The sequence below is a fragment of the Physcomitrium patens genome, chromosome 21 (genome assembly GCF_059467195.1).
Source record: "Physcomitrium patens ecotype Gransden chromosome 21, ASM5946719v1, whole genome shotgun sequence".
NCBI lineage: Eukaryota > Viridiplantae > Streptophyta > Bryopsida > Funariales > Funariaceae > Physcomitrium > Physcomitrium patens.
In genome coordinates, this window is record NC_143430.1 from 15,825,181 (window position 1) to 15,897,269 (window position 72,089).

Here is a 72,089-nt window from a genome sequence, read left to right on the forward strand (position 1 = left end):
ATCTTTTTTTGATCTATACAAGACTATGAACATACAAAAAAAGACAAGTCCTATGTCTTCCTATAGAGATAGATAATAATAAAGAATTTGAAGTGAAAAAATTCTAGAATCAAGGCAACATCAAAATAAGTTGAAATGTCTTGTCTATTGGCTCAGATATAATATTAGTGAATGCACATGGGAGCTAACAAAAAATCTTATAAATGCACCAAAGAAGGTTATAGCTTTTAATCGAAAATATCTATCAAAACTAAGATAAAGGATAGGAAACCTTTGTTGTAAAAGAAAAATAATTCAAGAAAGCTTGCATTCTACCTTCTATCCTTGTTTGTAATTTCTATATAATTATAACATTAAAGAGATGGAGAACCAATAACTAGTGGATTCAATTCAAAAACCACCATTTGTTGACTTACTAAATGAGACATTAAGATTACACAGCCTTCAAGATGACATAATAGGGATGAAGACCTTCAAGAACAACATATTCTTCTTTAAATAGATGGCAAGATACAATGCATTTGCTATCACGACCTAAGAAAAGGCTCTCAATGTTTGGTGATTTTATTAGATGTAAGCACAATTCCTAATGGTGTTACATGTTTTATTTGAAAGAAGTTATGAAGGTTTCAACAATGATCAAATTACAAGGTGGTCTTTTTGTCCTAGAATGGAACATTATCAATGGTTGAGAGAACTTATCAACTACTTTCAAAAGAAATAAAGATTAAAGTATGTAGAAAATACAATTTATTGTATCTTAAATTTTTTGATCAAAAAATAATACTTTTTGGAGGCATATTAGATCTTTAAACTCATATTTCTTGACAAAAAAAAAATTAAAAGAATGCTTTCTACCACTTTTTTGATAAATTTTTGAATATCTTTTATACTTTAATAATTTTACAAAGAAAATTAGAAGCAATCTTAATCATATATTTTATTAATGCTAATTCTTGGTAGTTTCTAATTTTATCCTATAATAGAGTCTTAAATATTAATTATAAATTGACTATGTAAAACTTATGATTCTTTTACTTGTATTGCTTGAGTGTTGGTTAATGTGGCTTAGGCACAAAGTTGAAGTTTAGCACATCATGTCTCTTCCTTGGCTTATTAGCTTTCTTCTTTAAAGTCTTTTATTTATATCTTTATTATTTTTTTTTCTTTAACATATACTATCTTAATTAATGATTTGAGTATTTGGATCTAATTTTTGAATATATTAACTAAGGTGGCTATTTAAGCCATTATATCAAATAATTCAAAATAAATATTTTAAAGATGGTTTAATATTACTTGAGCAATATCAAATAATTTAGTAAGAATTACAACTATGATCAATATTGGCCACGGCTTAGAGTATCAAGTTGAAGAACATTTGAATCTACAGCAAAACATATATCTTTGTGATAGCTATTGTTAAGATCTTTATTCACAACTTATTGATTTTTTTGGGTAGCTAGGATGAAAAATAGAGATTAGAAACACAAATACCTATTAGTGTCAAATATCTTATATTTTATTAAACTCATATCTTTCTTTTTAGTTGGTAATAAGGTTTAACCATCATCTCTAATATCTCCTTCTCACTTTTAAAGAATTGGTTATTTTCATTATTATTCAATTAATATACCAACATTATTGTTATCAAAAGAAGATTTTACTTATTAGATTTTTTTAAAATCATATTTTCTATCTTAAAAGATATCTTCTTACTTTTAAAAGGTTGGTAATTTTTTTAAAATCATACTCTTTAGATCATTTTTCCTACCATATCCTTATTATGGAACTATCATAGTATTTTCTATAGTAGTCTATTATAGACATAAATTAGGAAAAAAAATAAGAAGACAATATACTTATGTATTATTATTAAAAAAAATAGACATTAGATAAAATGGAATTAGAATGAGTATTTTCAAATACAAAGAAATTAAAAAATCTTGAACCAAGATTGAAATGTAAGAAAAGTCTTAATAAGATAAGATTAAGAATAACCTAAGTCTTACCTTCATATATACTAGCAACCAAGAAGGTTTTATAGAAGCTTCTTATGGACCACAAGGCTTGTGAACTAAGCACAATATATATTATATATATATATATATATATATATTATATTTTTTAAAATTTTGATTTAAAATTTTGATTAAGTTTTAATTCTCTTCAACTTCACAACATTTAGATTCCTTGTGAATATGTAAAACAAAATTTTAGTGATTTAATAGACTTAAAACCACCAAATTTTGATTTTTTTTTAATTTTAAAAATGGCATTTTAAAACCGTACTGCAAAATTCTATTTTCTTTTTAGAAGCAATTGAACTTGCCAATTCCTTAGTTTACACGTAATCCAAAATAAAAAAAGAGCAGGGCGAAGGAAGATGATGAAAGAGAAAGAGGGGGGGTTGGGATTTGTGTAGGGGGATGAACTGATTAAGCGGGTGTGAGTGCCTGGGCCCATGCCCTGCCGGGACTTTCTCCTTACTCCCTTCCTCCCCTCCCCCGCTCCTCCTCATCACCCCCCTGGTTTGTGTATGTTCCATGCCTGCCTTGGCAACAAGGGTACGAGGAGTGTCGCCTTCAGTGCAGGATCTTCCATCCTATACTATTCCAAAGGATCCTCCTCATCATCCTTCCCTGCCCTCCCGCAACCCTCCCTCCCGCTCCTCCTCCTCCTCCCTCTTTGTTTGTTGATCGGTGTTGCTGTGCTTCGCCTTCACGCCCACTCTACCCTTCTCTCATTTCGTTCCCCGTCCATTCCCCTTCTCCCCACTTCCATCTTCACACACATTTCTTGCTCTCGTGCCTGCGTGCCTCTAAACTTCCCCTCTCCTCCGTAATGACCACTCCCTCGTCCCTGCCTTCCCCTGCCCAAGCCTTGCCCCCACTCTCCCGGATTGGTTCCAACTTGCCCTCTGATCCCGACGACTCTGACCTCGACTCTTCCTTCTTCCTCGTCTCTGGCTCCCCGGAATCCCACGACGACTGGAGCGATGACCACCTCGATTCCAACGACGATTCCGATCACCATGCCCACTCCTCTGATTCCGAGGATACAACGGCTGCAGGGACTTCCAAGCCTAAGAACCACCCTCACAAGAAGCATTCTTTTAATTCCGCATCTGACTATCTCTCCTTCTTTATTGCGCTTCGCAAGGGTTTTTGCTCTCGCAATTTGGACGACAGGTACAATCCCACCGGCCATAACATCAACGTTGTTATTACTAGGTTTCTCATTTCTAATCACCAAGACATCATTAGGTATCAGCTCAAGCATCAGTAATCACCTATATCGTCTAATCCACCTAAAATGCTCCAGAAGCCCTGTTAACCTAAGTATCTGGATTATTAATGTTTGCGAAATTAAATTACATATCTCAACAGGCTTTATGGAGCTCGTGGTATTCAGCATTTATTCTATTATCAAGAGACCTACCTTGTGCTCAATCTTAAAATACAAGACCTTCACATCTTGTGACCCGTATAAATACCGTGGTTTAGTAATCTGTAGGATTCTCATCTTCACACCTATTGGGAGGAATCTTCTTTACAAGTGATTTAAATCTGTGGACCTCCTAAGTTTGAACTACTCCTGCGCAATTTAACATTATACGCACACCTTACCTGCTGTTTGTTTGACTCTGTTGTCGGTTATAGGTCGGCCTAATCACGTGTCGTTTGCTGCTCCAAACATTCTGCCAGAATTGAAATTTATAAATCTCACAATTGTGTCGACAAAGTCAATTCATCTGGAGGAGGTGATTCAGCACAGCAGAAATGGAAAAAAACTACCAAAGCTGGAGTAGGCGGTGCCAGTGAAGGGACTTGCAGCTATCGGGACTTCGAAGTGTACACTCATAAAGATCATGAGGATGATTCCTCATTCAGTGCAATGTTCAAGTGTACCGCAACGGACATTCCCAAAAACCTCCTCAAAAGAGCGAGTCTCTTAGGAAACTCTGACGAACAGGTAATATCTTCACGGTTGGTGGCCGAACATGTTGATTCGTACTCGTATAATTTTGCTGTAGACCTCCGTCTGATACTGAGATCTTGTGGAATATGATCCCTCGCACTGTCTTGATTTTATGTGATTTTTTCACTCAGCATTTGAAAACCTAGTCCAATTATTCGAGGGCACGTTACTATGGCATTAAATCATGTTAATTAATTTCCCACATAGATTTGATTATGGTAAGAAACTTATGAAGTGAAGTTTCTGCAAACTTTTGAGCTGTTTGAATTCGACCTTGTTCAAGCATATTATCCTGGTTTATGTGGCGCAGCGCATGGACGCGCACAAAGTGGATGCTGAGGCCGTGAATGAGAGTGACGAGAACAAGAATGGAAAGGAAGACAGTCAGAAATCTGAGAAGGAAAACGTTGAAATGACAGTGGTCTTAAAGCGTGATGTGAAAGCTCATCTACTGAAGTTGGCAGACGAGCTGCGATTACTACAAAATCCCTGTAAGGATTTTACTCACCAAGAATATGAGGACATCCATGTAGAAATAGGGCTCTCTGATTCACAGACAAATTGTGCAAATCAATCCAAGCTAAGGAACGAGAATTTGAAGTCTATAGAGGACGAACAGATTAGCAGCCACAGTGTAAATTCTGATAAGCAAAGCTGTTGGCGGGAATCCGATTCTAAATGTCAGCACGGCAAGAGTGATTGGAAACATGCTGTGCCAGGTGTGAAACCAACTCTTTTTCAGTTCGTGCAATTGATGAGGTTCTGCTTATTTTGGATCCCAGGTTTTCGAGATTCATTATGCTAGCTGTTATTTTTTGTCTGTCCATTTTCACTTTTATTTTTACTTTTTATAATCTTCACAATATGTCGCTTTTTGTGTTATTTCATGTACATGTGATACAGAGTTGAAGAGGAGCATCCTTTGTACCTTGCCAAATGTTGATGTAGAAATTGCTTTTGAATATTAATCTGCAGATTACTCACCTAAGTCTTTGAAAATTCAAATTCAAGCAGCGTTGATGGTACATTTCTGATTCTAAGCTATATCATTGCATTATGATAAGTCGATGAGTGTCCTCAATTACACTGTCAGAGTTGAGAGATTTCTTGCTGTGTTTTGAAGGGTGGACTCTCAATACAAAGTATGTTGTTCGTTGTACGATTTTGTGTGTGATCGCTTTGTCTCTCCAAGAAATACCAATTATCACGATGCCATCACCTTAAACAGGTGGTCAATATCCATTAGTACGCAGCGAGGTGTTTAGATCAGCTGTCATAGTTATTCTTTTAGAAGCTATATGTGGTTCTCTTAAAATTATCAAGTGTCAGTCTCTACATCTCTATTGCGGATGGTTCCTATCGTTCTGATCTGTTAAAATCACCAAATTCAAGTCCTCAAAGATTATTGTTTTGTGGCAGGACAACAAGTTAGAATCGAAAGAGAAGGGTGCTGTGACTTCGGAGAATGATTCAATTGCGCAACCTAAACATTTGCAAGAGAAATCGACTTCTCTTAGTGATGATTCAAACGAGACAGCAGAGATGACTGATGTGCGAACTTCTTTGGTTAGCTCCAAACCTAAGCTTAACACTCTTAATATTCATGAATGTTTAATATTAATCAGTGACTATTTAATTTGCAGATGCAATCAATATTACAAGCTGTTAAGTCATTTTTCTGTCGTTTATTATAGAATTGTCGGTAGGTATTATGAAGATGTTATTAATTTTTCCTCAGCATAGTTCATAGCACGTTGAGACTAGCCAAGTCAGATCACACAACACATTCTGCTGATGCAGTGCTATTTATAACATGTGAAAAATCTTCTGCACGACATGGGTTAGTGCCGTCTGTTTTTCTGGTAGATAAGTGCCGCAAGTTTATATTGTCTAGTATACGTGAGTGTCCAAAGCTATTACTATCTTGAGGGTTTGCAGTGGAGTTTCATGTTGACTTTCACGTGTTCAATTTGACCTCTCATATGTCCTTATATATTATGGGAGAAAAACATTCACTCTGTCATTCAGGAGAACAAGCGTGCTCAGTCGGAGGTATCAAGTGACGAGTTCAAGTCACAGGATGTGCCTCTTCTTCACATATACATGAAAGAGAAGCACCAACCGGAGATTGTTGCCAAGGAGCCTAAGCACAAGAGCAAGGTTCTTCTCAAACTTGGAAAAATTTGAATTGATATGTCTTGCTTGGAAATGTATCTCTAACTAAAGATTTGCTCCCATTTAGATGAAGTGAAGCAGGGGTATTAAAGCCAACTGCGATCTTATATTAAATCTTTGCAGAGTGAGAAGTAAACTGTAAACATTGATCACATTCAGTACTATTCATGATATTCTGATTTGGGCTCAAAGTATTAACAATCGAGGACTAGGGATTGGGTTTTCTATATTTCTAGTAGTACACATGCACAAACACGATTGCAGATGATGAGGGCACAGGGGATTCTGTGGCAACGCGTTGTGAGATTGTACAGTATAGGTATCAGGTAAATGGGTTCTTCTGTTCTGCTGAAAATTACTTGCTGTGCAGGCTAAGAAGGTTAAAGCCTCAAAAAAGAAGAAGCTACATCTGTTCCGAGATGGTTTTACCCTTCCTTCAGCAACAAAGCCCGTTGGAGATGCCAATTCAGCTCAGCTAATTGCTGGATTTGGAAATGAAGTTCAAGCTTCTAATGCCACAATCAAAATTCCAGTAATTTTTCAATTTCGTTGTATAAAGTTGCTTTACTACGAATGCAATTTCTTCCAATCCAGTTCCTTATGCCTCTCATGCTTAGGTGGTTTTGTACTAACAGATATTAAAGTCCAATTGTGCTGGTTTGAGTGGGTGAATGTGTATTTACCTCATGCATCAGAATCACCTATCTAACTATTATCGGCTGCCGTTGATGACATGATAAATTTGCATGACGTTATAGCATTGTTTGCACTGGTGTTAAAACATTCATTGCACAGCCGAGCATATATTCTCAGTTGTATTTCCAGTTTGTGTAGTATTTTTTCGAATCTACAAAATTTGGTGTTAGGATATCCGCTGTTCCATGACAATGTCATCTCTGCCCTGGTCTCTTAGATTTCGAGGGAAGTTGCGGCAACTGCGGATGATATGCAATCACCAACTAAAGATAAGATGCAGAGTAAGTGGAACATTAATCCTATGGCACATTCTGGTTTTGGTTAGCCTACACAGGTCTTTTCGGAACCGCAGAGCGAAAAAATAAGATTCTCAATAGGGAAAGCTACTATTAGTCATTTCTAAGTCTCAATTCATTGCTACTTTCTGTTGCTTTCTACTTACAAGTCATGTATTTGGATACTACCAGTCAGTGCCAAGAAGAAGGTCGCCGAAGTTATTCTGGGAGACACAACTGAACTATTATCTTCGTCAAAAAGTACACCTACACGTGTTCATCCTATCAAAGCTCGAGCCACAGATGCAAAAGCGTACGACTTTACTCGCGCAGTTGATGTCTCACAAGATGCACTTACGATAGGTCCATCACCTTCTCTTGCCAACAACCTGAGCACGGGAGAAGGGGATTCAACGAAGATACCTGCCACGGAAGGTCGACACCGGGACCAAACATATCAGGGAGCTCAGAATGCTGGATATTCCGAAGAGAAACATGTGAAAGCGATGCTTACACCAACGCTTCCTCAAATATCAAGCAGAAGGTGCTTTCCTCTTTCAGATGTTGGTACTGATACAACATCTAAACTTGCCACAACTTTGAACGAATCTCTCTTGGTGCCAAACCGATCAGTTGCCAGCTCTCTTGCCTCCACAATAAGCCATCCTATGAGCTTCTCTTCAGACGAACCAGAATCCAACTCTGAAACCGTCGGAATTATTCAGGGAATTTTGACACCTGTGGGCAACACCATTAGCACGGCCGGTCCTACACAATCCTCTTTTGTTGAAACACCCTTGACTTCGTATCGTTCAGGAAAAAGAGTTAGGACTGCTGCAGCAGCTTCATCCTGTCCCAGAATGTCGACTACGGATACCAGGAATTCCCATAATTCTAGATTGGTGCAGCAGCCAGTTTCTCAGAATCAAGCCCACGCTTCTAACTCTGTACCAACACTGCCATTGCAGCTGGATATCAACCCTCCTGCTTGGTTCAACGCTGATGGCAGAGCGAACGGCAACTTCCCGCGGGTTCAGTCAGGGACAAATTCTAGGCCCGGTTTCCCATTCCCAGCCGTTTCAACTACTTCACCATTTTATGGCCAGGTAACCGCGGCCTTATATCTTCAGAACTCTGATGCTTTGGTAACAGTTGTATGTGGTATTCTGAAGTCGGCGCTCGTCAGGCACACGTACACAGCCGGAGTTGGGCATTGAGGTGTGCCATCAGAGCATTGTGATTCTGTACATGATGTCGCCAGTCTGATTCGTGAGAGCAGAGTTGAACGAGAGAGAGAGAGAGAGAGAGAGAGAGAGAGAGTAGATGCTTACACGTTTGCATGTTGAGCGATGAGACAGGGGTCGTCTGCGATTTCTGGGAGACTAGCGACTTCGGCAGCAGATGACGTATCCAAAGGTGAAAACTACATGCACTTCGATTACAACATATGTTGTTTTGATGCACCGTTCCATGAATGATAGTAGCACGAAAGACCTATTGTAGGTGCTTCTTCTGAAGGATCTGAACGAAGATGCCTTCACCCTCCTGGAGCAGAAAAGAACTTAATGTAGCCCAGTTTCCTTCCAGTTTCTAGTTAATTTCACGACTGTTAGTTGTTACGTAACTGCATGTCTGCTGTACAGACAGCTGGAGTAATCTACGTGCTAATGTTCCAGAAAGTGGTCAAGTGAATGTACCCCTCGAACCTGTGTTGCCATTGGCAACAGCACAACTGTTTTCTTTTCCATCTTCAATAGACAACGGTGGAGTAAAATCTGTTTGGCCAGGCGTTACTCCAACTGGGTTCGCAAGAAAATTGCCTGAGCAAACGGCAGCGCCATCTCCCATGGTTCTTTGGCCGCATCTATATCCCAGAGTAAGCATCTTTTCGATTCGGATTCGATGATGTGTGCATGAAGCAACGTAATTCCAAATCCGTCTCGTTCACAGATGATTAAAATGATCAGAATTGCAAAGTGGTGCACTAGCAACTCTGCAACCCATCAGTACGAGTAGGTGTAATAGATAATGTTTCTCTGGTTTCAGTGTAGATCTCTCTACTAAAGATTGAGATCACTGATACAAGCTATTTTGAGATGCAGTCATCTTCTACTGACAACGCCAAAGCAAGTACCCTGCACATGGAGACTGGAGAAGGTAACAACCCTCAATCTGATATGGGTGCAAGACTGGATTCCGAGTCAGAGGTGCTAAGCTTTTCACCACTTCCTGAATGTGGAGTTCGAAGCACAACACAAAGGCCGAAACTAGCGTACAATCCACTAGCTGCAGAACAGGATCGGCAACGACAACTTTTAGAGGCGTTAAAGCCTCCAGGGTGGTCGACATTGTCAACTGAACATGATTTTCATCAGAACATACAGTATGGAAACAGTCAAAGGTTACAGGACAACCAATTTTTTTCTCCTGCATCATTGCCTCAAAGGTTCGAGCAACTGAAGCTCAATAATATGAATGGAGCCATGTCTTTCCAATCATCAGCAACAACTCCAACCCAGTTTCCCTTACAATATCAGGTTAGTTTCATGCCACTTACCACATGGTTATCAACATTTTGGCATCGATGGATCAGCAGCCAGTTATACGAGGCTCATGGGCGATCAGCCCTGCTTGAAACTTAGATCATGACTATCCTTCCACAAACTCGAGTATTGGGTATTCAGGAATAGTGTGGACGTCCAGGTTGGTGATCTTGGTTCTTATCCGTTATTTCACTGTGTCTGAGTACTCCTATTTTTTCCTTGTATGTGCACAGATGGACCATGCTCTTCCTGACAGCCTCAGAAACGACTTTGGTCTCACCAGGTTAGGCAGCACACACACTTTTTCAGCCAGGAAGGAAGAGCCACACTTGGTGCATCCACCAGCAACTGCCTCGGAGATGGTGACAGGAGCTGTAAACCTTGATCAATCACACCTATGCTGCTACTGCTTCACAAGGAGGGCTGAGCACCTAGTTATGGATTGCCGTGAGTTCGAGAGCCCATCTTCTGAGATTCCTAGCTGGTGAAATTCGTAAATCAAGTTTGGGTCATTTGTCAGGAAACAAACTCTGAGAATTAACACCTAGGAAACGTGTCATGTGACGCAGAACATTTAGGCCCTTGTTTGGAATGCGCGGCGAGCATGAAGATAGAGTACTGCAGGCAACCGAATTGTCTGACAAAAGTCACAAAATTGCTTCGTTATTTTCTGTGATCTTCACCACTGCACTATTGCACTCGGAGCTAAGGGCTTCGTGCAGCATCAACGGGTTATTATTGTATTACATGTCCCACCAACGGAGAAAACTCTTTCTTTTACGGGCCGGACAGTATGATCAGCTTGTGAAGTTGTGAGGAGGGTTGGCAATCGGTTTGAAAATGGTCAAACCGGTTTGGGTTTTGTTGGGTCGGTTTCAAACCGGCTGGCAGAATCCTTAGATGGTTTGGAACCAAATTGACCCCCCGTGGAGAACGGGGTTTGAACCGGTTTACAACAGGTTCTGAGGCACAAGCCTGTGTTTGTTAGTTATTTTCTACATTAAGCCTCATTGTTGCTGGATAGATCAGTGTGCAGCAGAACCGTGTGGACATGATGGAGTGATCTCTGCACATTCATCTGGCTTGTACACGAGATGACCGATCGCTTTTGGTGCTACTAATCGATCGACTTTGGTGCGGGTGTAGTTGTGAGAGAGTTGCTTCAGGTCAGGGCCGAGGATAGTGGGCGACGCAATACAAGAGATTCTCCAACACTATGTCAAAGGTGTCTTTGAAGGGTGCGATATCTGCGCCACGCTCCCCTTGGACGATTTTGCGGGGGAGATGTAGTGTTGCGGGGGAGGTGCTTGGGATACTGCAGATACGCCGTGGAGGGGTGAAATAGGACAGGAATGCAGCCAGCAACGAGAGAGTCGAACTCGGAGCGGCGAGTGGGGCTATCGCCGGGTGGTTGCATGCAGAAGTGGGATGTGAGGAAGACCTTGGTGACGTGCGCTGGTATCAACTTGTACTTGACAAATACTAGCAAGCTTTTGTGGCGTTCGCATTCTAGGAAGTAGCAGCCTCTGTGTGCTGATGCGGTGTAGCACCGTTGCGGCAACTTTACAAGTGAAATGTTGGTGCAATTGTCAATCAATTATTCATTCTGCTTCGCTTTTGTGATCTGGTGCTACCTGAAATTGTTGTGGCAAAGTTATCAATTCTTCCTGGAATTGATACAAAGATGTATCAATCTTTGCAACCGAGTATTTGTTCATCCTGAATGACAAGCGCTTTCCATTCTCGATTGGTGGCTTCTCGGATGACATGGTTCTGAACGATGAGCTTCTCTTTTTCCAGACTTGCAGGATGTGATGATGTTCCCAGGATGGATGAGGTTAGTTGGGATTTGCGGAATTCGATCACTTGACCAGGTGTGTGATTGTATAATAGATTGCAACATTTTGCAGTGAAATAGTGGGAGAAGTAAGGTCGGTACCATTTCGTCAGATCACAAACATTGCACAAGCAGTATTTGCATTGAGAATAATCATTTTGTAGTGTATTTCACCAAAATTGAAAGTTGATTTAATATTCATCAAAGTTAGAGAATGTTGCATTTCACAAATATTCAGAATTGCACGATAATTAAATCAAGGCTGAGCTTGATATTCTTTGATGATAAATCTTTGTTGAGAGAATGTGCACGTACTTTAAATTACTTCACTTAATTTCATTGAGCAATTGTTGTAAATCCCATTGTGTGTCTTAATTGAAAACAATCAGTTGCAACTATTGCATGTGCACTAATGAGATAAAATACAAGAATAACCAAACTAGGTATAAATGTTGAGGTAAATATCAAAATTTTAGTATCTTTAAATGGTGATAAGAAGTTGAAAAAATCTTCTATTGCAAATCATAGCTTGAATGGAATTTTACAACTTATATCACTAAAAAAAAAATATCACAAAAGAAGTATAGTCTTTGTGGTAATATTGAATTTGATGCAAGAATTCTTCTAATAGTTTTTTAATTACAAATAGTACGTGATACCATTGCCTATGTACTATTTTAATATGTTTCAAAATCCAACTCAAGCATCTTAATTGTTATTTTAAAACTTGTCAAAAGATCTTGTAGTTTTGAAAATTCTGCAATTTTTTTTCATCAAATCAAACAACATGCCAATAAGCACATAAAAAATGACTATTGTTTTAATTCTTTTTTCATAGTTAGTTGTAGAAAATGAGCATACCAACATTGCAATAATACAAATTAGACAATACCAATTTTGAGATAAGGTTTTAAAATTGAATGCATATCAATGATAGTTTAAAGATTATTATGTAAAGAATTCATCAAGGATAGATGAGTGATGACATTATTAGCAATGATTATCCACATTAATCTAAGAAGAGTCGATTAATGTTTAAAACTATTTTAATAAAGTGAAAAACTAAAAATTTAATAGAATGTGGATAGAATACATAGATAAAACTTATAATAACAAATATATGCTCTAAACATCAATAATGTAGTATAAAGTTACAAACACGTATTTTTGCTTTGCAAAAAACGTTTACATCGGTCCAACTCATGCATCAATTGACCAATTTTTTCTTCAATTAGCTCTTTTAATTTCAACAACTTCATAAAACAATTTTAAATTTTATTATAAATTGAAATTAGATACTTTGATCAAAGAAAACAAAAAACATAAAGTCATTTTGCTTAAGGACCAAAAGTTGTATATATTAAATGATCCAATTGGTCATCCTTGCATCTATATTGAACTTGTCAATAGGAGTAAATATGACAATTTCCGATGTTGCTTATAGTTCATGATGATGTAGCATCTTCAATGTCTTGGTTGTCTTTCTTGAGCAATGATATGTTCTTATTGTCATTTATTGCAAATTGAATCATAATCAATTTGACACTAATTACTAATCACATTAAAAAAAAAAATTATTAAAAACTATTAATATTCTTTTTTCAAAGAAGAAGAAACAACAATCCCTAACTACTTTGTGACAATTAATCTGTTATTATAGGTTTGTATCTTGCAATGAAATTGTCACCATAAAGAGCCATAAACCATGTTATTTTTACAATGGATACCTTTGAATAAACATATCTGTTCTTTTAAGAACTAACAAAAACTAGTTACATAATTTAGAGCTCAATTTCCATGTAGTGGAAGTACATGGCAATCAGATCTTCCAAAACTTGTTGGGGGACTCGAGCATTCATGGGGGTCGAAAAATTCTCCTTAGGAAATCAGAGTTTATTAAGCTTATCAAGTTCCAGTGTTCTTTCTTGTTTTATGAACCTCACCCTTAATTTCAACGTTCTTTATTGTCTAAATAAGGCAGTCCAGAATGTGCTTAACAGTATGTTTATCGAGGATATTTAAGTCACAGTAAGTATTGATACAGTAATACTGGCCGGAGCAGTGACGACTTGAGCAAGCATTCAACACACATACTGATCTTAGCATTTCAACACAGCCAGTGTTGTTCCTAGTGTTTCACCTGGAGCCTCCATCGCTTAAAGAACACTGCATACTCACGTTCAATTAGTTAGATGACAAACCAAATCAAGTGGCTATTCAGATGCATGAGAATCAGATCACAGAACGCCTAAATCAAATCCAGGCCTAATGTTATGCCAACAAGGCTGTCTACTGGAAGGTTGCAAAATGCCCATTCCAGAGATAGATGAAAAAATGTTTGTTCTTCAACTTTAAAAATTATGCATTCATCTGTGGATGTAGATAATTTGTACAAGACAAAAACATGGTGAGATTACATCCGAAGATTCAACCCTAGTATGACTAACTTGTGCTCTCTTAATCTAAAATTTGGCTCAAGCTTGATTATCATGACTGGTGATATCATATTGGCTCCGTCGAAGTCACTTGTAACATATTGTTTATGCACTGTGATGACCTAATAATGACATAGCTTAAATTCTGAGGAGGAAGTGTAAGTGTTGACAACCTTTCAATAAGAAGAACTGATTTACTAAGGGTCTCAATCACATCTAAAACACTTGCATCGTGCTCTTTGGAATCAATGTATGATCACAGTCAAGAATCATGGGTATCCTGCCATAACACGCAACGCCCAAACTTTTTCTTCATTCTAAGATAAACATCTACATACCTAAATTCACGCTGTTCACATTGCAAGGTTACACAACTCGCACCCAATTCTTCGCTCCGCTCCAGATGGATCAAGTTCACAGACGGCATTCATGACTCCGCCACTTGCACCACAACATCATAGTGACAGAATTTTCATTCTACAATATAAGCCCCAAGCGAGAGAACTGCAAATCTACGATGGTGTGTGGACTCTGGGATGGTGTGAGCACTCTGCACAGTTTAAATAAGAGGGCCTTGTCATGAATTGCGAATCATGAATTGTTTATGAATGAATCGGGAGTTGTAACAGTGTGCTACATCCTGAAACTGTTTCTTACCGGTTTGACAAACGTGTCAAACTGATTAAGTCGGTTCACCGGAACCTGATTCAACCAGTTTGGTTAAAACTGCTGCCATACCTAGTTGTGAGTATGGTGTGGTCAAGTTTAGCAATGTAGGCCGGCTCATTGTAACCCATGAAACCATTATTTACATCTTAATATAACTTAATTCAAATTGTATTAGATCTAATTGAATCTTGCTTAAGTTTGAAGATAATCATTAGATTTTGTAGTTTAATTCTAGTAGCTTCTATGTACAACAAATCAGCTTTAATTTATTTTAACACATTCTAATTTAAACCAAATTAAAGTAACATGATGTTCAATTTATAGTAGATTTTTGTTAAACCTAAATCTATTCTTAACATGATTTTAATTTTAATGTATGTTGTTTTGTGATTATAGATGAAATTTCATCACATCTGTAAATTATTATAATTATTCCAATATTTTGTTCTAAAATAATCTTTTTTAATATGTAATTAAATTTAAATAAAATAGATTAAAAACTAGACCACTAATTAGCTACATGTTGTACATATTGGCCACTTGTGGTATAAGTTAGCCATATGGCACATATATAAGAAATTTGTCTTATAAGCTAGACATATATCTTGTAAGTTAGATGCATATTAAAGGTTTTATAAAATATATATGTAAAGGTAAGACTAAAGGCTTTGTTATTCTTATTAACCTTTTTCTTGCTTCTAGTCTAGTTTCAAGAGTTTATAGCTTTCTTGTATTTAACAATGGCCATTTTAATTTCTTCTTAAATATACTTATTTTTTTAATTTCATAATAAATGTCTTACAAAAATTGACATAATACAAGATTAGAGTTGTTGTAAAAGTTGTCTTCAAAGCTTCAAATATTAATTCAACTTCTTTGTTCCAATCAAGTTTGTTTTTACAAGTTAGACTTGTAAGTAGAGTTGCAACTTATAAAAAATTTATTATAAAGATTCAATAGTAATTAATAAATTCTAAAAAATATTGAATGTTTCTTATTATTTTTAAAACCATTTAATCCATGATAGTTTGAACTTTCTTAGAATCCATCATAAAGCCATTATTTGAAATGATATATCCTAAAAACTCAACACAAGTTATATAAAATAGATACTTTTTAATCTTATCATATAGTCTTATATATTTAAGTTTTTGTAATATACAACAAATATGAAGTTTATTCTCTTCTATGTTTTTAGAATAGATTAAAATATTTTTAAAATAATAAATAAAAAATCATCTAAAAACTCTAAAAATAGAATAATTTTATAGATAACATCTTTACAAGACAAAAGATGAGCATATAAATATATATATATAAATATATATATATATGAGCTTAGTTTTTTTTTTATTAAAGTTATTTTATGTTTTTTTAATATATTTTTTATTTAAAAAATAAGTTGAGGTTTTGAATCTAATAAGAAAAAGGCTTTTGATTTTTAGGTCTTAAAAAGAATAATCAATCATAAAAGAAGATGAGGGTTTTAAAAAAAGAATAAAACTTTTACTTGGTATTGTACAAGATTCCAATTGCACAATTTTTATTGTAATTAGATAAATTTATTTTTTAATATATTATCTTTTTTGATAATTATACTTCTAATTTTGTGGTTGTATTTTTATTTTTGACAACTTGGAGTAGTATGATTAGATTCTCTATGATATAAGCACAATTCTTCTTAACAATAATAATTTTTTTCTTGCTTGGTATAAATTTTAAAATGTATTGCATCAATTTGTATAGGTTCTAATCTTAATGAATAATTTTTTAAAACTTAGGAGTATAACAAATATAATTAAAATTAATAAATATTTAGATAAAAATAAATAAAAATAGGTAAATTATAAATCTTGTGGAATATTTTTAAAAGCTTGATAGACATGGATTTGATTTTATATGTCATTGTAAGTGATTGATATATTAAAAACATAGCCAATACATTGACCATATATTGCACATGCTAGCAAATTGTGGTACAAGTTGTTATGTGGCACATATATTAAAAAAATTGTATTATAAGTTAGGTACATATCTAGCAAGTTGGACATATGTTGGAGGTCTTATAAAATATTTCCATGTAGCTCCTCATTAGATAGTATATATAGAAGCAAAAATAAGGCCTTTTTTATTCTTATATATATATATATACTTTATCTTAGCTTGGCTTCAAGAATTTCTTGTTTTCTTGTCTTTGATAATAACTATTCTTACTTTTATATTATACTATCTTTAAATAAACATCTATTCTTTTCTAATGACACAAAACTGTATTGATTCTTTGATTATTTTTAATTATTATCCATTATAGTTTGATAAGACTATTAATTTTCTATTCTTATTTTATTTTAGAAATAAATAAATAATTCCATTTTTTTATTTTATTTCAAAGAAAGCAAACTAACTTCTTTTAAATTAATATATATATATATATATATATATATATATTAAAGATTGATTCTCTTCTATAAGACAATCAATTAGTATTCTTTATAAAAATTTTTATTCATAATTTTTACAAAAAATAAATATTTGGTCAATTCTTCAATTGAAAATTTATCTAATTCTTAACTTAATTTCATTTAAGTTTTAATTTTTTTCAACCAATATTCAATAAATTCTAAATATTTGTTCCTTAAATTGTTTATCATCTTGAGATTTATTATTGAAGGGTTTTCATATTGTTTGAATGTTGCTCATAAGGATTAATACTACAACAACTTATAAACTGCAAAAATAAGATCAATTTTTTTATATCTACCAAGATCAATTGCCTTCCTTAAAAAAAAACTTTCTGATCAAAAGATGGAATTGGCAAATAAATTTAAATTTGATAGCCTTCGAATTTACAAAGAAAGTTAAACTGCTACAACTGAAGTTGAAATGGCCAATTCTTCTTTTAAATTTTTCTCTGCTTAATATTGAAAGTACATCTTTTGATGTCTTTCCCTACTTATAAGAGCTTTTTTATACACTAAATAGTAGTTGTATATAATCCTTGATTGGACTTGATCTTTGTGCAATTATCAAAATATTTAGTTAATTCAAATATATGTTTTATCATCAAAATTCTGATTGCAGCTTTTTACATAAATAATACCTTACTAAAAATCTTTTGCCTACTTACTTAATTTTAATGGAATATATTTAGAACTTGCATATTAAAAGGCCTTAATTTCAAATATAAGTATAAAATTAATTTAAGTAATTTTTTTGTAGTTACTTATAAAGATATAAACCAAATCAAATATTTGAAAAAAAAAATCTTTAAAAAGATAAATGAAATATCCATCATAATTAAAGTAATCTATTGAGATGATAGTTGATGTGTGAAGAACATATATCCAAATTCTGTTAAAGAAATGATGGTAGAAAACTTCTACAACTTTTTTTGAGGCCACAAAAATCTAAAAAATCTTCCAAATAAGGTATACTTGATAATTCACAACTTTCAGCTCAAAGAAGGCTGAAGACTATTTGAGACCAAGCCATCATTCTTTGGCAATGATTTTTTGCAATCAAGTCAAAGATTACAAAGCTTAGACAGGATAAAACTTCTATATTTACAATAAATATCACAATCAACTACTATCTATGTTTCTAAATTCCAAAGCCTTATTTGTGACATTGTTTTGATGTAGGCCATTTAATGATTAAAATTTATATAATTATGTACATTTATTATTAATTTAAGTTTATAATTGGACTAACATAAGTCTGATATTTATATATTTATTATTATTTTTGTTAGAGAATTAATTCAATTGGACACTAGATTGATAGTTGAGACGACTCCATTAATTGTATTAAGATAATAATTACATTAGAATTAGGTTAGGCAATAGAGGCATGAAGATGAAGGTATGCTATTTAATTGATAAAAGAAGAGTCTTTGTTTGACTGATTCTGGAAGAATTGTGAGCACAATTAATAATTCTATTCATTAGTTATAATCACTTTTGTGATTTTTAACATATTTTTATTAACTTTAATGCTAATACGATTAACTTATAGATCCAAATTAGTTTTTTTTTAGTTAATTATGACTTTATTTTCATTTTTAGATTATTAATTAGATATATGATTTTAATTATTAAATTTTGTGATTTTTTAAAACTCTAAAAATAGTAAGTTTAGAAGGTCTATGATTCTTTTGCTTGCTCTAGTCTAAATTCTCTTTTAAAGCTAAAATTAAAATTTTAATAGAATTTCTCTTTTAAGTCCTAGAAATCATATCTTGAATTAATCCACAATCTTAATTTTCAACTCCAAGGCTAATTCCTAATTTGACTATTGTTAAAAAACTCCTTAAGTCTAATTTCTCTATCTTCCTATTTAATTTTTAAGATTTTTTTTTAAGCTTAAATTTTATGCCGCAATTTAAATGGATTAAAAATATAAAGTCTAATTTTTAAATTAATGATGATTTTTGGAAGATGGAGGTGAGTCAATTTTTGTGGTGGAATTCCTCTCTTAGTGATTTTAATCACTATTTGGAGTTGAAAATTAGAAAAAAAGAAAAAAAATCACAAGTGTATTAATTCAAGGCCAAATTGCAATTGGATCTTGGATTTGCTAAGAGTTTATGTTTAAGGGAGTTTAAATTGAATAATAGTGATCATAATGGCTTTGATGGTAAGAATCCTTATTGATCTCTAAGTAGACTAAGTAAAATTAGAATTATAGTTGGAACTTAAAACTAAATTAGTAAATTAATTAATTTTTATGATTTAGAACTTAGATTTGGGCTTGTGAATAGTCAAACTTAAGGTAAAAATATGTTTTATAAAAATTGATGGTGTTATTTTTAACAAAAAGATATTAGTTTTTGAGTTATAGGCATTTCTAGCCTTAAAATTGGATTTAGACTTAGAATGATTGTAGACCCTTGATCTTGATTAGGAGTTTTTTGATTTGGATGATGGAGATGTGGCCACCACCTTTGGGCCTCCTCCCACCTGGTTAAGAGGGCATGGGTGGCCGAGCTCTCTCTCTCTCTTCCCCCTTTTGTAAGGCGAAGCCTTGCCAAATTGTTTCTAGGCTTTAATTGAAGGAAATTTTTTCCTACCTTGTTACTACCTTGGTATTTTTTCCTCTCAGTCACTCAATTTTTTATGCTTTTGAATAATATTTGGTATTCATATTTTTCTAATAACTAAATTTTAAATGAAATAAGCCACAAGTAATTTGAAGCTCGGACAAAGTTTTGGCATATTTCCAAGTGGTAGGGGGTCCATTGCGCTTGGCAGCATAAGAACATCAACTTCAATTTTTTTTAACTTGGTGACTTCTAACTCAACTTTCATGTGACTTACTATTATGAATTAAATTTGAAGTCTAATTTATTAATAAATTTTATTCTTTAACTTCTAAGTTATAAATGCTTTTTGATGATTTTTAGAGAGAGGATTGATCTGCTACCTCAATAGTTTAGAACAGTTAACTTTGGAAAAACGTAGCTCAGTACCTACTGGTTTTTTGTCATTGAATCTTATTTTAAAAAGAAGCTTGCTAAGTATTCTTTTAGGAAAAAATTAGAGTTATTAACTTTGAATCACTAACCAACTTTTTGTGAATTTTTAAGTAGAAGGGAACTACTACCAAGGCAACCCAAGTGGCTCTACTTAGAAAAAACCATATCTCAAGCACTTCGGATTGGATTACTACAATATTTTAAAAAATAGAAGCATATTAGAGTGAACCTTGATTACACCAAAATTCACATGCATTGGAGTTTCAAAGAATTTTTGGTGAATTTTTGAATGGCAAGGGTGGATGCCTACAATTTGACATACTCAAGGTATGTTATTGATTCCTCTCTAATCATCCTCTAATCACATTTATTTAGCACCTAATCTACTATTTTAATTCTCACTCTTCTTATTATCATTAATTAATATTATTTTATAATTTTTAAGAACTTTTTTCTCATTTCAATAATTAATGGTAAAGTTTTATCTTTTCATCTATCTTTATCTTTAAAAGATAAAAGAAAAAAAATTAACTTTAACTTTCTAATTTTACCTTTTACTTTTAATCTTAGTTTATAACTTTTGCTTTTTATTTGTAACTTTTATTGTGGTTATTTTAAATTCTTCATTCAACTTTTAATTATCAATTTTATTTTATTTTATTTTATTTTATTTTTTATTCATAGTTTTCAGAGTTTAAGCTTGATCAAGTACACCTTGGAAGCAATTAAATAATTAGACTATAACGTTTAAGAAATCATAAAAATTATATACTTGACTTATTGTGCTTGTTTGAATTAATTATGATTATTATTTCATTTATTTATTTTGATTTCAATTAATTAATTAGTTAATTAATTTATTTTTTATCTATGATTTAAGTACCCACATTGGTTAATATTCAATTTTAATCTAAGAACAATGGAATCAAATTGGACTTTAGTGAGGGGAAAAAATATCGCTCGTAGTAACAATTGGATCAAATGAAATAGAGTCTTTATTTGACTAAGTAGTGGCTTCTCATTGAACCAAGCAAGATTTTTTATAACTATGGTATAGCTCTACATTAGATTTACCTTGTGAAGACTTCTTGTAGTGGCCAAATTAGTGGTAGTTTTTTATTAAACAGGTCTTATGCTTGAGGATAGTCAAATAGTTTTAGAATTTGAAATTGAATGTGGTGAGTTGAAAAAAAAGTTCCTTGCAATCATAAAAAAATAGAATTGTGGCCATATTAAAAAGATTCAAATCCTATTAATATCTCTTTTTTGTTCACGACTCATAATTTAAATGATTTGAAGTTTATTAAAGAAGAGATTTATTAAGAAAAAAAATCTAAACTAATAGTGAAGTAGATGAAAAAAAATTCTAAAAATTAAGAATTGTTTTTACAACCGAATTTATTCTTGTTCAATGAATTCTTTATTTTTGGAATCTTTTAAAAAATCAATTGTTGCACTTAATGACTTAAGCAATAAATTATTTTAACAATTTTTTTTTAATATCATTAAGAATAAATTATAAATATCAATTTTTAATTTACATCAAATTTGATTTTTAGGACTTCATCATTCTAATCTATATTATCATGAGTATTTTTGTGCATTTGGTAAGCATGAAGCTTTTTTTATAATAGTTGTTAATACTATTGTAGATCTACTCCATCTCATTACCAACTCTATGTGCTATTTTTTTTATATGTAGTAAAGATATGAATTTTAAAAAACCAAAAGGTTAATATATTCTTAAGATACTTGAAAAGAATAGATAATCTCTCAAAGATAGTATAATATTGAATTAAAATGGCTATTGCCAAAGATAAAAAATTAAAGTCTCTTGAAACAAGACTAAAAATAAGAAAGACGTTGAAAAGAATAAATAAGACTTTATTCTTGCTTCTATATATACTATCTATTTAAAAGCTATATGGTAATATTTTATAGGATGTCTGATACATGTCTAACTTACAAGACAAGTTTCTTATATGTATACCACATAGTTAGTTTATATCACAAGCTAACAAGTAAAATACATGGCTAACTTATTGGCCAAATTTCTTACCTACTAATCAATTATAAATATATTTAAAATCAAATCTATGTTACTGAAGCTTCTAAGAAGCTTTGCTATAAGATATCTTCAAATCTACATGCATTTATCTTCTACCTAATACTTTTTATCTATGTAAATATATATATCTATAATTTTTTTTTCTGCTTCTTTTATTTTAGAAATGAGTTCCACAAGGAGTAGTGATCACATGTTGACAAAGCTTAAGATATGACAAATTTTATTTTTTGCATACTATAATCTTTGTTTCATTTGAAGTGGTTGATAAGTCCTCTTAGCAATTAATATTATATCATATTAAGAAAAAAAGACCACCTTAATATTTGATTATTATTGAAGCTTTTATAACTTCCTTTAAATAAAATATTAAAATATTTTCAATGATGGTTACTACCTCGAATAAAATTATGAAATATTGAGAGTCTCTCTCAAGGTTGTGATACCAAATATATTTTATTTTACCATTTATTGAAAAAAGAATATGTCACTCTTCAAGATCTTCATATTAAAGATAAAAAATTAATGAAGAAAAATAAAGAAGTAATTTTTTTAAAGAAAAAAGATGACAAAATAGAAACAAGAAAGTATGTATATTCAAAAGAAACTAAAAGGACTATTTCCAAAAGACAAAAAAATTAGAGATCCTTGAAACTAAATCAAAAGAAATATTAGAATTAATAAGAATAAAAAAAGCTTTACTTTTGCCTCCATATATACAATCTATCTAAAAATTGCATAGAAATATTCTATAGGACCTTTGATACATGTTTAATTTATAAGACACATGTCTTAACTTGTAAGGCAAGTTTTCCATATATATGCCACATGGTTAACTTGTACTACAAGCTATCAATACTCATGATACTGTTGAAGAACAGCAAGTACTTACTTAGTTACAACCACATAAAGTTTAAGCATAATATGTTGCTAATAGTAAAAAAAACAGCAAAGAGGTAAAGTAAGTTATTGTGGTACTATTGAGGCTTTAATAAGATGAAGCAGAAATGGATGTAATATCAAATGGATGGAAGTTACCTCGTTGGTGGGCAAACCACCAGCTATAAATAAAGAGTGTTGGAAGTAAGAATTATCTTCCTCCACACTTCTCTTAGAGTACAATCCTTGCTGATGTCAAGTGTTTGTAGCCTTTAGACTTCTCTTTTCAATAGGTTATGGGCCCACTCACATTTGCTTAAGTGTCTTTTGAAGTCTTTGAAGTATTTTTTATAAGTATAGAGTAGAACAAGTTGTTGTTACTGATGTTAGGCATTAAAAGTACCTAACTTTCAGATTCAGATCTAGAACAAGATCTTAGTTTGCTCTTACTTGTGGTTAAGAGTATTTTGGTGTTGATGGTTGGTTTATCATATAAAGTTGCTTATTGTACTTAATAGGCCTCTTTTGGTGTACAGAGGTGACTTGTGAGTATAAAAGAGATATTATAGTGATAATTTTGATTTGGAATGCTCACCAGACTTGTGAGAAGTCTTAGAAGTAAAGTTGATAGTGTTTTTGAGAGTTAAAATACTAGTTTGTTCACAAAGAAGGATTCTGTGATACTAAGATAGTAAAACCTTTTTAATTTCATTTTGAGAGCATTAGGACTTCTTCTTACTATATTTTTTGATACAACTCTTACTTAGACATCGCTCCAAGTGAGGATGAAGGATTGAGAGTTATTGAGAAATTTAGAGGTAAAAATTTCTACCATTGGAAGGTCAAAATGGAGCTTTTGTTGGCATCTTTGGATCTTTGGAATATTGTAGATGAAAGTGAAGAGGCTCCAAACAAAGCTATTGATATGAAGGAGAAGAAGGAGTTCAAATGTCGTGAAAAGAAGGCTTTTGGGTTGATTGCAACAAATGTAGATGAAACCAACTTCTCTCACATTATCTCTTGCAAAGGACTAGCAAAAGCATGGAATACTCTTTGCAACATCTATGAGAGCAAAAACTTATCCAACATCATTTATACAAGGAGGAAGTTCTTCACTTGCAAGATGGAAGAAAGTGAAGACGTCATGGCTCATGTCAATAAGGTAAAGGCTCTTGCAAACCAACTAGCAATTGTTGACAAGTCTTTAGAAGAAAGTGATATTGACATGACCTTACTAATGAGCCTTCTCGAATCCTACAACTACCTTATTGTGGCATTAGAGTCCATCAAGCTAAAAGAGCTTACAATGGATTATGTGACGAAAAACTTGCCCATGAAGTAACCAAGAAGAAAGAAAATGAGCCTCAAAGTGAAGATTCAGCACTCTACTCACGTCAAAGCAAGGATAACTATTCAAATCAAGGAGGTAATGTCAAGTCTTGCTTCATTTATGGCAAAATAGGCCATTTTGCTCGAAATTGCTACAAAGGCAAAAAGATGAAGAAGAAGAATGCAAATAATATGCAAGATAAGTTTGGAGAATAAGATTATGCATTCGCAGAAACAAATGGAACCTCTATGGCTGCCATATCAAGATGGATTGTGAATTCAGGTTGTTTTAAGCATATGACACCTTATAAGTGTTCATTTGATACTTATGACGCTATTTCAGCATCAAATGTGGTGTTGGCAGATAGTGGTACATGTGAAGCTATTGGAATTGGTTCTATTATGGTGGAGGTGGTTGTGAATGGTCAAACCAATAGGATTAAATTCAAAAACGTCCTTCATGTGCCTAAGATGAAGCAAAACCTACTTTCAGTGAGTAAACTTGTAATGGAAGGTTTTAAAGTTTAATTTGACAAGAATGGATGTTTTGTAAGAATATTGAGTGGAGACAAGGTCTTCAAAGGCTTGAAAGAAGGAAATTTGTACTATCTCATTTGTAAGAAGGTGAATGGAGTAGAGGTAGCCGCATTTATTGAGTTTACATCAAACCAAGACAAGTTGAATATATAGTATCGTCGCTTTGGCCATTTGAATGTAAAGAACATGAGAGAGCTCAAGACTATGGTAAGTGGCTTAGATCTTGGTAATACAAGCCAAAATAGAAAACAACTTGCATATGAAGGATGCATACAAGGTAAACAACAAAGGGCCTTATTTCCAAAGAGTGTAACAACACGTGCTACCAAGTTGCTAGAGATTGTTCATTCGAATGTATGTGGATCTATGAAAAATACAAGTATAGAAGGATCAAGGTATTTCATCACTTTCATTGATGATTTATCAAAAAAGATTTGGATCTACATTCTTAAAGCCAAGAGTGAATGCTTTTGGAGGTTTAAAGAGTTTAAAGCACTTGTTGAGAAACAAAGTGAATGCAAGATCAAGGTACTACGTACGGACAATGGAAGTGAGTATATGTCTAAGCAATTTGATGTTTATTTGAAGAATGAAGGAATTGCTAGACAAACCACAACTCCATATACTCCACAAAAAAATGATGTTGCTGAAAGGGTAAATCAAACCATTGTAGAGATGACAATGAGCATGCTTCATGCTCAAAACCTTGGCTATGAATTTTAGACAGAAGCTGTGGTGAATGCAGTATATATAAGAAATAGATGTTCAACAAGTGCTCTTGCATCAATGACACCACAAGAAGCTTGGAGTGGAAGACAATCTTATATTTCCCATATGAGGACCTTTGGTTGCATTGCATATGTAAAAACACCAGATTGTATGAGGTCCAAACTTGATGCAAAAGATACAAAGTGTGTGTTTCTTGGTTATTGTGAAGGTACTAAGGCATATAGGCTAATGTGCTTGAAAACCAAAAAGATCATCAAAAGTCGTGATGTTCCATTTTTAGAGCACAAGAGTACTTGTAAGCATTTAGAGATGTCTCCAAGTGGAAGTAATGGTGTGTTTGTGAATACATCTTTGAATTCAGCAAATAAACAAGAAGATGACGTCAATGAAGATGATGAAGATGAAAAGCCAAAGCAGGTTGAAAAGATAAAGACTCATACAAATAAAAGGACCAGCAATGAAATAAATGAAGATGTTGAAGATTGAGATGATGATAATGATGATGAGTACCAACCATTGAGTGAGAAATGACAAGATTTAAAAGTTAGAAAAGAACAAAGAGTAGAATAAGGTGAATGTTCTTCAATCAATGAAAGGAGATATTCTTTGAGAAAAAAAAAAAAAACAACGTGGCGAATGGTGGAAGGATCACATCTTTCCTCAAGTAAGAAAAGAACATGCAAATGTTACTCTTTTTGCTGATCCATTATCTTTGTGTGATGCTATGAAGTGAGAAGATGCAATCAAGTGGGAGAAGGCTATAGAAGAAGAGTACCAATCTCTTATGGACAATGGTACTTGAGAATTGGTACCTCTTCCAACAAATCAATCTAGTATTAGATGTAAGTGGGTGTTTAGGACTAAAAGAGATGCAATGGGTGTGGTGGTGAGGCACAAGGCAAGATTGGTTGCCAAAGGATAATCACAAGTTGCTGGAATTGATTTCAATGAGACTTATCCATCCATTGCCAAATTCACCACCATTAGGATGATTGTAGCAATTGGGACAGCAATGGATATGAAAATACATCAAATGGATGTGAAGACGGCCTTTTTAAATGAAGAATTGCAAGAAGATATCTACATGGACCAACCTCAAGGATTTGTACAATAAGGCAAAGGATATCTTGTTTGCAAATTGAAGATGGAATAATAGGTATGAAGTATTGTGCTACAAATGACATGCTTGCTGATGTGCTTACAAAGGCATTAGTCAAGGATAGACATCATGACTTGATTCAGAGATTAGCATTAAAAGCCTTTTGAATATTAGCAAAGTGGGAGTGTTGAAGAATAGCAAGTACTTGCTTAGTTATAACTACATAAAGTTTAAGCATAGTATGTTGTTAATAGTAAAAAGGTAGCAAAGAGGTAAAGTAAGTTATTGTGGTACTACCGAGGCTTTAGTAAGATGAGGTAGAAATGGATGTAATATCAAATGGATGGAAGTTACCTCCTTGGTGGGCAAACCACCACTTATAAGTAAAGAGTATTGGAAGTAAGAATTATCTTCCTCCACATTTCTCTTAAAGTACAATCTTTGCTGATACTAAGTGTTTGTAGCCTTTAGACTTCTCTTTTCAACAAATACATGGCTAATTTTTTGGCCAAATATTCAATCTATCAATCACTTTTAGATATGTATATAAGTGAAATTGTATCTATGAAGCTTTTAGAAAGTTTTTCTATAAAATATTATTAAATTATTCTATTTTTATCAAATTTTATCTATTTATATTATTTAAGTAATTATTAGAATAAATATATATGTCCATGATATTATCCCCCCTTCTAAGGTCAAGTTCCATAAGAAATAGTCACGACATATTGATGAAGTCCAAGATGTGATGAATTATATTTGTTACATACTTTAATCTTTAATTTTTTTAAAGGTAGTTGATAGATTCTTTTAGCTATTGATAATATTTCATACTAAAGCTAAAAGACCACATTGACATTTGATCATTGTTGAAGTCTTTGTAACTTCCTTAAAAAAAAATATTAATAATACCATTAGATATTTTTCTTACTTCTAATAAAATCACAAAACATTAAGAGTCTATTTTTAAGTTTTAATACCAAAAAAATTATATCTTGCCATCTATCTAAAGAAGAATATATTTTTCTTGAGAGTCTTTGTCTCTATTACATCCACTTGAAGTCTATAATAATTACAATATTTTATCTAATAAATTAATAAACAATAGCTCTTTGATTGAATCTATTGGCTATTAGTTTTTTATCTTATTAATATCACTAATATCAAGATATTATAAAAATAAATGAAAAATAAAATATAATTTTTACTTCTTTTATAGAAAATATTTGCTTGACTCCTCATTTTGATTTTTATGGATGTTGTTGATAAAAAGATTTGACTTATTTTACTGCATTTGCAAGATTCTTTGTTGACACCCATATGCATTCATTAATATTGTATCTATGTGTCAAAGACATGAATATCAAAGAAAGAAAATCCTCAATATACTCTTGTATCACTCAAGAAAATTAGAAAGTCACTCAAAAGATGATGTAATATTAAACTAGAATGGCTATCGTTAAAAATAAGGAAACTAGAAAGACTTGAAACAAGACTAAAGACTAAAAAGGTATTGACAAGACTAAAGAAGGCTTCATTCTTACTTCTATAAATACTTTTAATTAGGAGTTATGTAGTAATGTCCTATAGGACCTCCAAAACGTGTTGACTTTGTAAAACACCTATTTTAACTTACAAGGCAAGTTTTCTATATATATGCCATATAATTAGCTTATTCTACAAGCTACTAATATATAGTTGATTTATTGATTAAATTTCTAACCTACTAATCAACTACAAATACATGTAAAGTCAAGCAATATCTATGAAGCTTCTACGAAGCTTCTTTAAAAGGTCTTAGGATTTTATTTTTATCTAATTTTATCTATTTTTATTTAATGATATAGGTATTTAATGGAATATCTATGCATATTTGTGATATTACTCCTCTTTTTAGAGACAAGTTCCATGAGGAGCAATCTTCATATATTCAAAAAGTCCAAAATGTGGCAAATTTTATTTGCAATATATTCTAATCTTTGTTCTCTTTGAAGATGGTTGATAGGCCCTCTCAGCCATTGATAGTGTCTTATACAAAAGTGAGAAGACCACCCTATTATTTAATTGTTGTCGAGGCCTTTGTAACTTCTTTCAAATAAAATATTTGAAACATCATCAAGAATTGTTTCTACTTCTAATAAAATCATCAAGCATTGGAAGTCTCTTCCAAGGTTGTGATATCAAATATGTTATAATTTACCATCTATTTAAAGAAAGATATGTCATTCTTAAGGATCTTCATCTTGATTTTGTCATCTTGAAGGTTGTGACAATTGTAATGTCTTGTCTAATAAGTACGCAAATAAAATTTCTTGAGTTGAATTTGTTGGTTGTTGATTCTCCATCTCTTGAGTGTTTTAAATACATAAAAGCTACAAAAAAAGATAAAAGGTAGAATATTATCTTTTTTTGATTTTGTTTTATTTATAGCAAGGATTTTCTATTCTTCATCTTAATTTTGATGGATGTCGTTGATGAAAGACTTCAACTTTCTTTACTAAATTTGCAAGATCTTTTGATGGCTCTCATGTATATTTACTAATATCATATCCATGCCAGTAAATAAGTTATTCTAACCTATTTTAGCATTGCCTTGAGTTTAAGACTTCTTCCACCTCAAACTCTCAAATATTATCCACTTCTATAGGAGGAGGGGGATTTATCTCCTTCTCGAGATATTCATTGTCTTATATAGCTCAAGAAGGGTTACGTTGTCATGTTGTTATTTGGCTACTATATAAAAATAATATAATTATGTACTTAATATATAATTTACTATGTAACATGGTGGAAGCCATGTTAGTAGATTTTAGTTGGTTATAAAATATAATTTGATTATTACTTTGAAAAGAGGTTGTTTAAAAAGATTACTATAGAATTTGTATAACTTTAATTTCTTTTGATAGTGGCTTTTAAGATTGATTTTGGTTGATAGTAACTTCAAAATATTTATAGTCACCTTTTTTAGACATTGGTGACCTTTAAAAAGTTATTTTGATTCTTTTATTTGGTGTTTAGAGCATAAATTATGTAAATCTTATAAGAAAAAAGATTGAAGAAGGATTTTGGTAGCAAAAAGAGTAATAAGGGCACAAATATAGATGAATGGAGATAAATAATAAAAATCTCCATTCCTATTGGTCAAAAATCATGACCAATGGGCTTTGAGGAGGCTGCCTGAGGCCATATTAGAGATTAGGGTTAGTTTTTTGAAGCCATTTGAATTTTGAAAGCTAGGATCAGTAAGTTAGGATTTTGGCTATGGTTTTGGTATAAATTTTGTATAATTTGGAGTTTATATGAAGGAGATATAGGTGCTCAAAGTTAAGGTGTTGATTTGGGATCTATTTATTGAAGAAAAGAAGTCTAAAAGCTACAAACACTTAGCATCAGCAAAGATTGTACTCTAAGAGAAGTATGAAGGAAGATAATTCTTCCTTCCAATACTCTATACTTATAGGTGGTGGTTTCCTCACCAACGAGGTAACTTCCATCCTTTTGATATTACATCCTTTTCTATCTCATCCAACTAAACCCTTGATGCCACCATAATAACTTACTTTAATTCTTTACTGCCTTTTTACTATTAGTAACATATTATGCTTAATCTCTATGTAGTTGCAACTAAGCATGTACTTGTTGATCTTCAATACTTCCACTTTGTTAATAGTCAAAAGGCTTTTAATCCTAATCTCTTAATCAAGTCATAATGTCTATCCTTCACTAATGCCTTTATAAGCACATCAACAAGCATGTCATTTGTAGTACAATACTCCATACCTATTAACCATCTTAAAACTTCTTTCGTATGAAATGATGTTGAACATCAATGTGCTTGATCTTTGAGTGATGTTTTGGATTCTTGGCAATTCTCATATACCATTGTCTATAAGAGATTAGTACTCTTCTTCCATAGCCTTCTCCCACTTGATTGCATCTTCACACTTCATACCATTTCACAAAGATAATGGATCAGCAAGAAGAGCAACATTTGCATGTTCTTTACTTTGAAGAAGGATGTGATCCTTCTACCATTTGCGACGTTGTCTTCTTTCTCTCAAAAGATATCTCCTTTCACCTGTAGAAGAACATTTACCTTCTTATACTCCTTGTTCTTTTCCAACTCTTAAACCTTGTCATTTTTTACTCAATAATTGATACTCTTCATCATTATCATCATCCCAATCTTCAACATCTTCATTTGTTTCATTGCTAATCCTAGGAATTATAAGAGCCTTCATCTTTTCAACCTTCTTTGGCTTTTCATCTTCATTATCTTCATTGTCTTCATGTTCTTGTTTCTTTGCTGAATTCAAAGATGTGTCCAGAAACACACCATTACTTCTACTTGGACACGTCTCCAAGTACTCACAAGTACTCTTATGCTCCAAAAACTCAACATCACGAATTTTGATGATCTTCTTGGTTTCCAAGCACATTAGCCTATATGCTTTAGTACCTTCACAATAACCAAGAAATACATACTTTTTACCTTTTGCATCAAGTTTGGACCTCATACAATCTGGTATTTTTGCATATGTAATGCAACCAAAGGTCTTCATATGGGAAATGCAAGGTTGTCTCCCACTCCAAGCTTCTTGTGGTATCATTGATGTAAGTGCACTTGTTAGATACCTATTTCTTGTATACACTACATTCACCATAGCTTCTGCCCAAAACTCATAGCCAAGGTTTTGAGTATAAAGCATGCTCCTTGTCATCTCTACAATAGTGCGATTTGTCCTTTCAGCAATACCATTTTGTTGTGGAGTATATGGAGTTGTGGTTTATCTAGCAATTCTTTCATTCTTCAAATAAATATCAAATTGCTTAGACATGTACTCACCTCCATTGTCCATATGCAACACCTTGATCTTGCATTCACTTTGGTTCTCAACAAGTGCTTTAAACTCTTTAAACCTCCAAAAGCATTCACTCTTGGCTTTAAGAATGTAGATCCAAATCTTTCTTGAATAATCATCAATGAAAGAGAGAAAATACCTTGATCCTCCAATACTTGTATTCTTCATAGATCCACATACATCAAAATGGACAATTTCTAGCAACTTGGTAGCACATGTTGCTACACTCTTTGGACATGAAGCCTTTTAATGTTTGGCTTGTATGCATCCTTCACATGCAAGTTGTTTTGCATTTTGGCTTGTATTGCCAAGATCTAAGCCACTTACCATGGTCTTAAGCTCTCTCATGTTCTTTACATTCAAATGGCCAAAGCGACGATACTATATATTCAACTTGTCTTGGTTTGATGTAAACTCAATAAATGCGGCTACCTCTACTCCATTCACCTTCTTACAAATGAGATAGTACAAATTTCCTTCTTTCAAGCCTTTGAAGACCTTGTCTCCACTCAATATTCTTACAAAACATCCATTCTTGTCAAATTAAACTTTAAAACCTTCCATTACAAGTTTACTCACTGAAAGTAGGTTTTGCTTCATCTTAGGCACATGAAGGACGTTTTTGAATTTAATCCTATTGGTTTGACCATTCACAACCACCTCCACCATAATAGAGCCAATTCCAATGGCTTCACATGTACCACTATCTGCCAACACTACATTTGATGCTGAAATAGCGTCATAAGTATCAAATGAACACTTATAAGGTGTCATATGCTTAAAACAACCTGAATTCACAATCCATCTTGACATGGCAGCCATAGAGGTTCCATTTGTTTCTGCGAATGCATAATCTTGTCCTCCAAACTTATCTTGCATACTATTTGCATTCTTCTTCTTCATCTTTTTGCCTTTGTAGCAATTTCGAGCAAAATGGCCTATTTTGCCATAAATGAAGCAAGACTTGACATTACCTCCTTGATTTGAATAGTTATCCTTGCTTTGACGTGAGTAGAGTGCTGAATCTTCACTTTGAGGCTCATTTTCCTTCTTCTTGGTTATTTCATGGGCAAGTTTTCCGTCACATAATCCATTGTAAGCTCTTTTAGCTTGATGGACTCTAATGCCACAATAAGATAGTTATAGGATTCAAGAAGGCTCATTAGCAAGGTCATGTTAATATCACTTTCTTCTAAAGACTTGTCAACAATTGCTAGTTGGTTTGCAAGAGCCTTTACCTTATTGACATGAGCCATGAGGTCTTCACTTTCTTCCATCTTGCAAGTGAAGAACTTCCTCCTTGTATAAATGATGTTGGATAAGTTTTTGCTCACATAGATGTTGCAAAGAGTATTCCATGCTTTTGCTAGTCCTTTGCAAGAGATAATGTGAGAGAAGTTGGCTTCATCCACATTGGTTGCAATCAATCCAAAAGCCTTCTTTTCACGACATTTGAACTCCTTCTTCTCATTCATATGAGCAGCTTTGCTTAGAGCCTCTTCACTTTCATCTACAATATCCCAAAGATCCAAAGATGCCAACAAAAGGTCCATTTTGACCTTCCAATGGTAGAAATTGTCACCTCTAAATTTTTCAATAACTCTCAATCCTTCACTCTAACTTAAAGCCATGTCTAAGGAAGAGTTTTATCAAAAAATATAGTAAGAAGAAGTCCTAATGCTCTCAAAAATCAGCAAGAAGGTTTTATTGCCTTAGAATCACAGAATCCTTCTTTGAAAACAAACTAGTGTTTTAACTCTCAAAAACACTCTCAACTTCACTTCTCAAACATGTCACAAGTCTGATCACTTATCTAAGTGTCTCAAATCTGATTTGCCACTCTAATATCTTTCTTATGCTCACAAATCACCTCTTTACACCATAAGAGGCCTTTTAAGGACAATCAGCAACTTTAAGACATGAAATCGTAAAGTTAGATTATTAAGGATCTATCTCAGCAAAAGTACTTTGTAAACTTTGTCTATAGGTGAAAAACAAGACACTAACACCAAAATGCTCTTAACTACAACTAAGAACAAACCATAATCTAGATCTAGATCTGAATCTAAAAGTTAGGTTCTTCCAAAGCCTAACATCAGCAACAACAACTTAATCTACTCCACACTTACAAAACCACTTCAAAGAACTTTAAAAAATACTCAAGTAAATGTGAGTGGGCCCATAATCTATTGAAGAAAAGAAGTCTAAAAGCTACAAACACTTAGCATCAACAAGGATTGTACTCTAAGAGAAGTGTGGAGGAAGATAATTCTTCCTTCCAACACTGTGTACTTATAGCTGGTGGTTTCCTCACCAACGAGGCAACTTCCATCTTTTTGATATTACGTCGATTTCCACCTCATCCAACTAAACCCTTGATGCCACCATAATAACTTACTTTAACTCTTTGTTGTCTTTTTACTATTAGCAACATAGTATGCTTAATCTCTAAGTAGTTGTAACTAAGTAAGTACTTGCTGATCTTCAATACTATTGTCACTCTTTTTGACATAACGCATGCATACAGATGGCAATTTAGGATCGGCAACTATGAATGGAGAGAGCACTTTTGTGGCTACATTTTTTACATATTGCTTATTAGATTCCAAGTTGAAGTAAAGGAGTTATTAGATTTTGAAGTCAGTTCATGCAATCTAAGGGTAGTAAGTGATCCGATTTACTAGTGGTTGTGTCTTGAGCTATATCTTGAGCAATTTGACAAGGTTTTGGCTCAAAATTTCAAAGAATGTTTAATTTTATATTAGTAAACTTTATACATAAGCTTAATAATATTTGAATATTGGATTCTTGAGATATTAAGAAAATAGTACTTAGGTGCTTTTAAATTAGGGTTTAGAGCATCTGCTAGGATTTCTTAGATGCCAAAAGATTGGGTGTGAATTTGTAATTCATTTTTTTTGTGATTAAAGTTAAGGATGATATTCTACCTATCTTATAAATTTGAGACAAATTTAATGGCTACATCAAGAATTATGAATTTCTAAAGTTCGAGACAAGAAAATCCTTTATAGGAAAAATATGTTTTGAAGGGATTTTGTTATATTTTGAGTTTTATGCAAATCAAAAGAATTTTGGAAGCTAATAAAATATTCATATAAAGGTTTAAGCTAAATTCTCTATAGTTAGATATCCAATGTATTCCTAGATAGCAAATCACGCCATATAACAACGTGAAATATAGGATGGATCTTCATAGACTTTGATAGATGTAATCAATAAGCAATATGATTGATTTGTTTACAAATAGAAAAAGATCCTAATCTACAATAGTCCAACTTATCACAAGGACAAGTAATCTTAATATTGGGATAAAATAACCATATCTTGTCACTTACGTTGAATTGTAGTTGCTCTTTATAATAGGCATCACCATTGCTCTTTTTTTTATCTTGAGCTTCTTTTAATTGTGTCTTTATTGTTGTGTATAGCTCTGACAAATGATTTGGTAAATCTTCTATTATAGGATTATTAACTTTTAAAAAGTCAAAAATATCAAGTCATAGATGATAACCATAATTAGCAAAAAAGATGTTTATTGAATAGAAAAATATACCAAATTATTGTATACAAACTCTATTGATGGCAAAAGAGTTGTCCAATCATCTTAATGATACTTGATGGTACACTTCAAATATTGCTCCAAAACTTTATTTACCCATTTTGTTAGTTGATTAATTTGAAGATGAAAAGTTGAAGAGAGTTTTTTATTTACTTTTAGAATCTTAAATAGGGTTTTCCAAAATCTTGATATAAATTGAGTTCTTCTATTTAATATAATAATTTTTGGTAATTAATGATAGCAATAGATATTATCAATGAAAAACTTATTTATTTCTTTACTTGTAATAGATTTTATACATGGTAGAAAATATGACATTTTGGTCAAGAGATCTATGATTACAAATGTAGAGTCATATGAACTTGAACTTAAAAGATTTATAATAAAATCCATAGAAATAAAATACTATGATTATTTAGGTATTGATGATGAAGAGTCTTTGATCTTAAACAAATGTCACATGACTAAACAAAGTCTTTTATATCCTTCCACATTTGTAGCTACTAAAAATCTCTAGATATAAACTCTAAAGTCTTGTTGTATCTAAAATATCTTACTACTAGAAAGTCATGATGTGCTTGAAGAACATGTAAAAGTTCTTCTCTTTTTAGAACATATAAGCATCCTTTGAAGTAGAATAGGTTGTTCTTGAACTCAAACTTTGAAACATCATGAGATTTAAAAGAAAGATTCTTGATATCATGAATAAGAAGATCAGAAGACATATTTGATTGAATTTGTTTGACAAAGGTTGAATCAACAATCAATGTTGATTTCATTGCTCAAAGATGAAAATGCTCTTACTTCAAGACAATTATTCTTTGTTGGTCAAAAGATATGTCTCTTTCTTTTGGTACAAGATAAGAATGTTTAGAAAGAACATCTCATAAAATTTATTGTTTTCCAAATTGATATGTGATTTTGAAATCAAATCTTCATAATAACATACTCCAATGGACTTGGTGATGATTCAAAATATATATTGATATAATATACTCAAGATTCTTATAATTTGTATATATTGTGATTGGACTTGAAGTGCCTTCTAGATAATGATGCCATTCTTGAAATAAATCCATAATTACAAGAAGTTCTTTGTTGTAGATCTCATAATTAATCTCAATCATTGAAAATTCTTTGGAATAAAAATCTACTAGATGGAGTTTATCATTTATTTCTATTTGTGAAAATATTATACCAAAGAAAAGTTTAATACATTTGTATAGAATAGATATTAGTTCGTTTCTGTGATTGCTTGTTTTACTTATTCCGGAAGAAACCTCCCAGAATAAACCCGAATAGGAAGATTCGAACATGGAAAATGACTAGTTGCTTAAGCATTCATGTTAGGGTCACACAATCAATTACCTCCTGAATGTATCGTCTCTATTTCCAATATCTGAACACATAAGGAAACTATAATCTCTTCCTTCACTTTATCGATCTCTTCCTTACAGCAATTCAATCATATCAATAACTACTATTTCCATCAATATATTCACCTTCATAATCTCCAACTGTAATACTGCGCCGTCACAGCTTTCAGCACACAATTATCCTCGTTCTAATCACTAGAATTCTTCACATAGAACTGCCATTCACATTACAGTGTTTCACACAAATACAGACTCATTCTCTCTGCTGAACTACAATCAGATTTCAGCATTCAATCTTTCTTCTTCTCAAATAATACCAATCACATTTCCATTCCATAATTCACTTCACAATATTCAGAAACTCTCAATCCTCTTATTCAAAGAAAATAACAAACAAAAGAAAAGAGATAGCATCAAGCTTACCCCAACTCACACTATCACAATAATGGCCCTCGGCTCATGACTATCACAGTTTGGCATCTTCTTCCCTTCTTCCATCTTCTTTATACTACCCCGAGATACCAACTTCTATACTACAGACTATTCATCCATTCTACCTGACTATTCATCCATTCTACGTGCTGAACCATCTTTCCTGACTATTCATACATTCTACCTGTTGAACCATCTTTCCAACAGTTATCTATCCCTATTTACACTATACACTAGGTATCTACATTCTAAAAATAACTACTTATTCTATAGTTTCTGTAAGATATTAGTAAAATAGACTAATACTTTGTAGAATAGTCAATTCAGGAAGACAGATAGTTAACTTAGTTATTAAAAGTAGTTAATTACAGGATTACAATTAGAATCTGGAAATAAGGAGTAAGTATATAGGAGTTGTAGAAGTTAGTCTGAGTACCAGACTGTGATAGTCATGAACTAGGGTAAGCTTGGTGCTACCTCTTTATTTCTTTGTTTCTTTATTGTTGAAAAATAATGGATAGTTTTTGAATACTCAGAAGTGAGTCTATAGAATAAATCAGAGATTGATTTATGAGTTATTGATTATGTAATTGGAGCACTTAGTGATTAAATTATATAAGGAGTTATTGGAAGATTATGATTGTTGTTTATTGGGAGTTGTGTGTGTTTCGACAGAGAAAGTTTGTGATTACAAAAATTATGTGAATTCAGATTGGTTGAAGTAAAGTCTGTTATTTCTGGTGTTAGATGAAATTATTGTGATTTGAGCAATCTTTTGAGAGTGTAGAGTTGCACATTGTTATTATTAGTTGATGAAAGAGTATTGTTACTGGGAGAAAGTATTGTAGTATTTCTTGATATTTTAGTGGTTCAAAATACGATTAATTAAATGATCTTAACAAGTAAAACTCATGCACTTAGTCTTTCTCTGAGTTCAAATCCTCGTATATAGATTTATTGTGAAAGAAATTGTAGAATAAGTAAAACGACAATCATAATTTGTTTCTATAAAAAATACTTTAAAAAAGTCAATACAATACAAAGTTGATACAAAAATAAATTCTTTCTTTAAAGCAACAAACAATATTTTGGCTTCTTTATGCCATTCAAGTTTGTCTTTACAAGTCAAACATGTAAGTGGAGCTATAACTTCAGAAAAGATTTTGATAAAGATTTAATAATAATTAACAAAATCTAAAAAGCATTGCACATCTCTTACTGTTCTTAAGATCTTCCAATCTACGATAGTTTGGACCTTCTTTGGATCCATTATAAGGCCTTCATTGGAAATGATGTATCCCAAAATATCAACTTGAGTAGTATAGAATACACACTTTTTCATCTTTGCATATAATCTTGCATCTCTTAATTTTTGTAATACATGATGAATATGAACTTCATGTTTTTCTGTATTCTTAGAATAGATTAAAATATTATCTAAATAATAAATGATAAAATCATCAAAAAATCCACAAAAGATATCATTTATTAGATATTGAAAAGCAGCTAGTATATTCATGAGTCCAAAAGGCATGATATTATATTCAAAATTTTCATATCTAGTTTGGAAAGTAGTCTTCTATTCATCTCTTTTTTTTTTATAAGCCAAGTTTATATGCTCCTCGTAGATCTATTTTTGTATAGATCTTTGCTTGATTTAGTTGATTAAGAAGTCTTAAAATCAAAGATAGAGGATAGCTATTTTTGATGGTGATCTTATTGAGTCCTTGATAATCCATACATATCTGCAAAGATCTATTTTTTTTCTTCACAATTAAGATAGAAGCATCGACTGGAGATTTAGAATGGCGTATTAAATTCTAAGCCAAGTTTTCATCAATGTATTCTTTGAGTGCAACCAACTCATTTTGTAATAGGCTATAGATTGATCCAAATAGTAGTTAAATTCTTTCTTAAAGATTGATTGTACAATCATAAGGACGATGCTTTAGAAGAATACCTACATTTTTCTTTTCAAAAACATCCTAGAAATCTTGATACTCACTAGAAATATCACTTCATATCTTTTCACTATCAGCAATAGGAGTGGCATATATAGCAAAAGATGGCCTTTTATTTGCAACATGCATGAAAGCTTTTGCACCTACTAATAAGGGTTTGGATATACTAAACTTATGGATTTCTACTTGCATAGTAAGACCTTGAGCTAAACTATCAAAGAAATTAAGATTGCGAGAAATCCAATCCATCTAAAGATTATATCTTTTTAACCACAATAATCCTAAAATGATTGGATTAGAAGGAGATTTAATCTCATTAAATATTACTAAACTATTATGACCACTAGTTGCTACTTCTATATAAATAATTTCATATATAACATGCCTAGAAGATAATAAATGTGCATCTATGACTTCTAGATGCACAAATTTGATTTTCTTAATTAAAGATATATCTTATTTTTTGACAAAGTCTTCATTTATAAAAACAAGTTGAAGCTCTTGAATTCAACAAGGCTAAGATTTTGTGATTTTTTGATCCTAAATAGATTTCTATTGTAAAACAAGGTGAGAGATCAGAAAAAAGTATAGAATCTTTAATAGATATTATACATGATTTTAATCGCATGGTCTTTATTATAGTTGGAGCAACTTGTTTTTTGACACATTATCTTTTTTGGCAATTATGCTTCTCATTTTATAATTATATTATTTTTTTGGATAATGTTGAGCAGTATATTTAGCTTCTCAATAATATAAGCATAAGCCTACTTGATGTTGTCAATTCTTTTTCTACTCTATAAGAAGTTTAAAATATATTGTATCAATTTGTATTGGTTATGGATTTGAGAAATAAGTTTCTAAAAACTTAAGAGCTGTCGTCATTATTTGATTTGTTCCTCTCTAGCCATATTTTTATTCTTGAAGTCTTTCAAATAATTGATTGTCACATGCAATGGATTGAGTAATAAATTGTTTCAAAGATTTTATCTTTGGTATTGACAATAACAAGTTTTTGACATTATCCTTCAACTTATATCAAAATTGATTGAAAAGGGCTTTTTCATACTAGTCCATGTTACAAGTAAGATTTTGGAATTCAGCAACATATATGGTGGCTAACCGTGATCCTTCGTATAAAGATAAGAGCTTGATTTCTACTACTTTTTCTCGATTACTTTCTTTGAATGTGGCTGTAAATACTTCTAGAAATGAATTCAAATCATAAAGGAGTCACAAATTTTTTTTTATTAAAGGTGCAAACTAAGAGAGAGCACTTCTTGATAGAAGTTCACCTATGAATCCAACTTAAGTAAATCCATTGAGATATTGGAAAAGACACAACTTTACATAAAGCTTGACTTGTTGCAAAAATCCTCAAAATTTTGATCTTGTTCCATCAAATTTCTTAGGCATACTAATCCTTCTTTCTATCATACTTGTAGAAGCAAAACTTACTAGATTTGGTTGTGAGGTTAATCTACTTGCTTCCTTCAACTGAATAACTTCTTGCTAGAGACTTTGAACTTCTTCCATAGGCATAGTATCTCCATGATTCATATTAAAAATACATGAGATTTCGACTCTTAAAGTATTGACAAGCTTATAAAGATCTATAATAGTTACAAATCTATTTTTACTTTTTCTAAGAATAGCATCCACAATCTTTCCTTCTATAGATAATTCAAAAAAATTAAAAAAATTAAATCAAAAAAAGATAATATGTAATCTCTAATAAAAATTTCTACAAAGAAAGATACTCTACTTTCTTTAAAAAAAAGATCATTGTTAGAAAATAAGATTTATTGTTTAAAATTGGATAATTTGGAATCTTCTAAATACAATAATAGAAGTAGAATAATCCACTTAATTCTTAAATAAGATATAAATAGTATATTACCACTCTTATTAAATTATCAAAGACATGAATCTCAAAAAAAAATCCCAATATACTCTTGTTTCACTGAAGAGAACTTGAAAGTCACTCAAAAGATGATGTAATATTAAACTAGAATAGCTATTACCTAAAATGAGAAGACTAAAAAGTCTTGAAACAAGACTAAAGATTAGAAAGGTGTTGATAAGAGTGAAGAAGGCTTGCCTCTATTTATACTCTTAATTATGAGTTACGTGATGATCTCCTATAGGACCTCGAAAACATGTTGACTTTATAAAATACATATCTTAACTTATAAGGCAAGCTTTTTATATGTATGCCACATAGTTAGCTTGTTTCATAAGCTATCAATACATAGTTAACTTATTGACCAAATTTCTAACCTATCAATCAACTACAAACACATATAAAATCAAGCAACATCTATGAAGCTTCTAGGAAGCTTTTCTAAAAGGTCTTATGAAATTAATCTTCTTTTATCTACTTTTACCTATTCCAACCTAATCATATAGGTATTTATTAAAATACCTATGTATGTCTCTAATATTATGCTAATGAATAAGATATTTTAATCTAATTTGGTAGCACCTTAAGTTTAAGACTTCTTCTACTTCAAATTCTTGATTATTATTTACTTCTATAGGAAGGAGTGGCATTTATCTTAAGAAATTTATATATTAAGATATTTATTGTTTTATATAGCTTAAAAAAAGATATATAAAATATAGGATGAATCTTCATAAACTCTAGTAGATGTAATCAATAAGTAATTATATTAACTTCTTTTTATATAAAAAATAGTTTAAGTCTACAATAATTCAATTTATTACAAAGAAAAATAATCTTGATATTATGGCAAAGTAATCATATCTTATCACTAATGTAGAATTGAAGTTGTTTCTTGTAATAAGCATTTACATTGATTGTTTGTCATTCTTGAACTTCTTTTAATTGTGCCTTCATTGTTGTATGTAGCTTTGTTTGTCAAATCTTCCATTACAAAATTATCAACTTCTGAGAAGTTAAAAGCATCAAGTTGTGGATAATAATCATAATTAAAAAAATATATATATTTATTCAGTAGAAGAATGTATTATTTTATTATAAGAAATTTCTATCAATGAAAAAAGAATTATCCAATCATCTTATTGGTAGTTAATGGTAAACCTCAAATATTATTTAAAACTTGATTTACACACTTTATTTGCTCATTAATTTGAAGATAAAAAACCAAAGATAGTTTTATATCCACATTTATAATCTTAAAAAATATTCTCCAAAATATTAATAAAAAAATAAGTCTTTCTATCAAATATAATATCTTTTGATAATTTATTATAACAATAGATATTATTAAAAAAAAACTTAGTTGTTTTTTACTTATGATATATTTTATACATAATACAAAATATACCATCTTGGTAAAATAATATATTATTATAAATATAAAACTATAAGAACTTGAGATTGAAAGATCTGAAATAACATCCATAAAAATAAAGACCTATAATTTTTGTAGATTAAGTAATAGCTGAAGAAGTCCATAAAGTTGTTGATAAGGAATTTTTTATTTTGAATAAAGGTCACATGAATGTACAAAGTCTTTAATTTCCTTTAATATTTGAGGATATCAAAAGTTTTTAATTATTAGCTCTAAAGACTTTTTGTATCCAAAATATTATGTTGTTAAGAAGTTGTGATGAACTTAAAAAATACATAATTATTCTTTAACTTTTGAAATATATAAATATTCATAAAAATAGAATATATTTTTTTAAAATTTAAACTTAGAAATATCATAAAACTTAAAAGAATTATTCTTAATATCATGAATAAGAGAATCATAGGACATATTTTTTTGAACTTACTTAAAAAAAGTTGAATGAATAGATAATATTGATTTCATTATTTGAAGATGAAATTATTATAGCTTCAAAAAAATTATTGATTATTAATCAAAATTTATATTTCTTTTTTTTGATATAAGATAAGATTATTTGAAAAGAAAATCTAAGAAATCTTATTTTTTTTATTGATAAGTAATCTTAAATTTAAATCTTGAGAAAAACATGCTCCAATAAGCTTGGCAATGTTTCAAAACATATCTTGATATAAAATACTCAAGGTTCTTTTGATTTGTATATACAATGATCGGATAATAAGTAAGAGTGTATTGAGGATTTTTTTTCTTTAAGATTCTTGTCCTTGACAAAACTCTTGATCTGACAGTTTATTTGGTATAAAATTTTGTATATAAATGCCATTATAAATATGCTATATATTTAAAAAATATTTTAGCTCAATCCAAAATATTAATTGTAAGAAAATAGCCAAAAAACCACATTGATGTTACTTAGCTACTAACTTGAAAGTTGATATAGATATTCCAATAGCAATTTCTCCTTCTTCAGTTCAAAATTTTATACCAAGTAGACTTGAGCATATATTACGATACAAATTACCTAAACTATTCAAAATTATTAGTCCTAATTATATTATATAAATTCAAAGTTATTAATACCAATCTTGATTTTGAATTATAATTACAAAGATATTCCAAATTCTATAAAAAAAAAAAACTTTATGCCTTTAAAAAAAGCTTGAAGCTACCTCTCCAATTCTATTCTTTGATCTCCAAGTGCTTCTACATTTTATCATAGGCAGCTATTTTAGTAGCTAGAGGTTTGATTTTGATCCTATTCTATAAATGGTCAATCCTTAGGTATTAGTCCAACCTATCTTAGGAATTTTTTAGCTTCATCCTATCCTCAACTTAATCTTAGTATCAACCATATTAATTTTTTATTTCTTTTATCTTACTTTTACCAATTTATGGCCTTTCCTAAAATAATATAAGAATTTTTACAGCCTAGAAGATAAAATTATTAACCAACCTTTAATCTACTAGCTATTAAGATAATAAAATAAATTATGATGCTTTTATAAAATCTGTATTTAAATTTCTTGAATTATTATTGAATTAAGATGATTAAATGTTAATTAGAAATTTATTTATTATTATATTTTCACCATGTAGTTGTATTACAATATAATAGTGTTATGCAACTTATTATGAGCAAATTGATACAAAAAATCCCAAAAGCAAAGCAATTGTACAAGCAATTAGATATCTAAAGGATCAATTTGTTAAGCTTTTTGTTGCTTACTATGCATTGATTTAAGGCTTTATTTTTGGCTATCTTTTGGTGATTGGCATTGATAGAACCTATAAAAAAAGAAAGTACTGAAAAATACTTCTTTGTGCTATAAGGATATATAGAAGGTAAATAGAAGAATTTATTATTTCTATTTGCTTTCAATATCATTGATGCAAAAACCAATAAAAATTAGTGATGGTTATTTTTTAAGATATTTATTATTTTTAAATAAAATGATATAAAAGAATAATTTTTTTTTGTTGGATGGACAAAAGAAACTTATTAAAGCCAATAAGACTAATTTTCTTAAGACATACTATAGATTTTGCATGCAACATCTTAAGGAGAACTTTTGCCAAATTTTCAAAAATACAAAGCTCATTCTATTACTTTAGAATACAACTCATGCAGTGACTATAGAAAATTATAAAGAACATCTTTGAAAAATAACTTCAATTTCAGTAGAAGCAATATAATAGGTATAATATTCAAGACCAAGACCCTAAACAACAACACTTTTTTAATGACAAAAATATGGACACTTGACCACTAAAATAGCAAAATTATTGAACAATTGAATCATTGAAGCATGCAAGCTACTTTTGATTGATATGATAGAAAAGATTCAACAACAATTCATATTTTGGTTATTTGATTGGTGAAAAAAAAGACAAAAGTTATAAACTACCACATTTATTCCCTCAATAGAAAAAAAAATCAAAAATAAACTACAAATTCTTGTTAATATTAGATTTTCTATCTAAGCAAATATAAATTTGAATGCATTTCACCTAAAGCATGTAATATTGTCGTATTATGTATATTCTTGTTTGAGAATGCATTGAAGATCCAACTATAGAAAATAAGTAGAAATGCAACAATAATCCAATGAAGTCTAATAGAATCTTAAATGAACTTTGAGTAACCTTTAATAATCTTAATTAAACTTTAACTAATCCAAATAAATTTAAAAGAATTTAAAAAGAAATCAAAATAAATCATAAATTAGTTTCAAAGAAAAATAATAAATAAATCTTGGATAAATATAAAATAAAATCTTAAAAAAATAATAATAATCTTAAAGGGATAATAAAAAATCTTAAATAAATATTAAAAATAAAAATCTTAAATAAATCCTAAATAAATTCTAATTAAATACTAATTTAATCTTAATTAAAATCTTAATTAAAATCTTAATGAATCTTAATAAAATCTTAGATCAAAATCTTAATTAGTTTTTTAATGAAATTTAATTAAATTATAATTAAATCTTAATTAAATCCTAATAGAAATCTTAATATAAATCTTAATGAATCTTAATCAAATTTTTGATAAAATTCTAATAAAATCCTAATAAAATCCTAATAAAATCCGAAAATCTAATCAAATCTTAAATCTTAAAGAAATCCTATAGCAAATTCAAAATTCAATAACTAAAAATTGAAATATTGAATTTGATTCAAAATTTAAAAAATTTCCAAAAATTAAGTTAACAGCAAGCACAAAAAATTTGAAGAAGATTGCACATATTAAATAGATATGAATTCCTAAATTTTTCTTAGGTATCTATTGACTTTTTTCTCCAATCTTTCTCCAAATTCATGATCTCTTAATTTCTTTATTGAATTGATTCCAAAATTTAGAAAATTATTAAAAATTAATCTAATTATTATTGAGCAAAACTTTAAATCAATCTAATTGGAAAATTAATAGATATCTTGAAAACCTTCGTTGATCCTCTAAACTCCAATTTTTAAGACTATAAGCCACAAAAACTCTCATATTCTTCAAACTAACTATTCAATTGATTTCAACTTTTTTATACACATTTACAATAAATACAATGAAAAATTAATAAATTTTTATCTATAAATATACTAAAAAATTTACAAAATTTTCAAACTTATAAATTTATTTTATTCCTCAAAATCTAAATCCATTGAGTACATTACTTAATTTTGAAAATCCCTCAAAACTTCAATATTAATCCAAATAACATGAAACAAACTCTTAAAAATCTCTTCTCAAGTCTTCTCTCAAAAATTATTCTTTGATTTATAAAAAAATCCTAGAATCGCCATAGGTATGCAATTGTATATCTTAAAGTCGGATTTTGATCTTGGTTCACAACCACTCCTCTCTAAGTATCAATTTTTGATAATTTAAAGAAAATTATTTAAACATATTTTTAACTTTCTCTTAAAGACGTCTATACTATTTATTTATTTTGATTTAAAGCATTTATACTCTTTTAAAGAAAATTGATGTTCTTTCAATTAAAGACAATATTAAGATTAAATTTTTTACTACCTTTCTATCATTTATCTTTATTTTTCTATTACATCTTTTTATTAAGTTTTCTATAGTAACAAACTCATTTCTATTTTTTACCATATACTCATGTTATCACATGACAATGTTGTTTATGTGTAGAAAAAAAAATACACTTACCAAGAATGACAACTATCTATTATTCTTTGTTGGCATGCAATATCAATGCTACTATATACTCATCAAAATATTCAATTATTTGCAAGAAACTACTTTTTGGTTGTAGCTTATCACCAAACATATCAAGATAATATCCATCTAATTTTTAATGAAAGTCATAGGTTTGACAATGAAGAAATTAAAGATAACATCTTGCCATTCAAAACATATCACCATCTTAAAAGACTTCATAAAAGAAGAGTTAGAATTGAAGATAATTTTAAAACAACACCAAAGCCTATTATTTATTATAGTCAGTGCGGCGGTCCATACTATAAGACCAGTTGCCAAAAACCACTTAATTAATTTGTTCTATGATTGGCTCAATAGTTTTATGAAATTTGTATAGAACTTACACTTTTTTAACAAGGATCTTTTCTTCTACACACCATGCCACTTTCTCTCACTCCTTGTAGAGTTACATTATTATATGGCATGATTTTCTATCTAAAAATATATCAAATATTTAACTATAGAGAATTTAGCTTTGACTTATTGGATAAGTTCTAATAGGTGATGTTTTCTTATTACAAAGGCCAAAGAAATATAATAATTCTAAAAGATATTTTATTGATAAAATCCTTTTATATTTAAGAAGTTTTATACATAAGGCTTTCTAAAGCATCTAATAATGCCCTAACATCCTTTGCTATATCAAACCATAAATAACTTTTTGCTAGTAAGTTTGATTTTCTATAAGCTCAAAGAAAATCCATAATCTTCTTATAAATATCAATCTTTATATCATAATTTTTCCATAGCTCCATATCTCCAACTTTAACATATATATCTAAAGTCTTGGCTCCCAAAAATCTCTTTATTTTGCATAAAATATCCAAATTATAGCAAAACCTCTTCAAAACATTTTTCTCCCATAAAAGATTTTTTTTTCCTAAATTTTAGAAATTCATATTCCTTGATCCAATTGTTAAATTTTTCTAAAATTTTTATATAATATAAAATTTATCCTTAAGCTTTACTATAAAAATAATAAATTATAAATCTACTACAAATCGTCTGGCATCTTAGATATCCTAGCAAGTACTTTAAATTATAATTTATAAGCACCCAAATACTATTTTCTCTATATTTCAAAAATCCAAAATCCAAATACTAAAAAATTTGTGTATAAAGTTCATTAATATGATAACAGACATTCTTAAAAAAATTTAGCCAAAATCTTATCAAATTTCTCAAGCTATGGCTCAAAATACAATCATTAGTAAAATAGGTCACTGTCACGGACATAATCATGTAAGCTAGTAATTACATATACAAATAGATAGAAGTAAATAAAAGTAGGTAAAAGTAAGTAAATTCTATAGTATTTAATATGAAAGCTTTTTAGAAGCTTCATAGATGCTGTTTTGACTTCATAGGTGTCTTTAATTGACTTTTTGGATTAGAAACGTGGTCAACCAATTGGCCATGTCCCACACATGTCGTTAGTTTGAAGATCAAGCTAACTATATGGCCCACACATAGAAGAACTTGCCTTGTAAGTCAAGGCATGTGTCCTACAAAGTCAACACATATTGGAGGTCCTATAGAATGTTGCCACGTTGTCCCTAGTTAGATAGTATATATAGAGACAAGAGTGAAGGCTTCTTCACTCTTATCAATTCCTTTCTTGATTCTAGTCTAGTTTCAAGGGTCTCTAGTTTTCTTGTCTTTTGGCAATAGCCATTCTAGTTTCTCTTTCAATATATATACTTATTTATATATATTTTGTTACTTCTCTTTGAGTAAAGGCTCACTTGTTTGAATTTTTTTTTTATCGAATTCTTGTCTTTGACAGATTGACAAGAGTACACTTACAATATCAGAGCTTTGTCTAATCTTGATTAAGAGTGGATTACCCCGTTTTCTTGATAAGATATAAGCATATTAGAAGTTGCGGATTACCTTCTTCTAAATTGATATTGTCCTTAGTATTTTCTTTGTTCTCAAGTCCTCTCTTCTATTTGTCTTGAGTGATATTAGACATCTTTTCTCTTCTAAGTGTTATCATGGCAGAACTTGTTGAAATAAAGAGTGCAATGGCATAAATGCAAGAGCAATTGAGAGAATTAATGCTTGCGATGCATCAACTCAATTTACTACCACAAGGAGCAGCAAGATTGGCAGGAAGTGAAGATATAAAAATGGTAGGAGCTGCTTCAACATTTGCACTAAACCATGCCCTTTTTCCTATGGTGGAACACCCTTCAAATGTTAGAGAACCAAGAATTGCCCTATCCGAGAAGTTTGATGGCACCAGATCCAAGTTTCGAGGATTTATCAATCAAGTGCAACTTGTGATTGAACTTTAACTCCAAAGCTATCCAACTCCAGGATCGCAAGTTAGATTCATTGGTACGCTTCTTTCAGGTTCAACACTATTGTGGTTTTCCTCTTTTCTTGAACAACGAGATCCAATATTGGATAATCTAGAGGCTTTTTTGGTAGAGTTTCGATCCATGTATGGAAAACATGATGCAATTCGTGTTGCAACCAACAAGATCCGTATTTTATGACAAGGCAATCGATCAGTAACGTTATATGCTTCACAATTTTGACAACTTACAACTGATATCAAGTGGGATGATGTTGCACTTATTAGCCAATTTCTCTATAGATTACAATATGAGGTAAAAAAATTAATGCTCAACTTACTTGATCCTCAAACATTGAGTCAAGCAATTGACTTTACTGTGAAGTGCAACAATCGTCTTTTTGAATTATGATCTGAGAATCGTACAAGTGGACCTTAACATTACTATAATTCAATGGCAACACCAACACCTCTTCAATACATACATTCGGAAGTAGAGGATATGCAAATTGATGCAGTACGTTTCAAACCTCTTACTGAGCAAGAAAAGACTCGTCGTTGTCAAGAAGGATTATGTCTATATTGTGGAGAACCAAAGCACACTACTCAATATTGTCCAAAGAAATGACGCAATCACAAAATGAGGAGTATGGCTATGAAAGAAGACAATATGTCAGAAAACGAGTTTGTCTAGCTACAATAGGGATCGTGCGGCTGGAACCTTGCACAACATCTAGTAAAGGTCCTATTCTCTCCTCAGAGCCCTCTCTTTGTTTTACATTAAATGTTATTTTAGGACCTAAATATTACAAAGTCTTTGTCTTGTTAGATTCAAGAGCCTCAGCGTGTTTTTTAGATGAAGAATTTACTAAAAGACATAACATATCTTTAGTAAAGAAAACTAAACCTGTTCATGTAGAAGTCATAGATGATCGTCCATTGTCTTTTGGAGATATTACTCATGAAACCCTTCCTATAGAAGTAATAATCAATAGTCATAATAGTTTTGTAGTATTTAATATCATTAGATCTCCCTCTAATCCAGTCATTTTAGGTTTATCATGGTTAGAAAAATACAACCCTCAAATAGATTGGATTTTTCGAACTCTTACTTTCTCTAAAAGTATAACTAATAGTGTAGTTAATCAAGTTGAGATTCATAAGTCTAGTTCAATTAAATCCGTATTTATAGGTGCGAAAGCTTTCTTACATACTGCTATGAAAGAATCACCATATATTATTTATGCCACACCCGTTTCTATTGGTGAAAAAACTTCAAGTGGCATTCCAAGCCAATATCAAGAATTTCAAGATGTATTTGAAAAAAAGAATGCGGATACACTCCCAGAACATCATCCCTATGATTGCTCAATTGACCTTCAAGAAGGAGCACAACCGCCATTCGGACCAATCTATAGTTTATCACAAAATGAGTTGGTTGAACTCAAGGAGTATATTGAAGAAAATCTAGCCAAGAATTTCATACGCCATTCTAAATCTCCGGCAAGAGCTCCAATTCTATTTGTGAAGAAAAAAGATAGATCATTGCAGATGTGTGTTGATTATCGAGGACTCAACAAGATTACCATCAAGAACAGGTATCCACTACGTTTATTATCTCGACTTCTTGATCAGCTGAATCAAGCTAAGATCTATACAAAAATAGATCTTTGGGGAGCATACAATCTAGTATGCATCAAAGAAGGAGATGAATGGAAGACTGCATTTCGAACTAGGTATGGATATTTTGAATACAACGTCATGCTTTTTGGACTTACAAATACACCAGCAGCTTTTCAACATCTAATGAATGATGTTTTTCGAGAGTTTTTGGACAATTTTGTGGTCTGTTATCTAGACGACATCTCAATCTATTCTAAGAATCCAGAAGAACATGAACTTCATGTTCGTCGTGTATTACAAAAATTAAGAGATGCAGGACTCTATGCCAAGATAGAAAAGTGTGTGTTCCACACTACTCAAGTCGATTTCTTAGGTTACATCATTTCAAATGATGGACTTATGATGGATCCTAAGAAAGTTCAAACTATTATAGACTGGAAGATCCCAAAAATGGTAAGAGATGTCCAATGTTTTTTGGGATTTGCCAACTACTATCGGATCTTCATCAAAGACTTTTCTTGACTTGCAGCTCCACTTACACGTTTGACTTGTAAAGACAAACTCCAATGGAATCAAGAAGCGGAAGTTGCTTTTGAATCTTTGAAGACAGCGTTTGTTTCTGCACCAATCTTATATCGTGTTGATTTTTCCAAAGCATTCTTTATGGAAACAGATGCATCGGACTTTGCTCTAGGTGCAGTTTTATCACAAATGGAAACAGATGACAAACTTCATCAAGTAGCCTTTCATTCAAGAAAATTCTCAGCAGCAGAAATCAATTATGAGATCCACGACAAAGAACTTCTTACAATTACAGATTCTTTTCAAGAATGACATCATTATCTAGAAGGCTTTTCTAATCCAGTGACCGTGTATACGGATCACAAGAACCTTGAATATTTTATATCAGCACGCGTATTAAATCGTCGCCAAGCTCGTTGTAGCATGTCTTTATCAAGATTCAAGTTCATCATCACTTATCGGCCAAGAAAACAACAAGATTTGTCCGATGCCTTGTCTAGACGTTCTTATCTTGCACCAAAAGAAAGAGATGCAGCTTTTGAGCAACCAAGAACAGTTCTCTTGAAGCCGGAGCAATTTCATCTTCGAGCAATAAAATCAACATTGTTTGTTGATTTAACTTTTCTTAAGCAGGTCCAATTAAGTATGTCTTCAGACCCTCTTGTTCATGATATCAAGAATAATTCTTTTAAATCTCATGATCCCTCTAAATTTGAATTCAAGAACAACCTACTCTATTTCGAAGGATGCCTATATGTTCCAGAAGGAGAAGCATGTTTACATGTTCTTCAAGCTCGTCACGACTTCCCAACAGCAAGACATTTCGGATATAATAAGACTTTGGAGCTGATATCTAGGGATTTTTGGTGGCCTCAAATGTGGAAGGCAGTTAAAGAATTTCTACAATCATGTGATATTTGCTCAAGATCAAAAACTCCTCGTCATCGACCTTTTGGACTTCTTCAACCATTACCCATTCCAGAACAATCATGGTCTTCTGTTTCTATGGACTTCATCACGGATCTTCTAATCTCAGGTTCTTATGACTCTATATTCGTGATAGTAGATCATTTTACCAAGATGGCACATTTTGTATCATATACAAAATCTATCACAGGTGAAGAAACAGCTAAGCTCTTTCTTGACAATATCTATCGCTATCATGGATTACCCAAGGATATTATATCAGATAGGGGAACTCAATTTGTATCAAGATTTTAGTGAACTCTTTTGAAGATTCTTAAAGTGGATATAAAACTATCTTCAGCATTCTATCCTCAAATTGATAGACAAACGGAGCGTGTTAATCAAGTTTTGGAGCAATATTTAAGATGTACCATTAATTACCAACAAGATGATTGGACAACTCTTTTGCCATTGGCAGAGTTTGCTTATAATAACACGGTACATTCTTCTACAAAACAAACACCTTTCTTTGCTAATTATGGTTATCATCCACGACTTGATACTTTTGACTTTTTAAAAGTTGATAATCTTGTTGTGAAAGATTTGGCAATTTATTTATCAAAGCTATATGCAATGATGAAGGCGTAGTTAAAAGAGGCTCAAGAACAACAAAAGGTCAATGCAGATGTCTATCGAAAGGAACAACCATCATTCATCTTGGGTGATAAGGTATGGCTACTTCGTCACAATATCAAGACCACTCGTGCTTGTGACAAGTTGGACTATCGAAGGCTGGGACCATTTTCTATTTCTGCACAAATCAATCCAGTTGCATATCGTTTACATCTACAGGAGTCAATAAAAATTCATCCAGTATTCCACGTGTCTCTTCTTGAACCATACAAGATAGTGAACATACCAAGAAGATGACAAGCTCCACCTCCTCCTATAAAAGTGGATAATAATGAAGAGTTTGAAGTAGAAGAAGTCTTAGATTCAAGGCGACGCCGAAATAAATTAGAATATCTTGTCCATTGGCACGGATATGGTATTAGTGAACGCACATGGGAGCCAATAAAGAATCTTGCAAATGCAGCAAAGGCGGTGAAGGCTTTTTATCGACGACATCCATCAAAATCAAGATAAAAATCTTCTTTATAAAAGAAACAACATCTAGGCAAGATAACATTCTACTTTCAATTCTTGTTTGTAGCTTCTTTGTAGTAGCGATGCTCAAGAGATGGAGAATCAACAACCAGCAGATTCGACTCAAGAGCCTTCATTTGCTGATCTGCCGGACAAGACATTACGATTGTCACAACCTTCAAGACGACACAATCGAGATGAAGATCTTCAAGAACGACATATTCTTCTTCGAATAGATGGCGAGATACAACGTGTCTGATATCACAATTTGGAAAGGGACTCCCGATGTTTGGTGATTGTGCTAGAGGTAGGAACAACTCCTGATGGTGTTCCAAATATTCTATTCGAAGGAAGTTATGAAGGCCTCAACAATGATCAAATAACTGGGTGGTCTTCCCGCCCTAGTATGGGACACTACCGATGGTTGAGAGGCCCTATCAATCATCTTCAAAGAGAACAAAGATCAGAGTATGTGGCGAATACAATTTGTCGCATCATAGATTTCCTCGACATATGATGACTGCTCCTCATCGAACTCGTCTCTAGAAGGGGGGGTAATGTCACAGATATAATCATAATTATAGTAATTACATATATAAATAAGTAGAAGTATATAAAAGTAGGTAAAAGTAAGTAAATTCTATAGTATTTAATATGGAAGCTTCCTAGAAGCTTCATAAATGCTGTTTTGACTTCTTAGATGTCTTTAATTGACTTTTTGGATTAGAAACGTGGTCAACAAGTTGGCCATGTGCCACACATGTCGTTAGCTTGAAGATCAAGCTAACTATATGGCCCACACGTAGAAGAACTTGCCTTGTAAGTCAAGGCATGTGTCTTACAAAGTCAATACATATTGGAGGTCATATAGAATGTCGCCACGTAGTCCCTAGTTAGATAGTATATATAGAGACAAGAGTGAAGGCTTCTTCACTCTTGTCAATTCCTTTCTTGATTCTAGTCTAGTTTCAAGGGTCTCTAGTTTTCTTGTCTTTTGGCAATAGCCATTCTAGTTTCTCTTTCAATATATATACTTATTTATATATATTTTGTTACCTCTCTTTGAGTGAAGGCTCACTTGTTTGAATTATTTTTTCATCGAGTTCTTGTCCTTGACAGTCACTTATTGCTTTTAGATTGCAAGTGTTGACTTCAACTTCTTATAATTCTTTCATCCTAGCTTAGAATTCATCAAAGAATATGTAAAAGTGTAGCCAAAAAAATACTTTCTCCAACCTCAATTGTTGATCCTTCATTGCATTTTGTATGTATGCGTTATATCCAAAAGAGTGATAGTAGCTACAAAATTAACACCTTAACTTTGGATATCTATATTTTTTTCATAAAATCTCGAAATTATACAATATTTGTACCAAAATTATAGCCAAAAATCTAAATTCTCTTACCTTAGCTTCTTAAATTCAAATTTTCTAAAAAGAATAATCCTCATCCCTACTAAGGTCTTAGACAACCTCCTTGAAGTCCACTAAGTATGCCTTTAAATAAATAGCAATAGAGATTTTCATCATCCATCTCCATTCATCTATATGGATATCCTAATTATTCTTTTTGCTACCAAAATCCCTTTGTAATCTTTTTTTTTATAAGATTTATATAATATATGCCTTAAATACTAAATAAATAAATAAATTTAAGAATCATCAATGTCTAATAAAAATAGCTCTAAATATATAAAACTATGATCAATATAAAATCAACTTCAATAATAGCTCTTTTAAACTAACCATTTCAAAGTAATAATCTAACCATATTTTGTAACTAACTAAAATCTAATAATGTGGCTCTTACTATATTATATAATAAATTTTATATTAAATATTTATAAGCATTACTTTCACATAGTAGCCAAACCACAATATGACAATGCTTTATTATATGGGATGATTTTCTACCTGAAAATATACCATATACTTAGCTATAGATAATTTAGCTATAACTTATTAGACAAGTTTCAATAAGTGATATATTCTTATTAGAGAGGCCAAATGAATACAATAGTATCTAAAAATATTCTATTGATAAAATCTTTTTATATTTAAGAAGATTTATATATAGGGCTTTCTAAAGCATCTAGAAATATCCTAATATCCTTTGCTATACTAAGTCATAACTAAATCATTTGTTAATATGTTCAAAGAAAATGTATAATCTCTTTACAAAAATCCATATTTATACCATAATTTTTCTATAGCTCCATATCTTCATCTTTAACATGTATATAAAGACTTGGCTCTTAAAAATTCCTTTATTTTGCATAAAATGCCCAAATTGTAGTAATACCTTTTCAAAATATTTTTCTTCTACAAGGATTTTTTTCTCCCTAAACTTTAGAAATTCATATATCTTGATCCAACTATTCAATTTTTTTCAAATTTCTAGATAATATAAAATTTATTTTTAAGCTTTACCATAAAAAAAATAAACTATAAATCTATTACAGATCGTTTGGCATCTTAGATATTCTAGCAATTATTTTAAATCCTAATTTACAAGTATTCAAGTACTATTTTCTCCATATCTCAAAAATCCAAAATTCAAATGCGACAAAATTTATGTATAAAGTTTGATAACATGATAATACATATTCTTAGAAATTTGTAGCTGAAATCTTGTCAAATTTCTCAAGATATAGTTCTAAATATAACCAATAGTAAGTTAGGTCACTTACCACCCTTAAATTGCAAGCATTGACTTCAACTTCTTATATTTCCTTTATTATAGCTTAGAATTCATTAAATAATGTATAAAAAGTGTAGTAAAAAAATTCATCTCTCTATTTTTAGTCACCAAACTTTTATTTCTTTCTACATACATGTATTATGTCCAAAAGAGTGATAGTAGGTATAAAACCAATACCTTAACTTTGAGTGCCTATATTTCTTTCATAAAAACTCCAAATTATCCAAAATTTGCACCAAAACCAAAGCAAAAAATCTAAACTTTTTAATCTTAGCCTCTTAAGTTTAAATATCTTCTCAAAAGTAACTCTAATCCTTCTTAAGGCCTCGGATAGTCTCCTTAAAGCCCATTGAGCATGCCTTTTGGCCAATCGCAATAGAGTTTTTTATCATCCATCTCCATTCTTCCATATGGATGTCCTAACTACTTTTGCTACCAAAATTCTTCTCAAATCCTTTTTTCTTATAAGATTTACATAATATATGTCCTAAACACCAAATAAAAGAAACAAAATAAGATTTGAAGAGTCACCAATGTCTAATAAAGATATTTCTAAACATATAAAATTATTATTAAAATAAAATCAACTTCAATAATAGCCCTTTTAAACTAACCACTACAAAGTAGTAATCTAATTATATTTTATAACCAACTAAAATCTAATAACATATCTTTCATTACATTGTATAGTAAATTATATATTAAATATATATATATATATACACACTATTTTCACATAGTAGCCAAATCACAAGACAACAGTGTCCTGAAGGCAATGAAGTGGTACTTGCTGTTGTAAAAAAGCAACAATAAAAGTTTTGATGTTCTCATGTATTACATTTAAACTCAATTCCTATTTTTGTAAGGGATATATTTTTGGAAGAACATCCTTTTAATATGATAGGATATCTTTGCAAGTTGTGAAATTATTAGGGATATAATTGAGAATTTTTCTTAAAAAATCAATATATCATTGAAAACTAATATAAGATTTATATCATTGCTAATTCTGTACATGCAAATAAAATTATATAGAAATATATGAATTCCTAAATTTTTCTTAGGTATCTATTGACTTTTTTCTCCAATCTTTCTCCAAATTCATGATCTCTTAATTTCTTTATTGAATTGATTCCAAAATTTAGAAAATTATTAAAAATTAATCTAATTATTATTGAGCAAAACTTTAAATCAATCTAATTGGAAAATTAATAGATATCTTGAAAACCTTCGTTGATCCTCTAAACTCCAATTTTTAAGACTATAAGCCACAAAAACTCTCATATTCTTCAAACTAACTATTCAATTGATTTCAACTTTTTTATACACATTTACAATAAATACAATGAAAAATTAATAAATTTTTATCTATAAATATACTAAAAAATTTACAAAATTTTCAAACTTATAAATTTATTTTATTCCTCAAAATCTAAATCCATTGAGTACATTACTTAATTTTGAAAATCCCTCAAAACTTCAATATTAATCCAAATAACATGAAACAAACTCTTAAAAATCTCTTCTCAAGTCTTCTCTCAAAAATTATTCTTTGATTTATAAAAAAATCCTAGAATCGCCATAGGTATGCAATTGTATATCTTAAAGTCGGATTTTGATCTTGGTTCACAACCACTCCTCTCTAAGTATCAATTTTTGATAATTTAAAGAAAATTATTTAAACATATTTTTAACTTTCTCTTAAAGACGTCTATACTATTTATTTATTTTGATTTGAAGCATTTATACTCTTTTAAAGAAAATTGATGTTCTTTCAATTAAAGACAATATTAAGATTAAATTTTTTACTACCTTTCTATCATTTATCTTTATTTTTCTATTACATCTTTTTATTAAGTTTTCTATAGTAACAAACTCATTTCTATTTTTTACCATATACTCATGTTATCACATGACAATGTTGTTTATGTGTAGAAAAAAAAATACACTTACCAAGAATGACAACTATCTATTATTCTTTGTTGGCATGCAATATCAATGCTACTATATACTCATCAAAATATTCAATTATTTGCAAGAAACTACTTTTTGGTTGTAGCTTATCACCAAACATATCAAGATAATATCCATCTAATTTTTAATGAAAGTCATAGGTTTGACAATGAAGAAATTAAAGATAACATCTTGCCATTCAAAACATATCACCATCTTAAAAGACTTCATAAAAGAAGAGTTAGAATTGAAGATAATTTTAAAACAACACCAAAGCCTATTATTTATTATAGTCAGTGCGGCGGTCCATACTATAAGACCAGTTGCCAAAAACCACTTAATTAATTTGTTCTATGATTGGCTCAATAGTTTTATGAAATTTGTATAGAACTTACACTTTTTTAACAAGGATCTTTTCTTCTACACACCATGCCACTTTCTCTCACTCCTTGTAGAGTTACATTATTATATGGCATGATTTTCTATCTAAAAATATATCAAATATTTAACTATAGAGAATTTAGCTTTGACTTATTGGATAAGTTCTAATAGGTGATGTTTTCTTATTACAAAGGCCAAAGAAATATAATAATTCTAAAAGATATTTTATTGATAAAATCCTTTTATATTTAAGAAGTTTTATACATAAGGCTTTCTAAAGCATCTAATAATGCCCTAACATCCTTTGCTATATCAAACCATAAATAACTTTTTGCTAGTAAGTTTGATTTTCTATAAGCTCAAAGAAAATCCATAATCTTCTTATAAATATCAATCTTTATATCATAATTTTTCCATAGCTCCATATCTCCAACTTTAACATATATATCTAAAGTCTTGGCTCCCAAAAATCTCTTTATTTTGCATAAAATATCCAAATTATAGCAAAACCTCTTCAAAACATTTTTCTCCCATAAAAGATTTTTTTTTCCTAAATTTTAGAAATTCATATTCCTTGATCCAATTGTTAAATTTTTCTAAAATTTTTATATAATATAAAATTTATCCTTAAGCTTTACTATAAAAATAATAAATTATAAATCTACTACAAATCGTCTGGCATCTTAGATATCCTAGCAAGTACTTTAAATTATAATTTATAAGCACCCAAATACTATTTTCTCTATATTTCAAAAATCCAAAATCCAAATACTAAAAAATTTGTGTATAAAGTTCATTAATATGATAACAGACATTCTTAAAAAAATTTAGCCAAAATCTTATCAAATTTCTCAAGCTATGGCTCAAAATACAATCATTAGTAAAATAGGTCACTGTCACGGACATAATCATGTAAGCTAGTAATTACATATACAAATAGATAGAAGTAAATAAAAGTAGGTAAAAGTAAGTAAATTCTATAGTATTTAATATGAAAGCTTTTTAGAAGCTTCATAGATGCTGTTTTGACTTCATAGGTGTCTTTAATTGACTTTTTGGATTAGAAACGTGGTCAACCAATTGGCCATGTCCCACACATGTCGTTAGTTTGAAGATCAAGCTAACTATATGGCCCACACATAGAAGAACTTGCCTTGTAAGTCAAGGCATGTGTCCTACAAAGTCAACACATATTGGAGGTCCTATAGAATGTTGCCACGTTGTCCCTAGTTAGATAGTATATATAGAGACAAGAGTGAAGGCTTCTTCACTCTTATCAATTCCTTTCTTGATTCTAGTCTAGTTTCAAGGGTCTCTAGTTTTCTTGTCTTTTGGCAATAGCCATTCTAGTTTCTCTTTCAATATATATACTTATTTATATATATTTTGTTACTTCTCTTTGAGTAAAGGCTCACTTGTTTGAATTTTTTTTTTATCGAATTCTTGTCTTTGACAGATTGACAAGAGTACACTTACAATATCAGAGCTTTGTCTAATCTTGATTAAGAGTGGATTACCCCGTTTTCTTGATAAGATATAAGCATATTAGAAGTTGCGGATTACCTTCTTCTAAATTGATATTGTCCTTAGTATTTTCTTTGTTCTCAAGTCCTCTCTTCTATTTGTCTTGAGTGATATTAGACATCTTTTCTCTTCTAAGTGTTATCATGGCAGAACTTGTTGAAATAAAGAGTGCAATGGCATAAATGCAAGAGCAATTGAGAGAATTAATGCTTGCGATGCATCAACTCAATTTACTACCACAAGGAGCAGCAAGATTGGCAGGAAGTGAAGATATAAAAATGGTAGGAGCTGCTTCAACATTTGCACTAAACCATGCCCTTTTTCCTATGGTGGAACACCCTTCAAATGTTAGAGAACCAAGAATTGCCCTATCCGAGAAGTTTGATGGCACCAGATCCAAGTTTCGAGGATTTATCAATCAAGTGCAACTTGTGATTGAACTTTAACTCCAAAGCTATCCAACTCCAGGATCGCAAGTTAGATTCATTGGTACGCTTCTTTCAGGTTCAACACTATTGTGGTTTTCCTCTTTTCTTGAACAACGAGATCCAATATTGGATAATCTAGAGGCTTTTTTGGTAGAGTTTCGATCCATGTATGGAAAACATGATGCAATTCGTGTTGCAACCAACAAGATCCGTATTTTATGACAAGGCAATCGATCAGTAACGTTATATGCTTCACAATTTTGACAACTTACAACTGATATCAAGTGGGATGATGTTGCACTTATTAGCCAATTTCTCTATAGATTACAATATGAGGTAAAAAAATTAATGCTCAACTTACTTGATCCTCAAACATTGAGTCAAGCAATTGACTTTACTGTGAAGTGCAACAATCGTCTTTTTGAATTATGATCTGAGAATCGTACAAGTGGACCTTAACATTACTATAATTCAATGGCAACACCAACACCTCTTCAATACATACATTCGGAAGTAGAGGATATGCAAATTGATGCAGTACGTTTCAAACCTCTTACTGAGCAAGAAAAGACTCGTCGTTGTCAAGAAGGATTATGTCTATATTGTGGAGAACCAAAGCACACTACTCAATATTGTCCAAAGAAATGACGCAATCACAAAATGAGGAGTATGGCTATGAAAGAAGACAATATGTCAGAAAACGAGTTTGTCTAGCTACAATAGGGATCGTGCGGCTGGAACCTTGCACAACATCTAGTAAAGGTCCTATTCTCTCCTCAGAGCCCTCTCTTTGTTTTACATTAAATGTTATTTTAGGACCTAAATATTACAAAGTCTTTGTCTTGTTAGATTCAAGAGCCTCAGCGTGTTTTTTAGATGAAGAATTTACTAAAAGACATAACATATCTTTAGTAAAGAAAACTAAACCTGTTCATGTAGAAGTCATAGATGATCGTCCATTGTCTTTTGGAGATATTACTCATGAAACCCTTCCTATAGAAGTAATAATCAATAGTCATAATAGTTTTGTAGTATTTAATATCATTAGATCTCCCTCTAATCCAGTCATTTTAGGTTTATCATGGTTAGAAAAATACAACCCTCAAATAGATTGGATTTTTCGAACTCTTACTTTCTCTAAAAGTATAACTAATAGTGTAGTTAATCAAGTTGAGATTCATAAGTCTAGTTCAATTAAATCCGTATTTATAGGTGCGAAAGCTTTCTTACATACTGCTATGAAAGAATCACCATATATTATTTATGCCACACCCGTTTCTATTGGTGAAAAAACTTCAAGTGGCATTCCAAGCCAATATCAAGAATTTCAAGATGTATTTGAAAAAAAGAATGCGGATACACTCCCAGAACATCATCCCTATGATTGCTCAATTGACCTTCAAGAAGGAGCACAACCGCCATTCGGACCAATCTATAGTTTATCACAAAATGAGTTGGTTGAACTCAAGGAGTATATTGAAGAAAATCTAGCCAAGAATTTCATACGCCATTCTAAATCTCCGGCAAGAGCTCCAATTCTATTTGTGAAGAAAAAAGATAGATCATTACAGATGTGTGTTGATTATCGAGGACTCAACAAGATTACCATCAAGAACAGGTATCCACTACGTTTATTATCTCGACTTCTTGATCAGCTGAATCAAGCTAAGATCTATACAAAAATAGATCTTTGGGGAGCATACAATCTAGTATGCATCAAAGAAGGAGATGAATGGAAGACTGCATTTCGAACTAGGTATGGATATTTTGAATACAACGTCATGCTTTTTGGACTTACAAATACACCAGCAGCTTTTCAACATCTAATGAATGATGTTTTTCGAGAGTTTTTGGACAATTTTGTGGTCTGTTATCTAGACGACATCTCAATCTATTCTAAGAATCCAGAAGAACATGAACTTCATGTTCGTCGTGTATTACAAAAATTAAGAGATGCAGGACTCTATGCCAAGATAGAAAAGTGTGTGTTCCACACTACTCAAGTCGATTTCTTAGGTTACATCATTTCAAATGATGGACTTATGATGGATCCTAAGAAAGTTCAAACTATTATAGACTGGAAGATCCCAAAAATGGTAAGAGATGTCCAATGTTTTTTGGGATTTGCCAACTACTATCGGATCTTCATCAAAGACTTTTCTTGACTTGCAGCTCCACTTACACGTTTGACTTGTAAAGACAAACTCCAATGGAATCAAGAAGCGGAAGTTGCTTTTGAATCTTTGAAGACAGCGTTTGTTTCTGCACCAATCTTATATCGTGTTGATTTTTCCAAAGCATTCTTTATGGAAACAGATGCATCGGACTTTGCTCTAGGTGCAGTTTTATCACAAATGGAAACAGATGACAAACTTCATCAAGTAGCCTTTCATTCAAGAAAATTCTCAGCAGCAGAAATCAATTATGAGATCCACGACAAAGAACTTCTTACAATTACAGATTCTTTTCAAGAATGACATCATTATCTAGAAGGCTTTTCTAATCCAGTGACCGTGTATACGGATCACAAGAACCTTGAATATTTTATATCAGCACGCGTATTAAATCGTCGCCAAGCTCGTTGTAGCATGTCTTTATCAAGATTCAAGTTCATCATCACTTATCGGCCAAGAAAACAACAAGATTTGTCCGATGCCTTGTCTAGACGTTCTTATCTTGCACCAAAAGAAAGAGATGCAGCTTTTGAGCAACCAAGAACAGTTCTCTTGAAGCCGGAGCAATTTCATCTTCGAGCAATAAAATCAACATTGTTTGTTGATTTAACTTTTCTTAAGCAGGTCCAATTAAGTATGTCTTCAGACCCTCTTGTTCATGATATCAAGAATAATTCTTTTAAATCTCATGATCCCTCTAAATTTGAATTCAAGAACAACCTACTCTATTTCGAAGGATGCCTATATGTTCCAGAAGGAGAAGCATGTTTACATGTTCTTCAAGCTCGTCACGACTTCCCAACAGCAAGACATTTCGGATATAATAAGACTTTGGAGCTGATATCTAGGGATTTTTGGTGGCCTCAAATGTGGAAGGCAGTTAAAGAATTTCTACAATCATGTGATATTTGCTCAAGATCAAAAACTCCTCGTCATCGACCTTTTGGACTTCTTCAACCATTACCCATTCCAGAACAATCATGGTCTTCTGTTTCTATGGACTTCATCACGGATCTTCTAATCTCAGGTTCTTATGACTCTATATTCGTGATAGTAGATCATTTTACCAAGATGGCACATTTTGTATCATATACAAAATCTATCACAGGTGAAGAAACAGCTAAGCTCTTTCTTGACAATATCTATCGCTATCATGGATTACCCAAGGATATTATATCAGATAGGGGAACTCAATTTGTATCAAGATTTTAGTGAACTCTTTTGAAGATTCTTAAAGTGGATATAAAACTATCTTCAGCATTCTATCCTCAAATTGATAGACAAACGGAGCGTGTTAATCAAGTTTTGGAGCAATATTTAAGATGTACCATTAATTACCAACAAGATGATTGGACAACTCTTTTGCCATTGGCAGAGTTTGCTTATAATAACACGGTACATTCTTCTACAAAACAAACACCTTTCTTTGCTAATTATGGTTATCATCCACGACTTGATACTTTTGACTTTTTAAAAGTTGATAATCTTGTTGTGAAAGATTTGGCAATTTATTTATCAAAGCTATATGCAATGATGAAGGCGTAGTTAAAAGAGGCTCAAGAACAACAAAAGGTCAATGCAGATGTCTATCGAAAGGAACAACCATCATTCATCTTGGGTGATAAGGTATGGCTACTTCGTCACAATATCAAGACCACTCGTGCTTGTGACAAGTTGGACTATCGAAGGCTGGGACCATTTTCTATTTCTGCACAAATCAATCCAGTTGCATATCGTTTACATCTACAGGAGTCAATAAAAATTCATCCAGTATTCCACGTGTCTCTTCTTGAACCATACAAGACAGTGAACATACCAAGAAGATGACAAGCTCCACCTCCTCCTATAAAAGTGGATAATAATGAAGAGTTTGAAGTAGAAGAAGTCTTAGATTCAAGGCGACGCCGAAATAAATTAGAATATCTTGTCCATTGGCACGGATATGGTATTAGTGAACGCACATGGGAGCCAATAAAGAATCTTGCAAATGCAGCAAAGGCGGTGAAGGCTTTTTATCGACGACATCCATCAAAATCAAGATAAAAATCTTCTTTATAAAAGAAACAACATCTAGGCAAGATAACATTCTACTTTCAATTCTTGTTTGTAGCTTCTTTGTAGTAGCGATGCTCAAGAGATGGAGAATCAACAACCAGCAGATTCGACTCAAGAGCCTTCATTTGCTGATCTGCCGGACAAGACATTACGATTGTCACAACCTTCAAGACGACACAATCGAGATGAAGATCTTCAAGAACGACATATTCTTCTTCGAATAGATGGCGAGATACAACGTGTCTGATATCACAATTTGGAAAGGGACTCCCGATGTTTGGTGATTGTGCTAGAGGTAGGAACAACTCCTGATGGTGTTCCAAATATTCTATTCGAAGGAAGTTATGAAGGCCTCAACAATGATCAAATAACTGGGTGGTCTTCCCGCCCTAGTATGGGACACTACCGATGGTTGAGAGGCCCTATCAATCATCTTCAAAGAGAACAAAGATCAGAGTATGTGGCGAATACAATTTGTCGCATCATAGATTTCCTCGACATATGATGACTGCTCCTCATCGAACTCGTCTCTAGAAGGGGGGGTAATGTCACAGATATAATCATAATTATAGTAATTACATATATAAATAAGTAGAAGTATATAAAAGTAGGTAAAAGTAAGTAAATTCTATAGTATTTAATATGGAAGCTTCCTAGAAGCTTCATAAATGCTGTTTTGACTTCTTAGATGTCTTTAATTGACTTTTTGGATTAGAAACGTGGTCAACAAGTTGGCCATGTGCCACACATGTCGTTAGCTTGAAGATCAAGCTAACTATATGGCCCACACGTAGAAGAACTTGCCTTGTAAGTCAAGGCATGTGTCTTACAAAGTCAATACATATTGGAGGTCATATAGAATGTCGCCACGTAGTCCCTAGTTAGATAGTATATATAGAGACAAGAGTGAAGGCTTCTTCACTCTTGTCAATTCCTTTCTTGATTCTAGTCTAGTTTCAAGGGTCTCTAGTTTTCTTGTCTTTTGGCAATAGCCATTCTAGTTTCTCTTTCAATATATATACTTATTTATATATATTTTGTTACCTCTCTTTGAGTGAAGGCTCACTTGTTTGAATTATTTTTTCATCGAGTTCTTGTCCTTGACAGTCACTTATTGCTTTTAGATTGCAAGTGTTGACTTCAACTTCTTATAATTCTTTCATCCTAGCTTAGAATTCATCAAAGAATATGTAAAAGTGTAGCCAAAAAAATACTTTCTCCAACCTCAATTGTTGATCCTTCATTGCATTTTGTATGTATGCGTTATATCCAAAAGAGTGATAGTAGCTACAAAATTAACACCTTAACTTTGGATATCTATATTTTTTTCATAAAATCTCGAAATTATACAATATTTGTACCAAAATTATAGCCAAAAATCTAAATTCTCTTACCTTAGCTTCTTAAATTCAAATTTTCTAAAAAGAATAATCCTCATCCCTACTAAGGTCTTAGACAACCTCCTTGAAGTCCACTAAGTATGCCTTTAAATAAATAGCAATAGAGATTTTCATCATCCATCTCCATTCATCTATATGGATATCCTAATTATTCTTTTTGCTACCAAAATCCCTTTGTAATCTTTTTTTTTATAAGATTTATATAATATATGCCTTAAATACTAAATAAATAAATAAATTTAAGAATCATCAATGTCTAATAAAAATAGCTCTAAATATATAAAACTATGATCAATATAAAATCAACTTCAATAATAGCTCTTTTAAACTAACCATTTCAAAGTAATAATCTAACCATATTTTGTAACTAACTAAAATCTAATAATGTGGCTCTTACTATATTATATAATAAATTTTATATTAAATATTTATAAGCATTACTTTCACATAGTAGCCAAACCACAATATGACAATGCTTTATTATATGGGATGATTTTCTACCTGAAAATATACCATATACTTAGCTATAGATAATTTAGCTATAACTTATTAGACAAGTTTCAATAAGTGATATATTCTTATTAGAGAGGCCAAATGAATACAATAGTATCTAAAAATATTCTATTGATAAAATCTTTTTATATTTAAGAAGATTTATATATAGGGCTTTCTAAAGCATCTAGAAATATCCTAATATCCTTTGCTATACTAAGTCATAACTAAATCATTTGTTAATATGTTCAAAGAAAATGTATAATCTCTTTACAAAAATCCATATTTATACCATAATTTTTCTATAGCTCCATATCTTCATCTTTAACATGTATATAAAGACTTGGCTCTTAAAAATTCCTTTATTTTGCATAAAATGCCCAAATTGTAGTAATACCTTTTCAAAATATTTTTCTTCTACAAGGATTTTTTTCTCCCTAAACTTTAGAAATTCATATATCTTGATCCAACTATTCAATTTTTTTCAAATTTCTAGATAATATAAAATTTATTTTTAAGCTTTACCATAAAAAAAATAAACTATAAATCTATTACAGATCGTTTGGCATCTTAGATATTCTAGCAATTATTTTAAATCCTAATTTACAAGTATTCAAGTACTATTTTCTCCATATCTCAAAAATCCAAAATTCAAATGCGACAAAATTTATGTATAAAGTTTGATAACATGATAATACATATTCTTAGAAATTTGTAGCTGAAATCTTGTCAAATTTCTCAAGATATAGTTCTAAATATAACCAATAGTAAGTTAGGTCACTTACCACCCTTAAATTGCAAGCATTGACTTCAACTTCTTATATTTCCTTTATTATAGCTTAGAATTCATTAAATAATGTATAAAAAGTGTAGTAAAAAAATTCATCTCTCTATTTTTAGTCACCAAACTTTTATTTCTTTCTACATACATGTATTATGTCCAAAAGAGTGATAGTAGGTATAAAACCAATACCTTAACTTTGAGTGCCTATATTTCTTTCATAAAAACTCCAAATTATCCAAAATTTGCACCAAAACCAAAGCAAAAAATCTAAACTTTTTAATCTTAGCCTCTTAAGTTTAAATATCTTCTCAAAAGTAACTCTAATCCTTCTTAAGGCCTCGGATAGTCTCCTTAAAGCCCATTGAGCATGCCTTTTGGCCAATCGCAATAGAGTTTTTTATCATCCATCTCCATTCTTCCATATGGATGTCCTAACTACTTTTGCTACCAAAATTCTTCTCAAATCCTTTTTTCTTATAAGATTTACATAATATATGTCCTAAACACCAAATAAAAGAAACAAAATAAGATTTGAAGAGTCACCAATGTCTAATAAAGATATTTCTAAACATATAAAATTATTATTAAAATAAAATCAACTTCAATAATAGCCCTTTTAAACTAACCACTACAAAGTAGTAATCTAATTATATTTTATAACCAACTAAAATCTAATAACATATCTTTCATTACATTGTATAGTAAATTATATATTAAATATATATATATATATACACACTATTTTCACATAGTAGCCAAATCACAAGACAACAGTGTCCTGAAGGCAATGAAGTGGTACTTGCTGTTGTAAAAAAGCAACAATAAAAGTTTTGATGTTCTCATGTATTACATTTAAACTCAATTCCTATTTTTGTAAGGGATATATTTTTGGAAGAACATCCTTTTAATATGATAGGATATCTTTGCAAGTTGTGAAATTATTAGGGATATAATTGAGAATTTTTCTTAAAAAATCAATATATCATTGAAAACTAATATAAGATTTATATCATTGCTAATTCTGTACATGCAAATAAAATTATATAGAAATATTTTAAATTTTTAACAAACTTCATTTGTATTTAATATTTAATATTTTATTTTTATTTTATTATACTTCTATATCATTTACTAATGATCTAACTAATTCAAAAAATATAAATTTATTTTATGTAAAAATTAATTAAATTTACATTTTTTAAAATAAATTATTGTCATGAAAGAAATATGTAAAAAAATGGATTATATTACATATATAAATGTAGCAAAGTTTGTAATAATCAGACTATGAAAAATAAATCATTGCTTATCAGGACTAATTACTTCAAAATATTTTTTTGTATTACAGTGGCAAATATAAGTTCTGTAATAGAATTGACTCAGATTTGAAGCATTGTTAAGTTTGTTATTATTTAAAGAACTAGTAGAAAGGGATTGATTTATACATAGTAAGGTTTCCATGGGTTTTTATGAATAAAATCTAAATTGCATAACACCTTGATAGTGTTCATAATTTTTATAATTGTCTTATCTTCATATCAACAAGACATTTTTCATGCTTTTTTTCTTCCAGTAACAATAAAACAATTTGGAAATTTTAAAATCCCACATAAATTATTCTACTCTAGGATCTTAAGTAATCACCTAATATTGTAAATATCAATGAAATTAAGAGAATTGCAACTACTTCTCTGAGGCTTAATAAACATATGTAATGAAATCATAATTAAAAACCAAAAGCTAATGGAATGTTATAAACAGAGGAGGCCAAAAAAGAAAAAAGAAAAGAAAAGAAAGGAAAAGATAAGATTTGTTTGACGTAAACAATTACAACAAGGGATTTGCAGTACAGGGGGAATCAGGGCGCGGAAAAATAGTGCACATGGGAACAATGTCATCTGGGGCATGAGTGGGCGGGAGGGCCTGTGTCTGTGAAGATGAAGATGATGAGTTGGGGCGGAGCCAGATGGCGAATGATCATCTGTTTAGGGCCACCCGCTGAAGCCTCCTCCTCATCACCCTGTGAAGTCACTCGTCACTGCTCTTGTGCGTCTTGTAGTTATTTCCTTCCCTCGCTTCTCAACCCATCAATCTTCGTCATTGTCGTCGTCGTCGTCGTCTTCTTCTTCTTCTAATTCTTCTTCCTCCTCACCAACATGGCTGTGACCCACCTGTTCCTTTCTTGCCGTCTGCATTCTCTGCCCTCTGCTGGCGTCACCGTCCCCACTCCCCTCCTCTCCTTCCCTCGTCGTCTGTCTCCCCCATGCCCCCCCTCTCTCCAGCCTCCCCATCCTTCTTTGGTGCTTCTCTGTCAATCCCGTCTTCCTTCCCCTTATTTCCGCTCTTCTAAACATGATAACTTTATTGCGGGTAACGTAGCTTCGGACGATCAGATTCAAGGGGACGGCTCCAGCCCTCAGCCTCCTGTTCCCGTATGTCACCTTGCTTAATTCCACTCATTCATTTCCACTATTCCATTGCCAATTAGGTCGCAAATTGTGCCCTCTAGTTTGACAACTTTTCTACCCCAATTTGCGCAGGACCCTAAGCAGGAATGGCCTATTTTGGAGCAATGGAATGTGCCATGGGATGGAACTACAACATTAGTGGGAATGCTATCCTGGCTCTTCAGGTACATCATGGTTTGTATGCGACTCTGCTAACCACTTGCAATTTGTGCACCCATTTCAGAGGATGTGTTAAACGGATTGTGCCGTGAATTACACGGAAAGTGACGCGGAAGTAGTGCTTGGAATGGCTTGGAACGATGCGTTCCGAGTGTTTCAGCTTTGGCGTTCATGGTCTGAGTTCGTTCTGGTAGTGATCAATTCAATTCTTATCGGTAGTTCGCTACATTCATTCGACCTTGTATGTGTCTTTGCTTTGAGATTCTTAACACGGTAATATCTGGTAAATGGCAGTTTTTTATTGACCGGATTAGCTGTTTCTGTTGGAGCTGCGCAACTTGGCATAGGACGGCGGGAGGTCTTAGACCTGGATGAGCAGGCTACTTTCATACTCATTCACCAGCTGTAGGTTTGCTCCTTGGCTTTGGACTAACGAAATGCATTCAGTCCCAACTCCATGTATGATTTCCAACAATGATTAATTACATCTTATGGCTTGATGCTCGATATCGGTGATACTTCTAGTATTTCATGGTTTCAGCTCATTCCTGCTGATTTTGGCATTTCTTTTGGTAAGTATCAAATCTGAAACTATCGGCGATTATAACCAGAAAGCTAACTAGGAAAAATGTGTCAGAGCCGAAACCATTGCAGGGCTTGGAGCCATTTCGTTAGTGCTACGCCGATACAAACCTCTTCCTCCACAATTTTTTTCTTATGGTTCGTACGTGCCCTTGTTTTTTTCTTCGCGTCCTTGATAATACTAGTGGAAAACTCATCTCCAATCTATATGCCTGATTGTGACTGCTTACTGCCTGATCCTGATATGGAGATGCAATTGACGACAGGCTTTAGTAACCCGTTCGATTTACGTCGAGGTTGGGTCCTTTATGGAGGATTGGGTATAGTCGCGGCTACAGCCTCTGTAGTTGCAGCTAGCACGTTGGTTGTGAACCTTACAGGCCAACCGCCGCCTCGAGAGGTGAGTTTACCACATCGGATAGTAAAACGCGACCAAATGTATTTGGCATTTAAACTCGTACATACGTTAGCAATGCCGTTTCTGCAATGTGTATGTCACCGGTTTTCTTATTCAAACGCACTGTATGCAGAAGTATCTTTCACCTGATACCAGTGCAAAATAAACACAGCATTATTTTAAATGGAAAACATTCGCTAAATTCGATTTCAGGATTTTGCAATGTTATCCATCCTGTGCCTGGATATTAGCGCAAGAAGTTCGTTGAAGCACTGAGCCCTTTCCTGAATCCTCCCATTTCCTTCGTTAATGCGCTACAATCGTATATGTCGATTTTGTAGGAAGCAGATGCACTCTTACAGTTACTACCTATCATTGGTGCTTCACCGACCAGGTATTCTGTGATAAATCACCCTGAATTCAAATTTATTCCTATGTTTTCTCTTGCTTACTCTATGTGCATAATGTTCATCACCTGGTCATCACATTGTCTATTTTGCCTTCATTCGTGGTTAACAGATTTATCAATAAACTGATTTTTCTCAATATTATAAGTGTTCTTCAAACCCGTAACACTACTTCAGTTCAATTCTAACTCCTTTCACGCATACAAGGGGTGTCAAAGCTCCTCCCTATCACACGGCTTATTCATGTTTGTTGGTTGGATTGATTTGTACAAAAAGTCATCACAATATTTGACTTACAGCTATCATTTGGGTGTTGACAGCACAGCATCGTTGATCATTGTAACTGGTGTGCTGGCACCGCTGCTTGAGGAGACAGTTTTTCGAGGATTTTTAATGACGTCTTTAACCAAGTGGTATGAGTGGTCTATCTTTTTTCTGAGACAATTAGGTGAATGTAGGGAGGTACTACTTGGACATCTCACTTCATCCACAAAGCTGTTTCGTTTGTAATCATAGTTCTCAAGTAGTGATGTAAATTATGTGGAATTGGAGCTCTTCTGAATGAAAACCTTGAATATTACATCGTCATGATTTGTTTGTGACAGGGTTTCCACACCTGTGGCTATTGCTGTCAGCGCGTGTGCATTTGCAGGGGCTCATTTGACTCCAGGAGAATTCCCTCAACTTGTAGCTCTTGGTAAATTCCTGTGATCACTCTTTTCATTCCACTATCTCCCGGACTTATTACCACCTGATTTGTACGATTTGGTGTCGATTGTATCATGATCAGATATTTTTATTGCTTAGAATTTCATATGATATGAAATGTAGTGTTTTGATGAAGCCAAGGGACACCCGAAGCCCACTTTAGAACTTTTACACATGATCTTGTCAGTAAGTTGTGAATTTTTCTAAGCCAATAATGTCATGTAGAGATGAGTGCAATCATTATCCAATGTTAGACATTTTAATTCTACCTAGAGGTAACGGCTTGAAGCAAGTGTCTGTTTTTATTGCATTGCAGGAATTGTGTTGGGGTTGGCTTATGCACAAACGCGAACTTTGATCACTCCTATGCTTATACACTCACTATGGAACTCGGGAGTGATTATACTTCTCACGATCTTACGGGTATGTTAGTTCTGAACGTTTTGGTTGAAGTAGAAAATCAATATCATTGGACACATTGTGTGCAA

The 72,089-nt window shown here is 31.7% G+C and overlaps 2 protein-coding genes and 2 long non-coding RNA genes across 5 annotated transcripts in view; 3 read left to right on the plus strand and 1 right to left on the minus strand.

The window, feature by feature from the left end:
• Positions 1 to 2,460: 2,460 nt before the first annotated feature.
• On the plus strand, positions 2,461 to 11,293 carry LOC112274215 (uncharacterized). The gene is made up of 14 exons (XM_024503487.3): positions 2,461 to 3,191; positions 3,708 to 3,975; positions 4,292 to 4,700; positions 4,957 to 5,003; positions 5,401 to 5,547; positions 6,010 to 6,141; positions 6,527 to 6,688; positions 7,070 to 7,133; positions 7,320 to 8,233; positions 8,486 to 8,543; positions 8,771 to 9,003; positions 9,230 to 9,664; positions 9,904 to 10,117; positions 10,240 to 11,293. The coding sequence occupies exons 1-14, from the start codon at positions 2,845 to 2,847 to the stop codon at positions 10,344 to 10,346; spliced, it is 3,537 nt and encodes a 1,178-aa protein (XP_024359255.1). The 5' UTR covers positions 2,461 to 2,844; the 3' UTR covers positions 10,347 to 11,293.
• LOC149986776 (uncharacterized) lies at positions 10,987 to 11,740 on the plus strand. The gene is made up of 2 exons (XR_016499672.1): positions 10,987 to 11,128; positions 11,471 to 11,740. It is a non-coding gene; the product is annotated as an uncharacterized LOC149986776 (long non-coding RNA).
• A 1,327-nt stretch (positions 11,741 to 13,067) lies between these two features.
• On the minus strand, positions 13,068 to 14,638 carry LOC149986777 (uncharacterized). 2 transcript variants are annotated; one of them, XR_016499673.1, is made up of 2 exons: positions 14,281 to 14,638; positions 13,068 to 13,673 (listed from the first exon to the last, which is right to left on the minus strand). It is a non-coding gene; the product is annotated as an uncharacterized LOC149986777 (long non-coding RNA). The 2 variants fall into 2 exon arrangements; XR_016499674.1 differs by having other exon boundaries at positions 14,116 to 14,638.
• Positions 14,639 to 68,904: 54,266 nt separating this feature from the next.
• The window catches only part of LOC112273918 (uncharacterized), a 3,819-nt gene continuing 634 nt past the window's right edge, over positions 68,905 to 72,089 (plus strand). The window contains exons 1-9 of the mRNA XM_024502972.3: positions 68,905 to 69,312; positions 69,421 to 69,512; positions 69,802 to 69,912; positions 70,145 to 70,227; positions 70,356 to 70,489; positions 70,828 to 70,880; positions 71,214 to 71,306; positions 71,499 to 71,590; positions 71,918 to 72,024. Of these exons, the coding sequence (XP_024358740.1) occupies positions 69,037 to 69,312; positions 69,421 to 69,512; positions 69,802 to 69,912; positions 70,145 to 70,227; positions 70,356 to 70,489; positions 70,828 to 70,880; positions 71,214 to 71,306; positions 71,499 to 71,590; positions 71,918 to 72,024 (1,041 nt within the window). The 5' untranslated portion in view covers positions 68,905 to 69,036. The remainder of the gene's footprint in view (positions 69,313 to 69,420; positions 69,513 to 69,801; positions 69,913 to 70,144; positions 70,228 to 70,355; positions 70,490 to 70,827; positions 70,881 to 71,213; positions 71,307 to 71,498; positions 71,591 to 71,917; positions 72,025 to 72,089) is intronic.

Excerpts from the sequence above, each read along its gene's own strand:
- LOC112274215 (XM_024503487.3), top strand. The coding sequence starts at position 2,845 with ATGACCACTCCCTCGTCCCTGCCTTCCCCTGCCCAAGCCTTGCCCCCA. Across the intron at positions 6,142-6,526 it reads AGCCTAAGCACAAGAGCAAG|GCTAAGAAGGTTAAAGCCTC; the intron begins GTTCTTCTCAAA and ends CTTGCTGTGCAG. Across the intron at positions 9,004-9,229 it reads GGCCGCATCTATATCCCAGA|TCATCTTCTACTGACAACGC; the intron begins GTAAGCATCTTT and ends TTTGAGATGCAG.